The sequence below is a fragment of the Diceros bicornis genome, chromosome 13 (assembly GCF_020826845.1).
Source record: "Diceros bicornis minor isolate mBicDic1 chromosome 13, mDicBic1.mat.cur, whole genome shotgun sequence".
Classification (NCBI taxonomy): Eukaryota; Metazoa; Chordata; class Mammalia; order Perissodactyla; family Rhinocerotidae; genus Diceros; species Diceros bicornis.
In genome coordinates this window covers 40,751,551-40,823,639 of record NC_080752.1, presented here as the reverse complement: position 1 = coordinate 40,823,639, position 72,089 = coordinate 40,751,551, and the positions used below count along the sequence as shown (strand labels likewise).

The following is a 72,089-nucleotide window of genomic DNA, read 5'->3' as shown; positions in this document are numbered from 1 at the left end:
AATAGCTTTGGAGTGATAAAAGTGAAATAGCTGTCTTCTGTTATTCATAACAAGCCCATTTCAACCACACCTGAGTTTATGTCAATTAGGTGATTTTTGGAAAGCCCCTAGATAACCTAAGGATGGGAGCCAGTTGCCAGAACCAATCAAGTGATTAGAGGGTTGGAACTTTCAGTGCCACCCCTCTCCCACACTCTGGGGAGGGGAGAGGGGCTGGAGGTTGAATCAATCACCAATGGCCAATGATTCACTCAATCATGCCTATATAATGAAGCAGCCATAAACTGAGAAGGATGGGGTTCAGAGAGCTTCCGGGTTGGTGAACAAGAATATGGCCACACGCTGGCATAGAGGGGGAGGTGGTGCACCCCAAACTCCATGGGGACAGAAGCTTCTGTGGTCAAGAACCTTCTGGACCTTGCCCTATGTATCTCTTCATCTGGCTCTCCATCCGTTTCCTTTAATATCCTTTGTAATAACCTGGTAATCTAGTGAGTAAACTGTTGTCCTGAGTTCTGTGAGTGGCTCTAGCAGATCAATCGAGCCCAAGGAGGGGATCGTGGGAACCCCTGATTTATACCGGGTTGGTCAGAAGCACAGGTAACTTGGACGTTTTATTGGTGTCTGAAGAGGGGTGCGGTCTTGTGGGACTGCGCTCTTAACCTGTGGAATCTGATGCCAACTCCAGGTAGAGAGTGTCAGAATTGAGTTAAATTGTAGGACACCCAACTGGTGTCTCAGAATCGCTGGGTGTGAGAACACCCCCTCAACCCCCACACACATTTGGTGACCAGAAGTGTCAGAAGTAAAGCAGGATATTGAAAGGAGAGGAGACACAAGAGTGTTTTAGCATAAGAGTGTACAAATAGGGGCCGGCCTGGTGGCGTAGCGGTTAAGTGCGCATGCCCCGCTTCTGCGGCCCCGGGTGTGCAGGTTCGGATCCCGGGCACGAACAAACGCACCGCTTGTCAGGCCATGCTGTGGCGGCGTCCCGTATAAAGTAGATGGAAGATGGGCACAGATGTTAGCTCAGGGCCAATCTTCCTCAGGAAAAGGAGGAGGACTGGCAACAGATGTTAGCTCAGGGCTAATCTTCCTCACCAAATAAATAAATAAATAAATGAGTGTACAAATAGAACGCGAAAAGGGCACGTGCAAACTCTGATGACTATATAAAACACATGTCCGTATACTGATTAAGATTTGAAGGGAATTTGGTTAAATGTAAATAAAGTGTGATTTTTCATGTTCTTTTTCCTGTAAAGATAATGTTTATATAAAACAGTTTTATAAGTCAATGAAAATTGCTTATAAAATTACCCAACAAACCACCACTGTTTCAGATGTACCATATGGATTCTTAGGTGCTGAGAGATTTAAAAATAACAAAAAACTACTCATTCTGCATGGAAAATACTCAAATGCAACTAGTGATCCCTCCCCTTCTTGTTAGCAGAAGGTGTTGCTGTGAACCTGGGTTTTCATCTCCTGGCTGGGACTGTGCAGCCTCTCACTTCTCCCCTCAAAGACTTAATCTGCTGTTTATGGCTTTGGAGATGGTTGCTGGGGAGACGGGACAAATGTCATGTAGGATTAGAATGCAGTTTCGGGGGGAGACCAGCATAGGGAATCGTGAATCCAGACAGACTCGAGTCCACACTGATTAATCCAGAACAAAAAAAAAAGGAAGCAAACATACCGGGGCCAATGGATTTTGAAATCAATTCCTTGCCTCCTAATGAAGGAGGTGGAGGCAGCAGCAGAGGCCGAGAGACTCACAAGTTGTGGTTCTTAAGGATCATGGCACGTGGTGCGATTTTTCACATGGCTGTTCCCCAGATAAATCTGGACTGTGTGGTACCCAGGGATGAGATCCAGAGGAGGCAGTGCCCCTTCACATGAGCTGTTGTCCTGCATTCGGGTTAATTCCCATTTCACCTCTGGAAGATGGAGGGTGAGGAAGAAGAGAGTGATGGGGGCTGAGTCAGGCGTCTGTGGCCCCCTGCAAGTCACCTGGTCTCACGGGGCCTCTGTTTTCTCATCTGTAAGATGGCAGGTGGGGCTGTTTGGTCTCTTCTAGCTCCATGGTAAGTTTGATTGTCGGGACTGCCCATGTAAACAGCCAGCCCAGGTAATTACCTGGCAGCTTCCTCATTTTTGTGCTACATTTTTAGGAACCCCACCATTCAGTTTCAGTGTGTTAGCACAAATCATTTGCGGGTAGTTACAAGGGAGAAACTTCTGTTCCCAGAATGAAAATGAGAGGCTGTAAATTAAGCCCTTTGGCCATCCGCAGAAGCTGTGCTTCCACACCTTGGCAAGAAACCTGTGCTTTTATGTAGAATAGTTCTAGAAGCACTTCCTGGCAGCAGTTAGCCCATTTGCAGCTATCTCGGCTGCTGAATTCCCTCTCCCCTGGTACCTCCTGGGTCCACCCTAATGTCACCGTCACCCTTGGAAACCTGGAGCAGAGCGAGAGTAGAAAGAACACACACAGAGAAGATGCAGTTCAACGGCTATTCCATTTACTTGCTGGGTGACCTCAGGCAGGTCTCCTAACCTCTCTGGGCTTTAGTTTACTCTTCTATGATTCATTCATTCAACCAATATTTACTGAGTGCCGGCTATGTGCCAGCAGTGAACAAAAGGGACAACAATCCTTACCCTGGTGAAGCTTACATTCTTATATGGGGAAAACCAATACAAATAAGCCGATGACAGGGCATGTTGGAGTGTGGGAAGCGCTCTGGAAAATAAAAGGGGAAGAGGAATAATGAGATCTCACTACCTGCCCCAAAGAGTTGTAATGAGGGTTGAATGAGTTAATGCTCATACAATTACTTGGTCAAGCAGTCATGGGCTGTGCAAATATAAAGAGTAATTAATATACTATAAATGGACATTTTGTTAAATGAAAGCATTTACGATTCGAAAGGCCCAGAGAATGGAGAACCCAAATCTGGGCTTGAATCATGGCCTGGGGCTGGAAGGGAGCTCGAACATCCTCTAGCCCAGGGGCTCTCAGTCCTGGCTGCCCCTTAGAATCACCTGGGTGCTTTGAAAACTGCTGAGGTCAGGGTTACACTGCAGAGCCATTGAACCAGAGTCTCAGAGTGGGGCCAGACATTCATGGTTTTTTTTTACTAGCCACCCAGGTGATGCTAATGTGTGACCAGCGTTGAGAGCCTCATCTTGCCGTAGAGAGAGAGTGACTTTTGTCTTCCAGGCACAGTGTCACTGTATGTCACTCAGCCCTCATTCCCCTCGGTGCTGGGAGCCCCCACAGGGATGTTGTGGTGTCTTGGCCCCTCCTTCCACCTTCCTGTGGGCTGAGGTGTCCCTCTTATCTAAAGGCTAAAACGCTGTGTGACTTCTCAATGATGACCAGGCTTTTCACCATTCCAAATTCAACCTTTGTTGTGGGCTGAATTGTGTCCCCCTCAAATTCATATGTTGAAGTCCTAACCCCCAGTATCTCAGAATATGATTGTATTTGGAGGTAGGGCATTTCAAGGGGTAATTAGAGTAAAGTGAGGTTACATGGGTGGGCCCCTGTCCAATGATTGGTGTCCCTATAAGAAGTGGTTAGGACTCAGACACATACAGAAGAAAGACCACGTGAAGACACAGGAAGAAGATGGCCATCTACAGGCCTAGGAGGGAGGCTTTCAGAAGACACCAGTCCTGATCTTGGATTTCTAGCCTCCAGAACTTCGAGGAAATAAATTTCTGTTGTTTAAGCAACCAGTCTGTGGTACTCTGTTACGGCAGCCCTAGCAAACTAATACAACCTGGTAATTGTTCACATCGCAGGGCCTCCAGTCCCCTTTGGCACTGGAAGGAGGAAGCATCTTAATCTGATTCCCCTCGCAGCCTGTGAGCCTTATGCACCCTTCAAGTTTCAAGACTAGGCTCAGATGTCAGTTCCCAGGGTACTTTATACCCCAGATCAGACTTTCCTGACACTTCCTTATATCATAGGGAGCGCTGATGCTATTTTCCCTCTCCTAACAGATTGTGAGCTTCTCTTGTCCTAGTGATCCTTGTGTCTTCCATAGCATCAAGCACAACTCTCTAAACTTCACAGATGTCCAGGAAAGAGTCATGAATGAACAAATGAAGTCTTTGGCCATGTTTCCTTGGGTCATCAGACAGGGTGAATAATAAAAATTAAAATTATAGGTCATGTTTAGGGAAAATGTGTTACATACATGGATCATTTAATTGTCTAGACAATTCTAGGAGGTAGATACTCTTATTTATTGCATTTTACACATGAAGAAACTGAGACTTGGACAGGCCATATGTTCTTCCCGAGGTCACTCGGATAGTCTGGCCCGGGGCTTTCAGGCATATCCACCATGGGGCTAGCAGCATGGTAGGCGTTGAACCAGAAAGAGCCTGCGTAGTCTGGAGATCAAGATGGTGCTGGCTTCAGGGACGCCTGCCCTCCCTCCTCTCAATTCCACTAACACTCGTCATCTGACCATTTGTTCGCCTCTTGCCCATCCCACGTGGGCATCACTCTCTGGCCATGCTGTCCTTCCAGCCTTATCTGGACTCCTCCCTTCCCACACCCCCCACCACAGCCCCATGGGCGACTCCTGTTCCTCAAACCCACCCTGCGTTCCCCCACGTCTGGGTCAGACCGGGGCCATTCCTTCCAGAGAAGTGCACCCTGTGCTCTCCTGCCCCTCCCATCCACCAATGGCCTTCCTTCAAGATCCCACATCCTTCCATGGAGCCCCATCTAACTCCGAGTCAGTCATGTTCCCCCTCGTGGGGTGCCCTAGCACTGGCTCTGCATCTAAACCGTATCCTGTGATTCTGTCTTGTACTACAGCTGGCTGTTTTGCAGATCCATCTCTCTTGTTCAGTTGTAGGCTCTGGGAGGGCAGGGACCTGAGTTTATATTTCCCGGACCACTTAATGTTAAATAGATTTTAAAATATGTTTGATTTGCAAAATGAACTCATTTGCCTTAGAGTGCCCTCTACCTTGTATGGACTTGGCCCCCTGCCAGCTGTGGACATTGCAGAGAGAGGCAGCCAGTGGGGGATTTATACAAGAGAGGCTTGGTTGGACTATAAGACTTTGGGACCACTCCCGAGAGTTGCTGATGGCTTCTCATTTTGCCTGGAACTGCTCTGTCCGGGGATGTAAAAGCGTCACTCCAGTTAGAGGAAACTGGGCTGGGTTTTACTTCTCAGACACCCAGAGGAATTAGGTGGAAATGACCCAGTCATCCAAGGATGCTGAAGATGGTAGGATCCTGACTGCCCACAGGCGTGCTCATGGTGGGATTTTCTAGAAAGACTGGCATCCCCAGGGCTCTGCTCTGAGGATGGGCAGATTAGAGAATTGTTTGGGTTGAGCACTTTATCCTCTTTCTCCCTCTCTACAAGGTGAACTGAGTTTGTCACCATGCAGGGGAACCATGTCTGCGGCAGCCTGCGTGGTTCAAATGATAATAGTTTCTGCTTCTATGGCATTGGTACAGCTCCCCTGCTTGTTCACTCTGTTATCGTGAAAGACTGGAGATTCAGGGCTGGAGTCAAGGTTGGGCACCTCTGACACTGACCAGCTGCGCCTGCCAAGTATCTCCTGGTGTTATTTTTTCCTATAGTTACCCGGCGAGGCAGGAAGGGTCATTACCCCTGACTTACACACAAGGAAACAGCCACAAAATGACGTGCCAGGATGCCAGGAGGTGAAACCTCAAGCGCAGCAATTTAACCCAAATCCCAATTTCTTTCCAAATTTGCAACACACAGATCCTCCAGCCTGCTCCTCTTCCGCCCCTACCTGATATTCCATTAAGACACTGTCCGACTGAGTGGAAGGGAGTTGGTCGTTCTTCTAGGCAGACGTCTTCTCAGGCTTTGTCTTCTAGTCCAGCTCTTCTCACTTCACAGCTGAGAAAGGGACTTGCTTGCGGTCACCTGGGGAGCCAGGAGGAGTCAAGATCAGAACTCGGGCTTACAGCGGGCTCTTTCCTACACAGGTGTCAGGTGTAAAAACCCGTGGCCAGTGAAACCAGAGCCTTGCCAGAGAAAAATAATTTCACAAATCAGGGCAGATAATAAGTGAGTGACCGTTGAACAGGTCAGCTGCTGGGGTCCCAGGGTAGCAGCCAGCTTTGAGAAGCCGGTGGCAGTGCCCCAAATATAACATTGGTCGAACAGGAAACACAGTAAAACTTGTTTTCAGGATCATGCCCTTTGCTGTTTGTCAATGCAAAACACAGAAGAATTTATAATGGTCATGTTCAGAGGCCGTGGCACAAGATCAAAGTAATTCCAAAACCATTTAGCACACTGCCTATGGAGCCACCTTCCAACATCCCCACTTGCCATTACTTTCAGGATCAAGAACAAACTCACAGGGTCAGCTTTCAGGGCCTGCCTTAGTTTGGCTTTAGCTGATCTTTCCAGCATTATCTGCTACTATGCACCTATTTATACCCAATCCATCAACCAACTACACTTGCTCCCCAAAATGTTGAACGCTTTTCTACCTTTAGGCTTTTGTTTCCTCTGTCTAGAAAGCCATTCCCTTCCTACCCTGTTTTGTCAAAGTCCTACTTCTCCTGCGAGCCCCTGGTTCATTTTGTTCTTTTGTCTAGCTTCTTGAGTTAACGTGTTGTTTATTTAGACTTAATCCTTTCTTTTTTTTTTTTGTGAGGAAGATCAGCCCTGAGCTAAGGTCTGATGCCAATCCTCCTCTTTTTTTTCTGAGGAAGACTGGCCCTGGGCTAACATCCGTGCCCATCTTCCTCCACTTTATATGGGACGCCGCCACAGCAGGGCTCGACAAGCCGTGCCTTGGTGCACTCCCGGGATCCAAACCGGCGAACCCTGGGCCGCCACAGTGGAGTGCACACACTTAACTGCTTGCGCTGCCGGGGTGGCCCCCTTTTTGTTTTCTAATACATGTACTTAAGGCTACTGTGCATTTTCCTCTGAATACCACATTGGCCACATCCCACAGGTCTTAATAGGGAGCACTCTCACTGTTCATTTCCAAAAATGAGGTTTTCTGAAAACAGTTTTGTTTTCCTTTTTAACTAAAGAGATATTTAGAAGGGTAGTTCTGAATTCTCAAGTGGTAGATTTGGTTTTCTATCCTTTTATGGTTAATTTCCAATTTTATTATATTATGGTAGATAAATTTGGCATATGGGTGCTTGAATTGAATGTTTGTGTCCCTCCTCAAATGCATGTGTTGAAATCTAATCTCTAATGTGATAGCATTTGGTGGTGGGAGGTGATTCGGTCATGAGGGTGGAGCCCTCATGAATGGGATTAGTGCCCTTATGAAAGGGACCCTAAGAGATCCCTTCTGCCATGTGAGGATATGGTGAAAAGACAGCCATCTCTCACCACACACTGAATCAGCCAGTGCCTTGATCTTGGACTTCTCAGCCTCCAGAACTGTGAGAAATAAATTTCTGTTGTTTACAAGCCACCCAGTCTATGGTATTTTGTTATGGCAAGCCAAACAAACTAAGATGATGGGATTTCTGCTTTTTGTTATTTGTTGAAAATTTCCTTGTGGCCTAATACTTGATGATTTTTAGTGACGTTCAATATATGCCTGGAAAGAATGTGTAATACTGCTTTTTCTGGCTACAAAGTTATATATAAAGATACATACACATATATAATCTATTACGCATAGTAGATCACATAATGTGTTATGATATTAGATTATATTATTATACAATGTATATTTTATGGATGTTATATATTACATATAATATGTAATAAAGCTGTTTAATTTTTTATTTAAATTTTTACTATCTATACTTATTTTTTGTCTACCTGATCTCTTAAGATATGTATTACAATCTCTCCTTCCTGTTCATTTACCACCTCCTCTATGAATTTTCTCCAAATGCTCTAGGCAGGCTTTGTTTCAAAGCTGACTGCTGTCTCTGAGATGAGCCTATCAAAAGAAGGGTTGATGGTCCCCTAAACATGACTTTGTCCTCCTATGTCCTTTTCTTCCAAGCCCAGAGTGCCATTCTCCTGTCCTATTCATCTCACGTGCCCACCTGTTCTCAGGATCCACATCATGTCCTGCTTTCCTTCATGCATCCCCAGGCACCTCCTTGAGTTTCTATTGCTCTCCACACCTATGTTCTTGTCTATTAAATAGTAATAACACATGCCTGGCTGACCTTCTGGGTTACTGTGAAGACCAAAGGAGATCATGAATGTGAAAATGCTTCAAAAACTATAAGGTAAAAATGTCAAATTAATTACAATAACCAAATGAGTAATTAAACCCATAATGATTGGAATGCAATGTCTTATGGCCCAGTGTGGAATCTGTTGTGGGGCAGTATTGTTAGGAACCGACAACAGCGGTTGAGAGATGCCTGTAAATCGAGGAAACAGATTGCTCAGGAAACAAAGCGAAGAATGCTTTGGAGCTCTTTCTACACAATTGATCGTGGAATGGCATTTCGCTGTCAGAAACTGCTCTTAGAAGTACTCTTAGGAAGAATGTGGGTCTTCAAAGTTTCGCTCCTCTTCTGTAAATCTTGGTGGCTCTTTGTTTCGATTTCGACCAAAGATGTTATTTTCCCAATGGATATCCTTAATGCTTCTATACTGTAAGGAAATATACAGCCTTCAGGGAAAAGTCTTCTTCTTCCCAACTTAAGGGGCAGAGAGAGTCATCCTCTGCATGTAAAGAAGTTGGTCTGATTCTCTCCTCCTACTAGGTCAGCCACCAAATACTCATAATAATGTTATTACTGATTTAGAGCGTATTAGATACAGAACACTGCTAAGTGATTTACAAGTGTTATTACTAACCCTTACTGCAAAGTGTTTTCTTATTCCCATTTTACAGATGAGGAAACTGAGGCTTACAGAGGTTAGGATTAGGAGTCTTGCCCTGACTCACACAGTGGCGAGTCAGCATCTGAGTCCAGGTCTCTCTGACTCCAAAACCTGGGTCCCATGATCCCCCTGCAGAGACCCTCACCACCTGGACTCCATCAGAAGTCCCGTGCCTGGGCTCCTCGCCTCCTCCTCCTCCTTGCTGCAGGGTATCCCATCCAAATCTGTGAGATCAACGGTCCTGCAGCCCCAGCTTGCACAATCCTCCTTCACTCCCATCCTTCCTGCAAACTGTGATAACTCTCAGGGTAAAGCCCAGACTCCTTCCCCTGGGTTCTATCCTTCACAAATCTGACTTTGACCCCATATCCCCAGCCTTGTTTCCTTTATTGTGCAAAGTTGAGGTCAGGCCAATTCGGTGACTCTGCTCTTTGCTGCTCCTTTGCTTAGGTCTTCCTCTTCTCTGCAGGATCTTTCCTCTATCTCAACTTACCCTGAGGCTTACTTTTTCCTGACCGCCCAACGCACTCTTCTCTCTCATGAGGACCTTTCTTGCTGAGTTCGCATCTCAGTGATCTCTCCACCTTCAGAACTTCCATGGCATCTGTCACTTCATCCATCCATTCATCATTCATCCATCCATCCATCCTTCCATCCATCCATCCATCCATCCACTCATCCATCCATCCATCCATCCATCCATCCATCCATCCACCCATCCATCCACCCATCCACCCATCCATCCATCCATTCTTCCATTCATCATCCAGAGCTGACTGACATGAAGCACCATATAGGCACTGGGGATATAGACATAGTTCTGCCTCCAGAATTATGAGAAGGTAATTACAATCCAATTCAACAGCACTTGCAGATTTCAAGTGATGACAGTGTGCCGAACACCACGGGAATGTGGTGATGAACGAGAGAAACATCATCCCTGTCCCAATGGAGTTCACAGCCTGGTGGGGGAGGCCTTCAGTGCCATTAAATGGGAGAGGCCCTAAACCAGACTTGGTGGGGAGGATCAAGGAAGGCTTTGAGGACCAGAGAACATATCATCTAGCTCTGCCTGGATGGTTCCGGAAAGATTTCTCTGAGTATACAACATTTTAGCTGGGAACTAAAGATGAGGAGTTTGTTAGGAGAAGAGGAGTAAGGACAATCTGCCTACAGGGGAGAGGGCGTTCCACATAGAGGGGCTGTGTTTGCGACGTATGGAGTCGGGAAAAGGCTGGAAGTGTTCAGGGCCAGCTAGTTGAGTGTGGCTGGGGTGAGGTATACACGGGAGACCAGGGTGAGAGATGGAGTGAGTTCAGTTTACAAGGAGCCTCCAATAGCCTGCTAAAACACATGGACTTTATCTTGTAGGCTGGAGGGCTGGCAGAGGCCATTTGAACAAGGAAGTGATTTACCAGACTTGTCTTTAAAGACAGTGACTTTGGTGGCAGGATGGACGATGCACAGGGGTGGAGGCAGGGAGAACAGTGTGGAGACTGGACCCGGAACCCAGGTGGTGTTAGCCGGGATCAGACATGGTGCAGACGTGAGAAGATTTTGATACAGAGAGAGAAGTCATAATGACTGACTTCCACAACTCCTAGGTTGTGGGTGGGTGGTATATTAGTTTTCTAGGGCTGCTGTAACAAAATAACACCAACTGAGGGCTTCAACAACAGAAACTTATTGTCTCAGGGTTCTGGAGGCTGGAAGACCAAGATCAAAGTGTTGGCAGGGTTGGTTCCTTCTGAGGCTGTGTGAGGGAATCTGTTTCATCCTCTCTCCTAGCTCTGGTTGGTTTGCAGGCAATCTCTGGTGTTTTCGTGCCCTACAGAAGCATCACTCCAATCTCTGCCTTCAGCTCCACATGTCGTTCTCCCTATGCACGTGTGTCTGTGTCTAAATTTCTCCTTTTCATAAGGACACCAGTCACATTGGGTTAGGGCCCACCCTAATGACCTTGTCTTAACCAACTACATCTGCAATGAGCCTGTTTCTAAATAAGGTCACATTATGAGGTATTGAGAGTTAGGACTTCAATATATGAATTTGGAGGAGACACAATTCAACCCATAATTGGATAGTCATGACATTAAACAAATTGGGAATTACAAAAGGAAAAGGTTGTGGGTTGAAAAGTGATGAATTCCTTTTGGATATGCAGAACATCTACTCCACGTTTGTTACATAGCTACTGTTAACGATCCGAAAGGATCCTAGACATGAAAGATACATAATACATCAATGTGATGGCAATATCGGACAGATTCAGTCCTCCGCTCCGGCCATTTCCCTTAGGAGGGAGACTCCTCATCTCAACTGCTTTCAGGAGACCAGCGAGGGCTTTGAAGCTGCTTTCAGACAAAATAAAATAAACACAAGAACAAGGAGCCAGTGGGCAAACTCTAGCAATTAAAAAATTTTGATCAGGTTTGCTTAATGTATAACTACAATTCTGAAAATAAAACACAGTTTCTATAGAAATAGCTGTCATCTGGAAAATGATCACACTGCTTTAGAAAGTTCTTCCTAATGTATAGCGTTGGCTTTTGTTAACCTTATTCTATGGGGACTGGAAGTCACCTTTTCTGGGACACACACGTGTTAACTCATTTAGATATAAGTGTGAATTCATTTAAGTAAACGTGTACTGAGAGTGTACAATGGGCAAGCCCTGAGCCAGGCACCGTGAGAGACTCAAGATCACATGTTCTCTGCCTGCCTGCAAGGACTTGTGTCTGGAAGTAATAATTCTTTATATATGCGCAGCACTTCGCAATTTACAAAATTTCCTCACATATCTCATCTCACTTAAGTCTAACCACATCTTGAGATACAGGGCAGATGTTGCATCTCCACTTTTTTCTTTTTTTTATGAGGAAGATCAGCCCTGAGCTAACATCCATGCCAATCCTCCTCTTTTTTTTGCTGAGGAAGACCAGCCCTGGGCTAACATCTGTGCCCATCTTCCTCCACTTTATATGGGACGCCGCCACAGCATGGCTCGACAAGCCGTGCATTGGTGCGCACCCGGGATCTGAACCTGTGAACCCCGGGCCACCGCAGCGGAGCGTGCGCACCCAACAGCTATGCCACGGGGCCGGCCCCTGCATCTCCATTTCAAACATTAGGAAACTGAGAGAGGTGAGGTCACATGTTCAAGGTCATGGTGGAAGTAGTAGGTGCGATCAGGATACTATGTTTTGAAGAATATTAATATGCTTTTCTCTTTTGCAGTTCCTTACCTGACCCCTGTTCTGCCAGGTTACATGTTTTTTCTGTGTGTTTTATCATCCACTGTGATAGTTCTACTATATATTAGGATAGTTTTCCGTCTTAGACTGGTTGAATAAAACCCATGTTTTTAAAGAGCTCCCTCTAGTGAAAGTTCTTTTAGTTAGATTGCTTTGTATTTTTACATTTTTTGTTTTACGGCCAAATTATAATCAGAAAATATATAATGGCTAAATATATCGCTTTCCCTGAAGCAAGACTCAAATTGGCAAGACTATCTTTTAGCCTGTTCAGATTCCAGAAATCCTTGCATTTTGCACGTTTGCTCCAAAAAGTCAGCCAGCTAGGAGATACCAGCTGATGGAGTCAGGCTGACGCTCAAGGTCAGAAGAACAATTTGGTATCAATGATTGGAGGACATTCTTATTCAGGAAAAATGACATTTTGTATTTTGGTGCTGGTAATGGGTGACTTAGCCAGTCTTGATGGTCAGGTGGTTAAGATTCAGTGCGGCCTGGGTTCGTTTCCCAGTCAGGGAACCACACCCCACCACCTGTCTGTTGACATACTGTGGAGGCTGTGTGTTGTGATGCTGAAGGCTACGCGGCCAGTTATTTCAAATACCAGCAGGGTCACCCATGGTGGACCGGTTTCAGCAGAGCTTCTGGACTAAGACAGACTTGGAAGAAGAACCTGGTCACCCACTCTGAAAAAAATTGGCCATGAACACCCTATGAGTAGCAGCAGAGCATTGTCTGATACAGCGCCGGAAGGTGAGAGGATGGTGCAAAAAGACTGGGCAGGTTTCCGCTCTGCTGTCCACAGGGTCGCTAGGAATCAGAATTGACTCGAGGGCATTCAATGAAATGGGTAACTTAAGATAATTCTGTTTTGCTTACAGGTCAGGCTCTACTACTGGATGGCAAACCTTTAAAGATTTGTTTTTTTTGTGAAGAAGATTAGCCCTGTGGTAACATCTGTTGCCAATCCTCCTCTTTTTGCTGAGGAAGACTGGCCCTGGGCTAACATCCCTGCCCATCTTCCTCTACTTTATATGTGACGCCACCACAGCATGGCTTGACAAGCGGTGTGTCGCTGTGCGCCTGGGATCCAAACCTGCGAACCCCAGGCCCGCTGCAGCGGAGCGCACGCACTTAACCACTATGCCACCAGGCTGGCCCTAAAAATTTTTTTTCAAAGAGATTAGGATTCCAGTAATAAAGACAAAAGCACAGAAAGCTTTGGATTATAAAATAATATGTAGAGTATGATTTAATTTTTATAAAAGAAACAAGCCATATTTACACAGAGAGAAAGGATTGGAAGACTATACATTGAAATATTTTGAACAGTTATGTCTGAATAGAGGGACTACAGATAATCTTTATCTTCTTTTTGTTGATATCTATCTTTTAGAATGGACATGTAGGTAATAAGATTTTTTAAAGGTGTTAATAATAGGGGAAATGAGGGGAAGGAATGAGGGGATATGTGGAAATTTTCTGCTCATTTTTCTGTAAATCTAAAACTGCTTTTAAAAAAGTCTGTTAATTTTTAAAAAGACTATTAAGACAACTATACCAGCTTTAAAGCATAGTGCTGAATTCAATGCATTAATTTTAGTAAAGGAACCTAGAAAGGGGAAAGTAACGGTCTTAGTCCATTCGGGCTGCTTTAACAAAATACCATAGACTGGGGGGCTTATGAACAACAGACATTGATTTCTCACAGTTCTGGAGGCTGGAAGCCCAAGATTGAGGTGCCAGCATATTTGGTGTCTGGTGAGGACTAGCTTCCTGGTTCATAGAGGGCCATCTTTTCACTAAACCTCACATGGTGGAAGGGACTAGGGAGCTCTGTGGGGCTTCTTTTACAAGGGCACTAATCCTATTCATGAGGGCTCCACCCTCATGACCTAATCACTCCAAGGCCCCACCTCCTAATACCATCACGTTAGGGGTTAGGATTTCAATATATGAATTTTGGGGGACACAAACATTCAATCTATAGCACTAAGTATAGATCGTGAGAGACAATGAAGTATCTGTTTATACGTCTGGTTTCCCCCACTGGAATACATGCTCAAGGGCTGAGTCGATGCCTTTGTCATCTATTGAGAAGGTGTGTCATAGATGCTTGTTGCATAAATGAATGAATGAATGAATGAGTGTGAGCCAAGAACAGAGTAAGGCATTTACTAAAAGGAGCTCAGCCACAGGCATCCTCTCTCTCTTCTCCCTTACATTTGCTCACAAATTGTGTGACTTTTCCTGACAAATATAAGAACATGTGTTTAAAGTCATTCCAAGGATAGGAGAACAAATGGGGAAAAGATAAACAGAGAAATACGCACATATATAGTCCTTTTACAACCAAAATACAAAAATTTGCTTTTGAAGCCAGTGATATAAATCAGACTCTTGTTAAAAAATATAATTGTAAGGAAAGAATTGTCATATGTAGTACCTTCTGGCTATAAGTTAAAGTTGTGAATAAAAAGACAACCCAATTTAAAAATGGGCAAAGGAGCTTGTATTAGTTTCTTAGCGTGGCCATAACAGTCTACCACAAACTGGGTGGCTTTAAAACAACAGAAATGTATTCTTTCACAGTTCTAGAGGCTAGAAGTCTGAAATCAAGGAGTCAGCAGGGTTGGTTCCTACTGGGGGCTCTGAGGGAGACTCTGTTCCACGCTTCTCCTCTGGCAATCCTGGGCATTCCTCGGTTTATAGACACATCATTCCAGTCTCTTTCTCTGTCTTCACATGGTGTTCCTTTTGTGTGTGTCCTTACCAAATTTCCCTCTTCTTCTAAGGACACCAAATTGGTCTTCAATTCACCTGGAGTTCCTCTTTGTATGTGGTGTTTGATGGGGCAACCAATTTTTATTTACCTACATATACTAAGCCAGTTTCCCCACCACCACCTCCTAGATAGTCTAGCCTCTCTCCATTTATTTATGATGGCACTTGACTGTATTAAATTCTCATACAGACCTGGGTTGGTCTCTATTCTTTTTCTTTAGTTTGTCTGTTCCTGCACCAATCTCATTTGACTTGTAGCTTATCTTACTATTTGGTAGGGCATGTCCTCCATCTTTTTTCTTTTCTAAGGTTGTCTTGACTATTTGTTTCTTTATTCTTCCATAAGCTTTAGAATAAGTTTGAGTTTATTATTAAAAATACAACTGAAATGAATTTATAGATTAATTTGGAGAAAATTTGACATTCCAAAAATATTACCCCATTTAAGAGCGTGTACTTAGGTAATTAGCCGTGTCTTTATTCGAGTTTGCAAGTTCACACTGATATTTTGTTGCACTTATGAGTGGTATCTTATTGCTTATATTTTGATCATTGATGGTGTAAAGAAACACTACTGATTTTTCTAAGTTATTCTTGTATTTGGCAACTTCACTGAACTTTCTTATAGATTCTAATAGTTTAATCGACTTTTCTCACTCATTAAACCAAGAAGGCTCCTTCTGATGCCCCAATCTAATAATACTCTCACTTAGAGAAATAAAGGAATTTTAATTCACGAACCTACCCTTTAATCAGACCCCAAGTCAATGGGGCTGGCCCAGTGGCATAGTGGTTAAGTTTGTGTATTCCACCACAGCGGCCCGGGGATCGCAGGTTCAAATTCCAGGCACCGACCTATGCACTGCTAATCAAGCCATGCTGTGGCAGGCGTCCCACATATAGAGGAAGATGGGCACAGCTGTTAGCCCAGGGCCAATCTTCTTCAGCAAAAAGAAGACTGGCAACAGATGTTAGCTCAGGGCTAATCTTCCTCACCAAAAAAAGGAAAAAAAGAAAAAAAAACAAAAAAAATTAGACCCCAGGTCAAGTTTTTTCAATAGAATGTTTCTCTAAATGTTCTTGAGTGCAATGAAACACTTCTAGGCAAAAGGGCTTCATAGTTTATTGGATTTGATAAACACAGTATATCCTCTTGGAGACTCAGAATGCGCAAATTAGTAAGTTCCTAGAATCACTGCAATATAGGAACCGTTTCACTTTTCCAAACATTTCAGACTACAAAGTTTTCCCAAATAACAGACTTTGAGACACCCTATTTAAATACCTAATCTACAAATTCCTTATATGTCTCAGAAGACCAGGGGAAGTTTGGCAGGATTTGAGATCTTTCCTATGTGCTTAAGAATTTAAATCTTTTCTCCTTCTAGATTAGAACCATACTTTGATGTGCTCAGTGAAGGCAGAGTGAGTTACTGCTCACTCCTGTCTATTTTAAACATGTTTCTTGGTGATAATAGGACTCTGATACATACATTGTGAATTTAACTTTTAAGTCAGTCCATTTTTATGAGGTCAATTACTTAAACCTTTATTCTTGTGTTTTGTATTCTGCATGAAGAAAATTGTTTCATCTTTAGGCTATTTGCACTGGTTTTCCAACTTGCTGTTTTGGCCAAGGAATCCTTGGCTCAAGGGAAATCTTATTCTAAGACCATTGTGTACAACGAATAAAAGGAGCGGAGCAGAAGCGCCAGGCCTCACAAACCCGGAGGCTCAGCTCCACCTGGAGGCAGGCCCACAGAATAGCCTGGAAAAGTAGCTATTCCAATGGAAATGTCCCCAGTGACTCTGATTTAGTTTTATTAAAACAAGCAAACACATTAACAATTTTAAGAACCTTTGAATCTTAATACATTTTCTCCTGAAAAATTAAAGATTTCAGTTTAACAGAGTAGTGGAGTGTGGTAGAAAGGACCTGGGACAGAGGCAAGAAACTTAGATTCTAGTCCCAGGTGGGCTCCCATCCCAACGTGTGAATTTAGCGATGCCTCTTGGGCCGTTTACTTGTAAGGGTGTGAGTGGGGGTAGGGGGTGGAGGCTGGAATAGATCCCTGTGTTCTGAACTGCTCTGGTGCGCTCTCATAGGGCTTGGAGGTTGGAGGGGACTTTGGGTCCCCACTCCTCCTCTACCCCCTTCAAAAGGAGTGGCTGTTTATTTATTTATTTTTTTGTAATCAGTGTTACATAAGCTTTCATTTGAGCAAAGAGCAGAGTTCTATGGTTTAAAAATAGGTACAAAAAACATCGTTGTACTAGATAACCTCTACAGTCATTTCTGGCTTCAAAATTTTGATTTGGAGACTTTTTCTTTTTTTAACCAAGACAGAAAATAACCCTTTAGCAGGAATAAATCATTTTTAACTGAGGACCAAACCAGGGTGAAGAATGCAAACTACAGTGGTTATTTCCAGAGTCGGCAGTGGGCTACTACCTTCAACTCGGGCACAGCACAGCATTAATGTTCAACTGGAATCTGGTTAAAGGGGCAAACATACTATTTTACTTTTCTGTCTTTTTTGTTATTACCTAAATGTGATACTTACTGAAAATACCTCAAAGAACTCAATTCAATGGACTGATTAAAAAAAAAAAAACTTACTTTATTTTTATTAGCTTTAAAAACAAAACTTGTTACGATTAATCACGAAGATTCCAAAAAAATTACATTCTGCTTTTGTCACCTTGATAGGACAAGGAATGTTTAAAGGTCCTCAAAACACAGGATAGCCAAAGTTGACAGATAACAAACTACTACAAAATATGGATCGTCACTTCAAGCACACTAAAATATGGAATCCATATATGTAAATTACTCACCAGTTTCTTGAAGTACAAGGAATAGTCACTAAAGTTTATAGTACCAGAAAGATAACATGCCCCAAAATATAACACAAGATCACAAACATCTTCAGATAAAATAATAAGTTCAACTCCTGGTTCAATTAAGATAGAAATGAAACGATTGAGACACTTTTCTTAAACTTGGAGGATATGCACAACACAGTCGAGATGTAAATCCACACGCACTGGGGCCCCCGTTCGGGCAGAGAAGCAGTGGGACGAGCGTGGCACAGTAGCAGGATGAGCCACCTTCTCTCTCCTCAGTCCCCGAGTCAGGAAGACTGGGGACCAAATAGAAGACAATACAGAAAAACACATATTATCTGCATAGATGTAAATCTTCCCTTATGACAAGAACGAACATTCAGTCAAAGCGATGCAGGAGTTCCAAGGGTTTGCAGGACACGATTTGGTTTCAAAAAGAAATGCAGATGTGCAAGATAGACCACATGTCTGATTTGGTAAAAGGCCTTTAAGCTTTTGTTTAAATGGGCAGAGACACTTTGACTCCAGCCCAAAGTTCGTCTATTTTGAACACGACCATTTTTATTACAATCTTTTTGGTCAGGGAAACTAGCAGTTGTTGCAATTTTCAATGGCTTTGTTGCTTGTATATTTGGTAATAATAACTACACTCTCCACATTATTAACATCTCCCCCCGATTCATGATTAAAGAAAACAGTGGCATTCCACTGAAGATGTTCTGGCTGACCCACACTCCAAGGGGAGTTTAAAAAGCAAATGACTATTTATCAAATTGTTGGGCAAGGTTCACAAATTTATTTACCTTTCTAAAAGGTGAGCTTCTACAACATGGACTTACCTCCCCAGCTGGGAGGCAGCTATTTCCCCACATCTTTTGTTCCACTATGTTGTCACACTTATTATAAGTAATTTGTTTTCTTTCGTACAGGAAGATGTAAACGCAAATGTGCAGAAAAGGAGCACATGAGAGGGAAAAGGAAAGATGGACTGAGTTCTCCTGTACAACAGGCATGGAGTACACAACTCTGGAGAAAACGGAGATACCCTGCACACAGCGAACCTGATGCACCAAAGAATCTCGTACATCTTCCATTGCTTAATTATGTTTGAGATTTTCCCTTTTAACAATAAAGCCACAGTCTATAAAAGAGTCTATACAAAAATACGAAGCACAGGGCAGTCTTCAATCTTAAACAGAACTCCATTTTACAAGCACTCAGTGAGAGGGTCATTCCTCTGCAAATTATTTCCAAATGTATTAGATCTCATGCTGCATCATTAAAATCACAGCTCAGGATGACGGTTTATATTTTATTCTCATTACTATTAAAATCTAGGAAAGCCCATATAAAGTGTCAGTGTAATTGCTGGCTACCAAGATATCAGTATTTAAGTAGATTCCAATCCCAGTGGTACAATGGTAACAAAAACACAAAACATGGAACATCAAATTCATTCATTCAAATTACTAAAGCACTGCCTTCATCAGATAAGATTTTTCTTATTCATTGTATCCCCATCAGGGGAAAATAGTTTTTTCCCTCTTTTTTGTTTATTTTCTTATGACAGGGATTCACTGCTTCTGACTGTCTTTAAGAAGCCAATGCAAGAAAAAGTAGAAAAAGCACCAGCCTGGGAGTTGGGAATGCCAATTCTAGTCCCTGGCTGCCTTTCTGTGGCTTCGAAACAAGTCACATTGCCGAAGTTTTCTAATCTGAGTAACACAAGGATTAGACACTATATGATTTCCAAAGTCGCCTTCACCTCTGTAATTGAGATTCTGAGAAAATCTAATCTTTTCACTTCTTATCACAACATTTTTAAAAGATGAAATTAATGTGAATGGGAACCAAAAACAACTGTTTTCTAAAAGAATGAAAAGTGCTGTGCCTGACCTCTAGCTCCTGGTATCTCTGATTCAAACGTCCCATAACCCACAACGTTCTAGTTAAACCTTTATGTTGAACTTAAAGTTCCTGTTAGCTTCTACTTGGCTCTTAATTACTGATACCGATACTGATATAAAATTTTGTGTGTGTGTGTGAGGAAGATTAGCCCTGAGCCGCAAACACGTGTTGCCAGTCCTCCTCTTTTTTTGCTGAGGAAGATTGGCCCTGGGCTAACGTCCGTGCCCATCTTCCTCTACTTTATGTGGGATGCCTGCCACAGCATGGCTTGATAAGCAGTGCATAGGTCCGCGCCTGGGATCTGAACCTGTGAACCCCAGGCCACCAGAAGCGGAATGTGCGAACTTAACCACTACGCCACCGGGCCGGCCCCTAGTATATAAAATTTTGAAGAAGCAGAATGTGAAAAGACTAGTTTGCTCTCCACCTATTCTTCAGCTCTCCAAGGCAAGGGAACTGTTACCATTTCTGCCTCTTAGCACCTTAAACTAGGAGATGCTCACATTAGTACACTTTTTAAATGGATTTATTTCTGGTTTCACCAGGTGAAAGAACCTAGAACATAAAAGCCAATGCCTCATGGGGTCTGTCGACTATCCTTACTAAGTGTTATGGTTTTCTTATTTTTCACAAATGTTTTTTCCTACCACAAAGCACCATTTTCTTTCCTCTCAATTTTCTAAATAATTTGATTCCCAAGAAGAGGTTATGATTTCTAAAGAAAACCGGCTACTATACTATCAGAGTTAAATCTAAGTAATAACATAATTCCAAAGAAGAAAAAATATAAACTTATTAAAACAAATTAAAAAAAAAAAAAGATACAAAACACTCATCTCTTGCAAGATGGTTACATGAACTGGATATAAAATAGCCAAAAAGGACAGATCATAATACCTGTTGAGATCCTGGTTGACTTCACAATATTAAAAAGTTAATAGGCATTTAGTAGTTTTTCTTTTAGAGTTCACCTTATGGAAATATTATACTAGAAAGAATGAAAATAGTAATGCTCTCCATTCAGAAAAGTTATATATACATACACACATATATATACGTGTGTGTATGTATATATATGTATATAATTTAATATATATATTTAATGTTGGTTTAAATTTTTCTTCAATGTATTCAATACTCTCAAAAAAAAGAACAGAGAAAAAGAAAAATTTGGGTAATTTGTATTGCTTGACTTTAAAAAAAGTTTTATGTTAGGGATAGAATATTCTTTAATTGGAATGCAGAAAATGAAAGCTAAGCCAAATAATAAAACATCATGGATTTTGATCACTTAGAAGATTATAGTGAATAAATATTACCTAAAAGGAAATTCAAAAATTCCCACTGTTGAAAATGCATACATTTCCTGACTTACAGGGTCCATTCTGCAATGATAAGTTAGTGCAACCAGGTAAGATTAAAAACTGGCAAAATGTGAATTTAGAACCGCAAAGTAAATTTACTAAGTGGCTGTCAGTTAAATGCCAAATGATGATCTGAATTCAATAAATTGCTTATGGAATCACAAATTTCAACTGAATTTACATTGAGGCTTAGCAGTGGTAGATATATACAAATAGAAGAATTTATCACCTCAGAGTATTTGAGGGCAAGGAGAATATAGAAAACTTTTCTTTTGCAATATAGTTTAAGTCCTCAGAAATAAATTCTACCATAATAAGAACATCTAAACCACAATAACATGTTACCAAAAATGTACAGGTATCATGGCCTGAATTTCTGCATTTTTCTTTCTTTGTAGTGGCAGCCACATTGGTTTATTAGTCCAAACTCATGTGCAACCCCTTCACGTATGTACCAGGGGGCCCCAGACATCTGCCAGACAAAGGAAACAGCAGAGGGAGTAGAGAATCAGCAGAGCCACCTGACCAAGAGCGATGTATTCGCAGCTACGAGATTCTTCCATAAAAAGGACTTCAAAGTCTGAATAGACCATAAAGAGTTAGAAAGATGCTTGCTTCTACTTTAGGAGGTTCAAATATATGCTCTGAAACATAAGTGAGAAACAATTCTGTTTTAAGGAAAAATGCCAATTGTAAGGCAGGGTAAAAAAATTTCACCAAAAAGCAAGTCTTGACTAACTAAATGATCTCACCCATCTTTCCCTACTTCATAGAAATAGAGTATGTGTGACTTTTCTTTCAAAGCAAGCTGAAAAATGTTTAAATGGACAATTTTAAAATGGTCTTCAGAGAGGCCGGCCCCGTGGCTTAGTGGTTAAGCGTGCGTGCTCCGCTGCTGGCAGCCCGGGTTTGGATCCGGGCGTGCACCGACACACCGCTTCTCTGGCCATGCTGAGGCGGCGTCCCACATGCAGCAGCTGGAGGGATGTGCAACTGTGACATACGGCTATCTACTGGGGCTTTGGGGAAAAAAAAAAAGGGGGAGGATTGGCAATAGATGTTGGCTCGGAGCCGGTCTTCCTCAGCAAGAAGAGGAGGATTAGCATGGATGTTAGCTCAGGGCTGATCTTCCTCACCAAAAAAAAAAAAAAAAAAAAAAAATTCTTAAAATGGTCTTCAGAAAACCTTATCATTACCTTTCCTAATTCAAAGTCTCTAAATGACACACACAGTTATGTATAGTGTAGAAAACTCAACTGGTGGCCGAAGACAGTTTGGTATGCTCTAGGCTAGAACATGGTCACAAATGGCAGATTGCTGTAGCCACCTGAGGTCATGATCAGTCAAGCTTACTGGTGACATGTCCTGCTTCCAAGGTAGCAGTTCCTTCTCTGGGAGGGACAATGGTCTGCATCACTTTCCTCCAATTTCCGAGTAAGAGTAACAGGGAAGAGAACGACATGCACATAGATTTGTGCCACCTGATCCTGATAGTCGAAGTGAATTTGGCATTTCTTCCCCAAGGCTAAAGAAAAAAATACTTGAGAAAAATGATTTTCTATGAATTATTCTATATTTCGGATTTCTTTCCGTGCAAAAAATTTCATGTATACTGGAGAACAATCAACCTTTGATCAAGAGATTAGTTAGAAGCTATTACACCAGTACAAAAATACCCACACTAAATTATTAAAACTGTAAGACTATTTTTAAATTCATAAAAATGGTACTGCACTCGGTGACTACAGTTTTAGTTTTTGGGGCCCCCATGCTAGACGGAATCAGGGAAATTAACATTGCTGGAGGGAGCCATTTTCCTAATTTGCTACCGTTTAAAAATGGTCAGGAGTTGCCACATCTTGGGGGATAACGCTTTAATTTAAAGTGCTGTTTAGAATCTCAGTTAAAATTCTGAACAGGTAAGATCAGCTGCTACTCTATGCAACCCTGTCCACAGCTCAGGCTTGGTGAAAACACACTGCCCCTTCATCACTCCTGGCCTCACCTACACTCTTAGCAGCGACGCATCAGCAGCAGGGGCACGGTCTCCGCCGCTGAAGCCCACGAGGCAGGCAGCTGCCTGCGCCACAACCACAGGCCTCACAGCGCGCAGTCGAAGGTCTGGGGCTCGCTCAGTGCTGTGGTCGGAGGGTCGGGGCGCCGTGTCTGGGTAATTTTCTGTTTGGGGTTTTTCGTTTCTTCTTCCTCTTCAGTCTCACTTTCACAGACATGAACCACCACGCTTGGTGTCGACTCGGTTCCTGCATGAAGTTCATATTTCTCTCCTGCGGACGGAAACAGCAAAAAAGAGAGTTTTGTCTCTTGAAACTTCTTGTTCTGCTCCTATTTTAATCGCTGATTATTGGTTTTTAAGCCTTTAAATCCTATGTTGGAGTACTTAACCTTGTTTTGGCACCAGAGCTTTGATACTTGAAGGTTCTTATAAAGTTTTACCATTTCAAGAAATTAGCTGCTCTGGAGTCCTGAGGTCTTGGGAGTTAAGATGTAAATGCTAATTTCTGTTCTGTGAACAATAGAAGTGAACCTGTTTAACTTCAGAACGGTTTCAGTTTTCCCTGGAGAGACACTTGTAACGCTCCAGGCAGCACTGGCAATCACTTTATTATAGGACCCCAGACATCCATGACACAGCTCTGATGTCTAATAACACCACCAAGCCACTCCCCTCAAAACACCTCTTGTATCCCCTACAAGACACATAACATCATCTTAGGGGGACAACTAGTCTGAACCAGCAATGGCCCTGATTTCTTACATTATTTTAAAGGGATGACAGAGTTAGAGAAATTAAAGAGAAAGAAAAGAAATGAAAAATAAATACGCGAGAAGAATTTGGAAGGGATGATACGGTATCACCACTAATTCTTTGAAATACTATTCAATGTAGAGGTTGTCGGTCTGTTACCTCAAACGGGTCGGGGAGAAGGCAACTAATATTCACTAATCACCTGTTATGGACCAGGAGAACTTGTAGTAGTAAAAACTGTAGTTACATCTATTGAGTATTACGTACATAACATTTAACCCTTATAACCACAATGAAAGGTAGCTATTATGATCCTCATTTTATAAATGAGAAAACAGAGGCTCAGAAAATTGAAGCTAAGTAACTTGCTCAAGATCACAAAGTTAGCAAATGCTAGAATTTGAACCCGGGTTTGTGTGACGCTATCCTTCACTCTGCTCACATTGCCACTAGTTGGCTAGAACACAAATCACTGAATATGGTCTTTAATATAAGTTTCTTGTGGAAACAATAGGAAAGACAGAAAAGTTTGTTACCTGGTCCCAACTTGGAAACAGCACAGAGTAAATCGTAATTTATAACAGGCATCGCATCCTCGCCTTGCTTCCACCCCACAGGAGGGGAGGCTGGAGGGGAGATGAGGAACTGCTTGGCCGGCTGGGGTGGTAGTAAATACGACTTGTCCCGTGTTTCACTGGACATCTGTACCTGCAGGGAAGGAGGGACTCAAAGTTTGTGACTGGCCTATTTTTTCATTTTCATCTTTACTTTAACTGTTACATCTCTTTGGAGAAAATTAAAAATTTCTCTTTAATAGTCTCCATCTCCCAGTGCCTGGGTCTGGGTCTTTCTGGTTCACCACTGAACACTCAGTGCACAGCAAAGAGCCCACATGAATTCGGTGCTCAATAAATATTAGTTGAATAAAAGAATAAATCGATGAACAGATGAACAATGAACGGTAAGAAGCACTACATTCCAGTTTTAGAAAAGATCAGGTTATATCATCTCCAACTCAATCAACTCCACCAAGAAATATCCAGACATGTCTTATTTAGGTTTTCATTTGGAATGTGAGACAACAAACCTTTTTTTTTTTTTAATTTGAAAGCTAAGACCAAGAAGAAAAACTTTGCTGAAAATAAAACAGTGAGATCTAAGGCCTTTATTTCACCAATTCTTCCAAGAAGAAATCGGCTTCTCAGAGAGTCACACCAATGTAGGAGCAGAACAGTAAGTACAGCCTCTTCTTGGTAACCCACGGGACCCTCTGCAGTGTCAGAGTTGGAGACAGCCTTTCTGACAGTGCTGTGCCACCTCCCCGGTCATCCCGTAGGCCGAAATGAAATCAGAAATGATTTCAGAGCCTATTTTCTCACTTCTCCCAAGGATGTTACACCACCAGTGCCACTCCAGATGCACAGGAGGAAAGCTAATTCACTGATCTTAAGGTGGTTAGGGCTTAATCCTCACGGAATCCCAGCTGAGGAAAGCTGCCAGAAAAATGAAGTCCTTTAACTATTAGTCTAAGCAAGATAAAGTTAGGAGGGTAAATCTGCTTAAGAAATAAATAAATTTATATATCTGTCAAATAAAGAAAAAATAGTTTTACATTACTTGCTGATTGGGATTGTTCATTTCAAAGGCCTCTGACATAATAACGTAGGAAATGGAGACGTGGTGATATTTTTGGACAGGGAAGAACAGGTTTAGAGAGCAGCGTCCTCTGCCCCAGAAGTACCTGTGCGAAATACAGCTTCAGCTTCCTGCCGTTGAAGCCCGTCTCGTGGAGCTCTATGCGAGCCCTCGCCGCTGCCTCAGGTCTGCTGAAGTTTATTCTGACTCTTCTAAAGCTTTTAAACAGCTGGAACGTGACTTGGTCATCATAGGCGGTGAAAAGCGCTTCAAATCTCTCCTATACATCGAGGAGCAGCAGGGCAGAGAAAAGGGGGGGAAAAAAAAGCAAGAAAAACCTTTAACAAAAGGAAATTTAAATAATTAAACGTCATGATTTAAAAGTAATCATTACTTAATCATTACGTAATCAAATGTAATCATTACGTAAATCATTAAAAGTAATGGGATAGAACTCATGATTCACCTTTTTTCCCAAAAAAGCATACTTTTCTTGCTGGTCTGCAAGATCATGTTATCCTCTTATTCATATGCTAAATCTTGCAATTTGCACTTATTTAAAAAGTAATTAACTTTTAAATACTGCATAAATTCAAATTATAAAATAAATGTAAATTATTATAAAATAAATGTAAAGTATACAAAATGATACAAACATGCCCAATTATAGAGCAAGAACATTTCTACTGTTCTGAAGTCCCCAGTCTGCCAGAGTTGTTTTCTCCCCATTCAATTCCTTTTCTCCTTCAAAGGAACCATTTCTGGAATTTTGTACTTATCATTCTCTTGCTTTTCTTTATAGTTTTACTACATTTATTTGTATCCCTTAAGATTTAATCATGTTGTATGTATTCTTCTATAACTTGCTTTTTTTCCTTACATTTTGTTCCTAAGATTCTTCCTTGTTGCTATGTGTCACTGCAAGCCATCCCTTTTCATTGCTATATAGTACTCGACTGTAGAGTCACAGTGGGATTTCTCTAATGCTGTTGGCATTTGGACAGCCTCCAGTTTTTTGCTACTACAGTGCTTTGAACCTTCTTTGTACCCATATGCGTAAGTTTCTCTGGTGTACACAATACAAGCAGAATTGCTGGGCCTAAGAGTTGGTACATGTTTAGTAGATAAGCCAGATAGTTTTCCAAAGCGTTTGCACCAATTTACTCTCCAAGAGTGGATATGTGTTCTGGTTGCTTCATATCTTGGCCAATGCTTAATATAGACTTTTATTTTTTTTAATTTTATTTATTTACTTTCCCCCAATGCCCCAGGAGATAGTTGTATGTCATAGCTGCACATCCTTCTAGTTGCTGTATGTGGGACGCGGCCTCAGCATGGCTGGAGAAGCGGTGCATCGGTGCGCGCCCGGGATCCGAACCCGGGCTGCCAGCAGCGGAGCGCGCGCACTCAACCACTAAGCCACAGGGCCGGCCCATTGATATAGACTTTTAAATTTTTATCAGTGTGAGATAAGGAATATGAAATGGGCTCTGATTTTGGCTATATCCACATTTCTCTGAATAACCGTGAGGTTGAGCCTCTTTTCACATTTATTGGCCATTTGGGGTTCCTCCTAATGTGATATGCCTGTTCATATCTTTTGTTCATTCTTCTATTGGGTTATGTTTATTTTATTGAGTCATGGGAGTCCTATAGAGATACTAATTCTTTGTCAATTATATGTGCCATAAATATTTTTTCCCAGTTCTTCTCTCTGTGGTGGTTTTGGGTTTTTTGTTTTTTTTTTTTTGAGAAACGTAAGTTTAAAATTTTAACATTACTAAATCTATCAATTTTTTCCTTCTGTGTTGTGTCTTAGGAAATCCTTCCACACTGAGATCATAACAATGTTCTCCTAGTTTGCCTTCTCAAAGTTTCACGGTTCATGTTTAAGTCTTTACTCAACATAAAACATATGTTTATGCATGAGGTGCTCCCCCCGCCCAGTAATCACTATCTCACTATCTTTTTTCTATCAATTCAGATTAGATTGTATTTTCTAGAATTTTATATAAATGTACTTTTTTCTGGCTTCCTTCACAGAACATAATTATTTTGAGATTCATCCACGTTATTGTGTTCTCTTTTTTGATCCTTTTTATTGTCAAGTAGAATTCCACTGTATGGATGTTTATCCATTTACCTGCTGACGGACAGCTGGGTTCTTTCTAGTTTTGAACTATTACAAATAAAGCTGCTATGAACATTCATGTACAGGTTTTGTGTAGATATACGACCTTATTTCTTTTGGGTAAATACCTAAGAGGGGAATGCTGAATCGTATGATAAGTTTATGATCAACTTTTCAGAAACTACTAAACTGTTTTCTAAAATGGTTGTACCATTTTACATTTCCACCAACAGTGTATGAGAGTTCCAGCTGCTCCACATTCTCACCAACGCTTGGTATGGCCAGTCTTTTTAATTTTAGCCATTCTACTCGGTGTGCAGTATTATCTCACTGTAGTTTTAACTCACATTTCCCTAATAACGACTGATATTGAGCATCTTTTCTTAGGCTTATATGCCACCTCTATAACTTCTTGGGTGAAGCGTCTCTTCAAATCACATCCTATTTTTTTTTTTCTTTGCAGGGAAAAATTCACCCTGAGCTAACATCTGTTGCCAATCTTCCTCTTTTTTTTTTCTTCTCCCCAAAGCCCCAGTGCATGGTTGTATATCCTAGTTGTAAGTCCTTCCAGTTCCTCTATGTGAGCCGCCACAGCATGGCAACTGACAGATGGGTGGTGTGGTTCCACAACTGGGAAATGAACCCAGGCTGCCAAGGCAGAGAGCATGGAACTTTAACCACTAGACCATCAGGGCTGGCTCATTCTACTTTTAACCTGGGCTGTCTTATTAAGTTGTAAGAGTTCTTTTATGTATTCTAGATAAAAGCCTTTTGTCGAATGTATGTTTTGCAAATATTGCCTCTCACTTCCCTTTTTCATTTTGAAACAATGTCTTTGAAAAGCAAAAAGTTTTTTATTTTGAAGTCCAATTTGTTGACTTTTAAAAAATACTTTGTGCTTTCTGGGTCATATTTAAGAATCTCTGCTATACTCATGGTCACTAATATTTTCTCCTGTTTTCTTCTAGAACTCACAGCTTAGTTCTTACATGTAGGTCTATGATCCACTTCAAGTTAATTTTTGTATATGGCGTGAGACAAAGGTCGAAGTTCATTTTCTTCCCATATGGCTATCTCTTTGTTCCAGCACCAATTGTTGAAATGATTATCCTCTCCCCTGAGCACTGAAAACTGAAAACTGTAATACAGGGCCACCCTGTGGCTTAGTGGTTAAGTTTGGCATGTTCTGCTTTGGTGGCCCAGGTTTGGTTCCAGGGCTCAGACCTACACCACTCGTCAGTGGGCATGCTGTGGCCATGACCCACATACAAAAAAATAGAGGAAGACTGGCACAGATGTTAGCTCTGGGCGAATATTCCCCAGCAAAAAACAGTAAAACAAAAAAACTGTAATATATAGTTGAGAGAAATTAAAGACCCATTAACTGGACAGAGATTCCCCCTTTCTCCTCTGGGAATCACTCTGTGACATTATTGGCTCCCTCTATGTATGTTTATTCCCTGTCTCATTAATTTCTGCTCTTACCTTTATTCTTTTCCTTGAGTTTGTTCTTTTTGTATCTCCTTAAGATGGATGTTTAGTCTATTAATCTTTCAGCTTTTCTTCTTTTTAATGTAAGCATTTAAAGACTACATTATTTCTAATATTTCTAAGTATTATTTTAGCTGTCCCTCACAAGTTTTGATATACATTATTTTCATTATCATTTGATTCTAAATACTTTGTAATTTCCATTATGATTCCTCCCTTGTCTCATGAATTGTTTTTTTTTGGAGGAAGATCAGCCCTGAGCTAACATCCATGCCAATCCTCCTCTTTTTGCTGAGGAAGACTGGCCCTCAGCTAACATCCATGCCAATCTTCCTCCACTTGATGTGGGATGCCACCACAGCATGGCTTGCCAAGCAGTGCGTCGGTGCGCGCCTGGGATCTGAACCGGCGAACCTCAGGCTGCCGCAGCGGAGCACGCGCACTTAACCGCTTGTGCCAACGGGCCGGCCCCTGTATGTTATCTTTTTAATGTCTAATTAATTTTCACTATGATCAGAGGAGGTTATCCACAGTGATACCAATCCTTAGACATTTTTGAGGCTTGCTTTTGGTTCAATATGTCATCAATCTTCTATGGGTACTTGAAAAGAATGTGTTTCTGCAGCTATTAGGTACAGTGTTGTAAATATGTCCAGTACATCAAGCTTATGTTCTTTGGAAGTTCTATATACTGATTTGGGGGGTGGGGGAGTTTTATTTGAACTATGATATACCAAGAGAGGTCTGTTAAAATCTCCCACTATTAGATGGCTTATTTTTCCTTGTAACTTTGTAATCTGTTCATTTTTCCTTCATATACTTTAAGGTTATGTTATGTTATTGTGTGCATACAAGTTTAGAATTGTCTTCTCTTCCTGAACTGAACCTTTAATCATTAGGTTGTGGCTCTCTTTATCTTTATCTCTCTAGCAATGGCTTTTGCCTTAAAGTCCATTTTGTCTGATATTTATACAGCTGGTGTAGCTTTCTTTTGGTTATATGCTGCATGGAATTCAATTTCCATCCTTTACTTCTATCCTTTATGTATCCTATGTCTGAGATATATCTCATAAAAAGAATGTGTGTTAACATCCAGTTTAACAATCATTGACTTTTAATTGGAGGAATTCGTGCATTGTTGTGATTACTGATATTTTTGGATATCTACCTCTTATTTTCTATATTTGTCTCAGATTTTCTATGTTCACTTCTCTTTTTTTTGCCTTCTTGTCAATGGATTGTTTTCTCTTTATTTCCCTCTCGGAATGAAATTTCTATGAAAGATGCTAATGTACATTTAGCACCTTCTTTAAAGGTGCGTAATATCCTACAGCCATGGTTCCTCTTTTACAAAGGCAAAACAATAAAATCTTTTTCTCAAGGTTCATTTGGGAGTATGTAATTCCATAAAAATAGTACTTTTTGGTAAAAAGTAAAATATATGCCCTAAGTATTTTGAGATGGAATAGAACAGGAAAGAGAGAGAGCAATATTTGAGTCATTCTATGAGGCTAAGAAAAAAGTAGTTCTCTTCCCATTTGTTAGTGAATTGGGATAATGAAAAACTTAACTTCAATTACAAGAATAGCAACATTAAATTTTCTTTACCAGTCACTTTTACGCAATAGTTGAATAAATGAAATGTAACAAAACATACCTAAGAAAATTCTCAAAACCCTTAGAAGTACTCCTTAGGCTTGCCAATGGCAACACAATAAAAGGAACCTGTAAATTAGCTTTGTTTTTGGACTATGTGAAGATCTTTCAATTACCTGTTGATGGTGAAGTGAAAATCATATACTCCTTCATTTATTAACTTCTGTTAATTTGAACATTTACCTACCACTTGGCAATATTTCTCCAATTTGATAAAACATAAAATGATTTGTGCACAAATATTTATTCTTCTAATATTCAAATATCCCTCATTATTTAGGAAACGTCATTTATCCTAAAAATTATATTATTTTTGTTCATCATTTTTAAAAAATACATTAAGCAACCAACTGCATGCCAGACCTTGTGCTAAGTGCCAGATTTCCAATGGACTACAAAGGGAGGTGAACTTGAAGATTAATCCCATTCTTATTTACGACAGTATTTCTACATACTAAAGTAACATGGACAAATAAAATATTACAGATATAGTGAGGATTTCAAAAGAGCACACCAGTTCTTAAAAAGAAATACGAACATTTAAATATATTAAACACTAATAATTATTAATACTTCTAGGCACATTTCAGTTTCCTCAGCATTCATTTCAAAGATGGCTGGCTTTATCACTTTTAAATAAAATTGAAGTTGAGATTTTGTGAAATCACATTCTATTTAATTCTTGGCAGATGCTTACTTTAAACATGTTTTGAATACTAAGTAAATATTAAAATTCCCACACAAGATAGTTAAGAAATATCAACACTGAACACAATGGAAATGGAAACTAGGGAAGCACTAATTAAGCACGATTTATGAAATATCAGTATTTTGGAATTCTGTATATTAAACAATTTTCCTTGCCCAGGGTAAAAGGGCCATGTATTCATTCCTAATACCCCACAGTGATGACTTTTCATAGTAACAACGCAAACTATCTTGCAAACTAAACAGCTACTGGCTAATCACATTCTTTTTCCCTTCAAAACAATTTTTTTCTCATTCCAGGAATACATTTTAACTGAATGTAACCTGCAGATGATAGCAATGGGTTATACGGGTCTGTCTCTTCTCAATTCCTAATACCTGTGAACTGCTTAAGAACTATACAAAAATGAAGCCATCCAAGATTTTACTAGTACGCTTTTTCTAAGTTTTGTTAGTTCTTGCTCTCTCTTTCACACCACTTGCCCCTTGACATAGTATAAATATGATTTATTAAATGTGTGACTTCTAGTGTGAGGTGCTGTAGAAAACAGGAAAAATGAATGTGGAGGCAAAACTATCGCTGTTTCCTATCTGAGGACAAAGGTGGGAACCCTTAGCTGGTAGCTCTGCCCTTCCAGGAACCCACAGACGTCAACAGGCAGGCAGATTCCTGAGGCTCTGTCCCTGACAGCCTGGCTTATAGCACGAAAGGGATTTAGAAGACTGCAGACAGGAGGCAGGGCCATAATCTATGACACAGACTGAATGACTTGTGACAAATATTGGGGACGTGCAGCAGTTCTCAGTGCACTCAGAAGCCAAATTATTATTTTTCTCCTTAAAATTGTTTCAGAAATAATTCACTTTTATACATTTCTGAATTCTCTGATGATAGAAAATTAACATCATCCTGTTAAAGGGTGACGGTTGCACATTTACTTCTGATAAGAGAGGGGCATCTCATCAAATCAAAATCATCACTGACCACTCTCCTCCTTCAGTGGTCACTCAGTATTCCCCTCTGGCAGTACAACATCTACGGGAATAACACAAATAATTTAGCCTCAAAACCAATCCCTGAGGCTTTTCCTGCTATGTAAGTTTTCCATAAAATACAGACCAGAAGCTGCCTTCATATGCTGAAATCACCTGTGCAATAAGTCAGCAGTAAAAATGATTACTAACACCTGCACCTAAAATATGTTAGGACAATATGTAACCAACAACTTTCTTGGGAATTCAAGAAGAGTACTTTGTAGCTGGGCAATAGGCATACGAAAATCACACGAGGAGAGTGGAAAAGGTCTTATAGGAAAGGTGTCAAGGAGTCACAGGTGAGGGTGGCAGCTAAGTGCATATTTCTTGACCTTTCTGGAACCACCACTGCTCTGCTCTGTCCCCCATCCCAAAGCAGAGAAGGTGAGGTTTATCACTTTCACTGAGGAACAAACTATGAAAACGATTTTGTCTTGACCTTGTGCTAAAAAACCCCGAGGCATCCACCACTTCTGCACATTAGGGAGGAAGAGGAACAATTTCACTGTTGAGAAGAAGCAATGCTTCAACCCATTCAGCAGTGAAATTATCTCTGGTGTCCTAAGGCAAGAGATTTTTCACGTTCTATGTCTTCCTGTAAATCTGAAACAGAAAACTCCATCTCTCCACCGTCCAGAGGCTGCAGGTTGACCAATATCAGAGGCAAGGCCTCCATTTCTGCCTGGGGATAGGCAAACGCCTCTGGTTCTCCTCAATGTCACTGCTAACCAACAGAGGGAAGGACTTGACTGAGCAGAAGAAAGCACCCATACAGCTGGGCACGGCAAATTAAAAACCTTTACTTCGACAATCTGAGCACTTGTAAAAGTTCTGGGACCTAAGTTCAGAAGTAATAGAGGGGAGCAGAACACATGAAAAATTTAAAGCCTTCTATAACCTAGGTCTACAGCATTTACGTTGCCTTCAATACCTTTCAAGATCGGAAGAAGCATGAAACTGAATTAAAATTCAAGAAAATATGGAACATTATCTATTCAATACTGATTTTTGTTTTAATGGTTAATATGTTTATAAACACAGACTCTGCCTTAGTGGAATATAAAGTCTTAAAGGACTATGATTTTTTTTCCCCAAATCTATAATATCCCCTATACTATGTACAAGAAAAGTAGTCGAACCAATGACAGGTCATTTTTGATGGTAAACTACGGATTGGTATTAGGGCGGGAATGGAAATATACTTGATTGGAGTGTTGATTACATGGGTAGATACTGTCAAAACTCACCAAATCGCACACTTAAGATCTGTACATTTCACTATAGGTGAGTATTACTAAATTAAAGACAAAAAGTATCAGAAAACAAGAGAAGAGATGAGATGAGGTGGCTACAGCAGCCAGTTGCAAAGACAGAGGTGGCACCTGGACCCACCATCACTGAGCGTAGCCTGTGTGGGGCAGAGCCCTGCACGTGTCAGCCACGGACCCGGCTGGGAGCACAGGGAGGCTGGCTTTGGTCAGCTACTGTCTTCCATCTTCAATTAGGACAAGACTTCCTTAGTAGTAATTCTGGTTATAAAGTCTCCCTTTTACCGTGGTTAAGTTGGAAAAGATCTATGATTGTGCTTGTACAGAAGATGGGTGCACAATGCAGACGTCATTTTCGAGGAGTTTGGTGGCCAACTGCTAGCCTCAAAACACCTAAAAAACAGCCTGCCACTTAGGAGGGGAATGAGATACACAACCATGGCTACCAATTACAGCACTAATAGTTATGCTAACCAGGCAGCAGTCAGGGTCTCTACCGGAAGAGTCTGTACACACACACATACACGTACACAAACATGCACATACACACTCACACTCAATTTTCAAGATACAAAGTTATTGCCCTCAATCAATGATACTTAAACCCCGTAGCCCATCAATAAACAAAAGCACTTTTTATTTGGCTTTTCTGGGGAATATCTATTGGAGAGGCACGACCTTCAAAACCTTAACTGTGAGAACTTCTAATGAGATCCCAGATCTTGACAGTCCTCTGGCAGCAGCAATGGCTTCTGTCTTTTTTCCTTTTTAGCCTAAAGGTTGTTGGGGTGTTTACTGAAAAGAAAAGTGCAGAAAAGGAGCAGATTACAAGGCCCCGTGGAGGAAAGAGAAGATGGAACAAAACTGGGGAGAGAGCAGACAAATGGTGAAAAGCAGAGAATTCTGTCTCCCACTCAACAAGTCCTCTGGCTGCCCCGCTGAGCTATTTTGTGGTTGACGGGCACCTTGAAGAGGCAGTCAGATTTAAGGTGGGCAGTTATAGATAACTGAAAGATAATCCAAAGACTCAAGATGGCCCACGAAACACTTCATGTTTGCAAATGCACCCAGGCACTTGGGCTCAAACATACGGTTTTGATCTAAGACATCAGAGGTGAGAAAGACCACAAAAGTGAGTTCTTCGCCTGAAAACCATGTGAATTTCCCCCAGAAACAAGGGAAACAGTTTCAGTCGCCCAGACTGCTATTCCAAGTACTCAGGCTTCGGCTGTCAAGGTCAGTATCATATATCCATGCCAGCTGCAGGAGGAAATCCATGACTCCGCTCTCCAGGATGTCCACTGGAATCTTCACTTCCCTCTTCTTGTTCTTGTGCATGAAGTAGGAAAGTCCAGGTTCAGCTTGAACTTCACGTCCAGCCTCGGGCTTCTTTCAGAGTCAGGAGAACGGCGTGTGTCAGCCTGCAGATCCTCCGACAGCCCAGTCAGAGACAATGTTGTCATTATAGTGGGTTCTTTCCACAGACTTCAGTGACTGAAAGCTGGCTTTGATGAACAAGTACCAAACCCACCTCCACATCTGAGAGGGGGACATGAGTGGATACTATCCATTCCTGAGGACCAGAAGCTCTCTGCTCACTGGTCCTTTAGCATGGATAAAATATTACTTTCTGCATCCAGTAACAGAGACTGCTCACTTCTTCAAACATAAGACCACAGAAGGAAGACTTGAGGAGGAATCCACAACCTGGACAGATAACTTCAGGAAGGTCTTACGGTTTTTACCAGCCATTTGTCTTCTCAAGTAACAAAACTCTGGAGCCAGACTGTCTGGTTTGACTCCTGGCTCTATTATATAGCCATGTGACCTTGGGCAAGTTACTTACTTTTGCTGTCCCTACAGTTTCCTCACCTGGTAAATGAGGATAACAAAAATACCCACTTCACTGGGTTATTGTTGAGATAGAGTGAATACTTAAAGCTCTTAGAACAACGTATAGGGAGTACTATTACCAATACTAACAGAAATAGGGTTGGGGCTGGCCCGATGGCACCGTGGTTAAGTTTGCATGCTCTACTTCGGTTGCCCGGAGTTCATGGGTTCAGATCCTGGGCACGGACCTGCACATAGCTCATCAAACCATGCTGTGGCAGTGTCCCATATACAAAAAAATAGAGCAAGATGGCACAGATGTTAGCTCAGGGACAATCTTCCTCAAGCAAAAAGAGGAAGATTGGCAACAGAAGTCAGCTCAGGGCCATTCTTCCTCACCAAAAAGAAAAAAAAAACAGGGTAGTGCTTTTGCAATAGTCCACTTGCTATTCTGTGGTTACAAAAAATAGTTGCTCTTCTGCATGATGTGGATTCCCCAGGAAGGAGGCGAATGCACAGAGATGACACAATATGAACTAGATAGCAGGTGCTACGGCAGTTGCCAATGGAAAATTAGAATCTGCCCTTCCTAATAGCCTTTTAGTAATTTATATGCATCTCACTGTGGGAGCAGTCTCCTAGGAGACATGTCCTCCCGGGAGACTCGGGCGCAGTGGGCAATACAGTGCGCCACTGATTAATGAAATTAGTGTCCATCCTCCCAGGATTCTTCAGAACTCGACCTACGATCCCCGACCCTTCGAAGCAGAGAACACTGCTTCTCTGTTATGACACTGAGGACTCTGTGCTACTCTGCTATGAACCTGGGACTTGAATTGAGGGAGAGGATAGCAGGGATTTTTCTTTATTGTAGCCACAGTTAAATTCTACATGTTGAAAAAAATACATTGTTTTCACTTCAGTGGCTTTTAATGTTGATCTTAATTTTATCTTTTTGTTTTGTTTTCTAGTTCTTAAAATAAACTGTTGGTGATGGCCTTGAAAATGCCTTACTGTGCATGTATTCCTGGTGCCAAGAAGCACAGGAGAATGAAAAGCCACTTAGCACAAATAGAAACGGCTGATATGAAGTTACCACAGTATATCAGGAAAATGTGGAGCAGCAAGACACGCTTCTTCTTCATTTGCGCATCGTCGGTTATGCACAAAGATCAAAAAATGTTCCCTTCTCGGGCTTGCCCATGTGCTTAGTGACTGACAGGAGCTTGGAGATCTATTCCATTTCTCTGGTCTCCATCTAGACCTGTGTGTGTGTTGTTAAATGCCGTCTCACTGTTCATCTACACTCACTCATCCAGTAAGGCCAGGTACTATCTCAGGTGCAGAGGCTACAACTAAGGAACAAATGTTGACTGTGTGATTTATTCCAGGGCAGAAGTCTGCCTTCTTTCTAGTGGTGTTTTCTCCATGAACATTAGAGGATGAAGGTGATTTTTAAAGTTAGAGACCCATATTTCCAAAGATATATAAATTTAAAGAATGTCAGAAACAACTCTGGGAAGGAATTTAAGTGTATTATTTGTTCTTTTAAAAAGAATAAGGCATCCTTCTCCTTCCTGAACATTCAGTCAAGACACCTTTAGGTGAGGCCAAGTAAGGTAGGTGTGTGCCTGCTGATGGAGAGCAGGGAGCTGTAGTGGCCCGGAGCAGGGTGCTGGAGTCCAAGTGGGGTAAAGAAGGGGGTCACCTGGGAGGGAGGCCTGGCACAGGGTGCTGGAGCCCGACAGGGATGAGGACAGCGTGCCCACGGAGGGGCAGCTCAACACAGGGTGCTGAAGCTCAGGGGGGTGGGGAGGGTGTCCATGCGGGAAGACTGCCCAGAGCAGGGCAGGAGGGAGGGTGTCCCACAAAGGCGAGGGCTGATGGGGTGAGGAGGTGAGGAGGGGGATCTGTGCAGGGAGGCAATCCAGTGAGGGGCACTGGAGCCAAGTGGGGTAAGGATGTGTCTGTGTAGGAGGGCAGCCCAGCACAGGATACCGGATCCCAAGCTAGGTAAGGATGGCACCCACGGGAATATGAGGACCCAGGCGGGGTGAAGAGGACTTTTGTGGGGTGGGTCCAGGTGCAGGGTGGGACCCAGCATGGGGTGTTGGAGCACAGGTGGGTAAGGAGGGTGTCCCCGTGGGAAAGGCGGGGGTGGAGAGGGAGTGACTGAATACGTAAATATAAGATAATGGAAGCTAGTTTTCTCTCAGTCAGAGAAAAGAGTTACAAATCTGGAAAGAGAGAGAACTAGAAATAATTCTTTAGTGCTGGACTGGAGTTGGAAGCATAAGTGTAAACACATGTATGTGTGCAAACATATGTATATATCTATATATCTCCTAGTTCTGTCCGCTGAGAGGCCTAGGCACTGTGACACTCCAACAGCAGTGAGCACAGACAGCTAACTCCCATATCTCAGTTTCTAAATACTGCTCTCCATGGAAAAGAATCAGGGCTCCCTGGAGAAATGGCTGATTCCAGGGCTGGGGCAGAGAAAATACAAGATAATTCTGGAATATTGTGTGCTAGAAAGTAAAAAGATACTCAAAGAATGATGGGCACATGTCAAAAAGACCCAGAAGCCATCTTGAAGAGGCAACCACTTGCCAAACCTGGGACAAATTTGAGCATCGAAATAATGATCGTAACAGACTATAACCAATGAAAAAAATAAGAAACCATGAATCTTACTGATATGAATAAAAAAATATGTTAAAAATTTGAGGGGGAAACAGGATATTTACAGTTTCAAAGCACCCTCCACAAAATACTTATTAATTACAAGGAGAAGAACCTGACAGTGGAGAAACCTGGCAGACACCACCTTAATCAAGGACTCCAAGTGAATTTCTCTGTAATGGGACAAATCGAAATCGCACTACCTGACAGGAGGCAGTGAGAAGAGAACGGCGTCACTTCTGTGATGTTCCCGTCGAAGATGCACAACCTAAGTCTCACCCCAAGGAAAATCCGACAAACCCAAACAGAGAGACACCCAACAAGGTAACCGGCCTGGAATCGTCAAGAGTGAACATCAGGAAAGGTAAGGGAAGACTAGGACTCTTCAGACTGAGAGAGACTAAAGCCACCTGACACTAAATGCAATACGTGATAAGGGATTTTTTGCTATAAAGGACATTACAGTAGTCCCCCTCATTCGCGGGGGATACGTTCCAAGGCCCCCAGGACGCCTGAAACCGCGGATGGAACTGAACCCTATGGATGTTTTTTCCTACATATACATATTTGAGGAGCGACAGCAAAACTAGCATGAATTTCTTTTTCCTTCTCCACAATTTCATGGACAGAAGATGTGTTCTTACCACAGATCTTAGCAACTTCAGCTTATGATTTTTTTTTCTTAAGTTGAGAACTTTTACCTTTTTACTTAAAGGAAGCACTTCACGGCTTCTCTTTGGGATATCCGAATGGCCAGCATCACTACTCTTGCACTTTGGGGCCATTACTAAGTAAAATAAGGGTTACTTGAACACAAGCACTGCAATACTGTGACGGTTGATCTGATAACAGAGACAGTGACTAAGAGACTAACGGGCAGGAGTGTAGACAGCGTGGATACGCTGGACAAAGGGATGAGTCATGTCTTGGGCAGGACAGAGCAACATTTCATCACGCTACTCAGAACAGTGCACAATTTACAACTTACGAATTGTTTATTTCCAGAATTTTCCATTTAATATTTTTGGGCTGTGGTTGACTGCGGGTAACTGAGACCACAGAAAGCAAAACCGCGGATGAGGGGAGACTACAATATTGGGACAACTGGCAAATCTCGAATGGGGTCTGAGGATTAGAAGGGTGTAATGTATCAATGTTATTTTCTTCAATTTTGTTTTTTCTCCTAGAAGAAGGCCCTTATTTGTAGGAAATACATATTGAAGTATTGGGGGTGATGCCCATCATTGTTGGTGGCTTACTCTTAAAATGGTTCAGGAAAAAAGAGTTCTTTGTGTTCTCGAATCAGTAAAAATATTTTGATATGCACTCCCAATATATTTTATTTATCTACATATTTATTTATATACACACACATATATACAAACACACATAGACATACTACATTATGAACATGTTCTGCTGTCCTAATATAATATGACCTATAAAACTTACAAAAATAGAAATGTAAATCAGATTAGAAAATAAAAGACATAGAAATGACATGGTCATTGAAATTAGTTTATGAGGGTTCAACATAGATGCCGAGGAGTATTAGTACCCTGACCCTGCAGACGATCTTCCCAGTCTTTTATTCAGCACATATTTAATGAACAGCAAGGTTCAAAGCTGGGCTCTGTGCCAGGCAGTGTGAGACGAAGCACATGCCCATTCCAAGCTCACCCGCTCCTGAATTACTTCATCCCCACCCATGGGAGCACCCAGCTTTGGACAGATTAGGAACAGACACGCGTGGGTGATCTAGCTACTTCTCAGAAATTAAGAGCCTTGAATCCTACTTTGATTTGGGAGTGGCAGATCTTTTCCAATTGAAACTGAGATTATTGGGGGAAAAAAGCTTTGATGCAGGATAAGTGCTATTATGTGCTTTGACAAAGATAAGAAATTATGAGCCACTTTGACTAGATGCACACATTAGGGAAAAAGTTATTTAAATTATTTTAGGATAAATTTCAATTAAATTATAGGAAGTCGAGGATTATTAAATATTATTCTCGTTCTTTCTAAGTATTCAGGTCTCACCTCAAATGCCACAACTTCAGACAGGCCTTCCCTGAGCACGCTAGTTAAGAACTGCCATCCCTCGGGGCCGGCTCCTTGGCATAGCAGTTAAGTTCGGATCCCGGGCGCGCACCGACGCACCACCTGTCAGGCCATGCTGTGGTGGCGTCCCATATAAAGTGGAGGAAGATGGGCACGGATGTTAGCCCAGGGCCAGTCTTCCTCAGCAAAAAGAGGAGGATTGTCAACAGATGTTAGCTCAGGGCTGATCTTCCTCACACACACACACAAAAAAAAGAATTGCCATCCCTCAAGTCACTCCCTATCCCTCTACTATTTTCTTCATAGAATTTGCTGTTATCTGAACTTCTTATACATTTATTTGCACTGTCTTTCTCTCTCTGTGTTCCATGAGGGCTGGCGCTTCATCTTATTCACTACCGTCTCGCTAGAACTTGAAACTGTGGCTGGCACAATGCTCAATAAATACTTAGTGAATACACGAATCAAAATGGAATGTGGAATCTATAAACCAATGATCCCTAAGAACATGACTGCCAACCTTATTATTCAGTGATATCTTAATATTGCTGATAACTAGAATACCTAACTACCTAACTAAATGATCGAAAATCCTTTTTAACTCTTGTGTTTGAGACAAAGTATTCACAATGGAAGCTACAATATAACTGAAGGTAAATGAAGATTGTTTTTTCATTTCAGTATCTTGTAAGATATCTGAAAATCCCTAAATGTTATCTATACTGTGGTGTGGTCTGAGGACGCAGAGCTACTAGTCCCTGAACTTTGATACCAGTCCACAACAAGGTTCAGTACAGAAATGGGGAGAAAGTGTCTGGAAACGTTTTAGCAAGTTACATTGTGACAACCCTATTGCATTTTACAAAAGCCATCAGTCTATGATAGTTTGGAGGAAAATCCTGGTCCTCCGCTAGGCAGTAAGTTTGAGAAGCGTTCATCTACAGTTTATCCAAAAATGCATTAAAAAGTAATACAAATGTTAATGTTCACCAGACTGGCAAAAATTTTAAATTCTGAAAATATAAAGTATTTACGGTGCTATGGAGCAATGGGAACTCTTACACATGGCTGACAGGAATGCAAACAGGTGCAGTAACTTAGAGACTATTTGACAGTTATCTGCCAAGATCGAAGAAGTGCAACCTTACAAGCCAGCAACATCATTCCTGGTTACGTACCCTGGGAAACCCACCCAGCACAACATACACAAGACACATACAGAACATTCACAGCATCACTGTCGCAACAGCAATGTATCAAAAATAACCTAAAAGTCTTACATAAGAACAGGTAAATAAATTATGATGTATGTGTAAAAAAGAATACTACACAGCAAGTGAAACTGAATACACATTTCAACATGGATTAGTCTTACAGATACAATGTTATGCAAAAAAAAAAGAACTTATACAATTATGCCATTTATATAAAATTTAAAATAATGTAAAATACTATGTATTTCATTAGTTTTACAGTTTGCAGCGTATAGATCCTACACCTATTTTGTTAGATTTATACTCAAGTATTTCATGTTTTTTGGTGCTAGTATACAGACATACATTGACTTTGTATATTAACCCTGTATCCTGTAACCTTCCTAAACTCACTTATTAGTTCTAATAGCTTTTATGTAGATTCCTTCCTAAATAGACAATCATGTCACCTGCAAATAGAGAAAATTTTTAAAAATACCATATATACATACACACAGCATTAGGTTGAACCAGAAGAAATGCTGATATTTGACCATTTTGACCTACAAATACATTAATTTCATACGGTTCAACCTAATGAAAAGTTAAAATTGCATGGGAAATGATAAGCACTGAGTTCGGGATAATGGTTATCTCTCGGAGGAGACATAGGGGGTTCAATCGTATCAGTAAAATTTTGTTTGCTAAATTGGGTCGACACATGAGTGTTCTTTATATCAGTCTTTATCCTTTCTGCATAACCTAAAAGTTCCTTGTGTTTTTTTGAGAGCCTGGGATAGTGCCCTCACACAAGAAGTTATTCACCTGTGTCTCCCTGAGCTCCCTGGGAAAGCAGAGGCCAAGGCAAGGGCACACACACGGGGAACTTGTTTGGGAAGTGACCCCACGGGACAAGAGTGGGAACAGTGAAACAGAGAAGGAGGGAAAGCCAGTCCTCCTTCCTTCCAGGTTGTGTCATCACGCTGGTCACCTCTGTGGGCAACTGGGGCTTGGTCGTGCTAGAAGCCCTCTGAGGAGCCAGTGAGCATCTGCCTCAGGATTGTGGGCTTCAGCATCAGAAGACAGGGACTTATTCTCTGGCTTTGGTGCCCCACTGGTCAAGGGTTGCCCTATGCAATGTTAACTCCCCCACACTTCCACATCTGCACCTGCATCAATATGGCCGAGCAACTTCGCATAGGACCCAGAGAAATGCTGGGACAAAACGTGAAATATCCACGGTGCAGCGGGGGCCAGCTGCTGTGAGGTTAGACCTACACCCAGCCGGGTGCTCCAGCAACCGCTAGAGGGAAAAGGTGGGCCAGGAGGATGGAAAGTGAGGCAAAAGAGGTGTCCAATACATACATACATATTATACACACACGTGTATGTAATGTGTGTATACATATACACATGTGTATATAAACATATATTACAAAGAATGCTAAACCCAAGAAAAATGAGTTCTTTTTTTGCAATTTTTTGTTGTAGCAAAATATACAACACATAAAATTTACCATTTTAATCATTTTTAAGTGTATAATTCAGTGGCATTAAGTATATTCACACTGCTGTGCATCACCACTATCCATCTCCAGAATTTTTTCATCATCCCAAATTAAAACTCTGTACCCATTAAACTATAACTCTCATTCCCCCCCCCACAGCCCTGGCAACCACGACTCTACTTTCTGTCTCTGTGAATCTGACTCCTCTGGGTGTCTCATATAAGTAGAGTCAGACAATATTTGTCCTCTTGTGTCCGGCTTATTACACTTAGCATAATGTCATCAAGGTTCATCCATGTCGAAGCATGTGTCAGAACCTCCTTCCTTTTTAAGGCTGAATAACATTCCATTGTATGTTTATACCACATTTTGTTTATTCATTTATCCATCAATGGACACTTGGGTTGTTTCCACTTTTTGGCTATTGTGAATAATGCTGCTATGAACATTGGTGTACAAATATCTGTTCAGGTCCCTGCTTTCAACTCTTTTGTGTATATACTCAGAAGCAGAATTGCTTGATTACATGGTAATTCTATGCATAATTTTTTGAGGAACTGCCATACTGTTTTCCACAGCAGCTGCACCATTTTACATTCCCACCAGCAGTGCACAAGGGTTCCAATTTCTCCACATCCTTGTCAACACTTGTTTTCTGTTTTTATAATAGCCATCCTAATGGGTGTGAAGTGGTATCTCATGGTGATTTTGATTTGTATTTCCCTAATTATTAGTGATGTTGAACATGTTTTCATGTGCTTATTGGCCATTTATATATCTTCTTTGGAAAAATGTCTATTCAAGTCCTTTGCTCATCTTTTAGCTGGGTTGTTTTTATTGCTGTTGAGTTTTAGGAGTTTTTTTTTTTTTTCTTTCCCCAAAGCCCCAGTAGACAGTTGTATGTCATAGCTGCACATCCTTCTAGTTGCTGTATGTGGGACGCAGCCTCAGCATGGCCGGAGAAGCGGTGCGTTGGTGCGCGCCCGGGATCCGAACCCGGGCCACCAGTAGCGGAGCGCGCGCACTTAACCGCTAAGCCATGGGGCCGGCCCCTTTAGGAGTTATTTATATATTCTGTATATTAATCCCTTATCAGATATATGATTTGAAAACATTTTCTCCCATTCTGTAGGTTGCCTTTTCACTCTGTGGATAGTGTCCTGTGATGTACACATTTTTAATTGTCATGAAGTCCAATTTATCTATTTTTTTTCTATTGTTGCCTGTGTTTTTGGTGTCACATCCAAGAAATTATTGCCATATCCAATGTCAAGAAATTTTTCCCTGTTTTCTTCTAACTGTTTTATAGTTTTAGCTCTTACATTTAGGCCTTTGATCCATTTTGAAATAATTTCTGGATATGGTATAAGGTAAGGGTCTAACTTCATTCTTTTGCATGTGGATATCCAGTTTTTTCAGCACCATTTGTTGACAAGACTATACTTTCCCCATTGAATGGTCTTGGCACCTTTGTTGAAAATCATTTGACCATATATGCCAGGGTTCATTTTTGGGCTTCTGTTCTATTCCTTTGGTCAATATATCTGTCTTTATGCCAGTACCACATTGGGAGGTTGTTTTTTACTGAGATATAATCGACATATAAGTACCACACTGTTTTGATCACTGTAGCTTTGCATTAAGTTTTGAAATCAGGAAGTGTGAGTTCTCCAACTTTTGTCTTTTTCAAAATTGTTTTGGCTAGTTGGGGTCCCTTGAGATTCCATATGAACCCTAGGATGAGTTATTTCTATTTCTGCAAGACATGTCATTGGGATTTTGATAGGGATTGCACTGAATCCGTATGTCATTTTCTGCAATATTGACATCTTAACAATATTAAGTCTTCCAGCCCATGAAAGACTTTCCATTTATTTGTGTCTTCTTTAATTTCTTTCATCAATGTTTTGTAGTTTTCAGTGTAGAAGTGAAAAATGGTTCTCAAGCAAGCTCTACTACTCTGTTAGTCTGAGTGTACTGTATGAAATAGAGACTTGACTAGGATTTCTTCTAGCTCTAAATATCTATGATTCTCCAGTATTTAATGTAGCCTTGAAGTTAACTAAATTTTACTCATTCTTGGCCAGAATGGCACTATAGATCAATTAAACAAATATTTACCGAAAACTTCTTATGTTCCAGGCACTGTTAAAAACACAGTTCACTATAACAGAAACCTTCTTCCTTCGAATCCCCTTTTTCAATTCCCAAATTTACAACAAATCACTTTCCTCAAAGGATTTTACTTCTTCTGGATTGAAGGTTTTGTCAGAACACCCAACAGTTGATTTAGTCTGAAAACTAGAGAATCAGCTCATTCAGTTAACTTCCAAATATCATTTGCTTCTCTTAAATAATATTTTCTATTCTTTAAATGGAGGGCGTAGAACCAAATCCTTGACGGAAAGATTTATATCGTGTGTACGATTACACAGACCACAAAAGATACACTGGGCCAGTGTATCTGAAATTATTTTCAGATTAAATCTTCTATGCAGTACTTCGTCTCACTCAGCTCATAAGTCTGTTTGTTCATCACAGCACTGCATCACTAATCGTCAACAACCATCTTACAGAATCCAGTCATTCAACAAACATTTAACAGGTGTTACCTTGTAACTCCATTAGATGCTAAGTGTCACTGATCCAAAAGCAGGACCAAGAGAGCAAGGAGAGATGTCTCAATACACCCCAACCACCATCATTAGAAAAACAACTCAAATCAAATGCCGTACGGCGGGCGGGTCAGGAGAAACAGTTTTTTTTGTGTGTGTGAGGAAGGATTGGCCCTGAGCTAACATCTGCCAATCCTCCTCTTTTTTGCCGAGGAAGACTGGCCCTGGGCTAACATCCGTGCCCATCTTCCTCCACTTTATATGGGACTCCGCCACAGCATGGTCCGACAAGCGGTGTGTTGGTGCGCGCCCGGGATCCGAACCAGCGAACCCCAGGCCACTGCAGCAGAGCACGCGCACCCAACCGCTTGCGCCACCGGGGCGGCCCCAGGAGAAACAGTTTTACATACAAACGGCAGTGCGTTGTGAAGGGACTCTAATCCAAAAGCCGTAGGCTTTTCTTTATAAAGTCAGTCCTATCTAGAACATTCCCTTGCATTAACATTTACCGAGTCCCCTCAGACACACAGACCTGAAGCAGAAAGAAGACAACAGTCCTAATTCTACAATATAAAAACCTAAATTGTATTTTGAAAATCTCTCACGTTCAAATTAGAAACCTGCTTAATTTTTCCCTATTTTAAGAAAGGGAAAACTGGGGTTAAAAACAACAAAGTAAATAAAATCACACTGGGACACATCCAAATCTATTATAGAAAAATCAGGTCCTAAGCCTGCAGCGCTCCTCATGGAGCTTTGATTAGCTGAGCATGTGCAGAAAACTCACAGCCACGCTGCTGCAGAAACAGAAACGAAGACACAAGCCTTTTCCTCAGTTTATTATACTCTTTACCCCTCCCCCCACCTCACACATACTATTATCCAGAAACACTGATGAAAATGTAGAGGCAAAATCTAGCAATCTAAAATAAAGATCCAGGGCCGGCCCCGTGGCTTAGCGGTTAAGTGCTCGTGCTCTGCTGCTGGCGGCCCAGGTTCGGATCCCGGGCACGCACCGATGCACCGCTTCTCCCGCCATGCTGAGGCCGCATCCCACATACAGCAACTAGAAGGATGTGCAGCTATGACATACAACTATCTACTGGGGCTTTGGGGGAAAAATAAATAAATAAAATTAAAAAAATAATAAAAAATAAAAAAAATAAAAAAATAAAATAAAGATCCAGCTTTACAGGAAAACGGTGCCTGCGTTATTCAGTCTACTATTCAGAAGAGGGTAAATGCTCGTTCTAACAATTACAAAGTCATAAAGACAAAAACCTTCTCAAGTCAGGAAAAGAAAACGAAAATTCTTTTGAAAATAAAACATTTAATTGCAATTAGGATTATTCTGCCTATAATCCATTAGAAACGGTTTTTGTTTTGCTTTGTTTTTTGCACATATGTGGATGGCCTGTATAAACAGGTTATTCCAGAAGAAATTAAAGCAAAATAAGACACTGATAGTGAGAAGAAAAATGTAAAGGAAACATTTGATTCTCCCCATATTTTATATCCAATTGATGATCCACATACAATTTTATCACATAAACATTTTATATTTTACAGTTGCAGATACTACCACTAAGGCTTTTACATAAAATTTACCGCAACTAAGAATTGTCTATAACGTGAAGTCCACTGAACTGCTACTAGAATTTCTGCTGATATGATTTCCAATATAAATTTAGGTTAGATATAACCTCAAATGGTTTTTAAAATGAAAACCAACAAGAATTCACTGCTTCGGCAAGTTAAAAAAGTTCCTAGGCTACAGTTAAAAAAGAAAAAGTTGGAACAGATAAGATGTGAGGCTTCTTGAAGAATTCTTATGAATATAATTTTAAGATAAACTTGTAATACATGTAGTTTCTCACAATAAGAAATAAACAACAAAGTTACTGTAATTATTTATTATATGAAAATGTAGAGGCCTTAAAACGTCTGAGAAAATTAGGAAGGATGATGTCAAAATTTCTACATTATGACTGAATTTGGGAAAGAAAATAGCATTTGTAAAGGAAAACAAACCCGAAAGATACAAAATTGACGCTGTCATCTCTCTCCCTGCTCCACTTCCAGGTCTTCAGCATCTCCATGCAGGTTTACTGCAAGAGCACCCCAAGGAACAGGCTCTCCGCTTCTGCCTCTCCTTCCACCTCTCTGCCCTTCACCTGTTGTCAGTAGATCACACTAACACGGAATTCCGACTGTCACTCCCTTGTGCAGAAGACCACCACAGAAGGGCGAGCTCCAGAGCTCGCAGGATGCCCCACATTCACCTTCCCCGCCCGATTTCTCTCAACTAGGGCTGCGTTTCACCTATGTACCAGCCACAGAGAACTGCCTGCTACTTCCTGAAGTGGTCCACACTCTCCCAATTCAGCTCTTCTGCTCATTCAGTTCCCTGTGGCTGGAAATCCCGTTCCCTTCCCTGCTGAACTCGTACCCAACTCCACAGCTCTTCTCCAACGCCATCTCCCCATAAGCTCTTTCATTCCAGCCGGCTGTGACCCTCTCTCCTCTGACACCTCAATGTGTCTCTAAAGGGACTAGTATTCCATCTTACATCAAATTACTTATTGTCTCCACTGCAGGACTGTAAACTGTCTGAGGCAGAAGCTGCCTAATTCCTGCTCTGTCCCCTGAAGCAACTGGCAGGGTGCCGTACACAGTGGAGGTGCTCAAGTATGTAGTGAGCCAAGCTACATAAAGTTCTGCTCCAACAGAGCCACTGGAAGGAAAATACTCTGAGTGCATAGAAAGAAAATTAAAGGGCTGGTGACAGTATTTTGAGAAAAAGTCTCAGAACATGCAAAATTTATACCAATGGCAGAAATATTTTACTTTTTTAGGACTTAGTCTCACAGGGTTTTGTGAGGTTATGATGGAAAAAAAAAATATGCACACAAAACCTCCTTTTTTCCAGGTAAATAATAAATGAACTCAAGGAAAGTAACCTTTAAAAAATAAACTCAATCATTTTTCCCCAGTCAAGTTGTAGAAAGTAATACAAGAAATATTAATAATTCTGTTACAATGAAGTCATAAATAGCCCTAATTATATAATTAACCCCGGAAAAAGGCTTACAATAATTCTTTCTTTTGTGAATTTACCCAAGTAACAGGAAGCCAGGCTAAATACCACTAGTTTTTCTTTAAGAACAGGCTCTAAAAATGAATGAACAAATAAATGAACAGACTTAATAAGACTTGGTTCAGAGTTCACTAAAAACCAGTGCGTCTCAAAATATTTGTGGGAAAGGACCGGTTTTTAAATATTTCCTATCTCTTGCAGACTGATACCCTTATAAACTATAACACAAATGCAGCAGCAATGTCTAAAGGTTGATGTGCACTTTCTGTACTTGTCACGGACCAGTAACAAACTTTGCAAACAGGCAGCCATCTGCTCTGTTTCCTCAAATCCACATACGTTCAACACACCACCAAAGGTACGGAAAGGCAGGATATACGCCTACCTTCTGCTCTTGCACCTCAAACACCGCTTCATGGACGCTGCAAGCAAAAAGTGAGGTAGGCAGGTCGCTTAAATCCATTATCTCTTCCAAATCATCTTCATTTTCACCAAAAACCATCTCTTCTTCCTCCTCTTGGTCACTGCTACAGAGATCGGACTGGCTGTCATTCCAAGATTTCATAGTGTCCCTCAGCATTTTCGCCTAAAAGCAGGTCTTTTCCGTTTTTAAAGTTCTAAGATGTCTACCAGGCATCTACTGTTCAAAAAAGAAAACAACAGAGATAAGACTCTGAAGGCCAAATCATGTTCCAATCAATTCTCGAGACAGCAATTCATCAAAGGAAGCAATTTTATTCAAGAAAGATAAATCAGCATCTAAATCAACTCATTACAGTTCTCATATATGAGTTCTATATATACTAATTTGATTTGCTTAGCATATTTTACGTAATATATTTCACAGGCAATGATGTGTTACAAAAAAAAGGCAAAAAGTTTTCTAGTAAAATTAGGGGGGAGAAAAAGGATAATACAAAATGAGATACCATCAACATGTACATGAGTCTACAAGCAGTAGGAAGGAAAATGTGAACCACAACTGCCTTCACATATTTGTTTTGGGTTTTAGGTCTACAACACTGAAACTGAAGAGCAGAATAAAACCCACACTGATTCACTCACCATCTGCACCCTGAAATATGCTCCATGAGGAGCTGACGCTACCTTTCTTAGCCAATTTGTTCTTTTGGAATATTCTCGCAAAGAATTAGATTACACAGAACCAAGAATTCTCTACAAAGCCGGTCTTTGTTAATATTGGAAATATTTACAGTAGGCAAAATTTGACATAAGACAATCAAAAAGATGTCCTTTTTCCGAACTTTTAAAAATCAATCATTTTAACTCCAGTGCACGGAGTTGAAAGTGTTCCTCTGTTAAATAAAGGACCAGAGGCTGTCTTATGTGGACAGTTTACGTGCATGTCTGTCTCTTCCGATGAACTGCACCCTCCGCCCACCAAGCATCGTGCCTTGAACATGACACATTTCAAGATGCTGAAACGGAGTTTAAGAATACCCATTATGCACAGAAAACTTAAATGATTGTGATTATTACTACTTCAATATTACCTAATTTGTGATTTTCCCTTTTATTTCAAGGAACACAAGGTTGCAAATATCTTGCTTATATAGTGTATCTTGCAGAATGTTAATTATAAGACAAAAATAGTAGGATTTTCTCATTATTTTACTGTATCAATCAGGAAAGACTAATTCTAAAAAGTAAAATCTTTACTCATTTTAATAAATATTTTCTTGCATGCCTATTGCATGCCAGGTATTGAGGGATATTAGATGACTAAGACATGGTTCCTATCCTTAAGGAGCTCCCACCAAAGCAAGAATTTCCTCTCCTCAACAACACTAACCACGCCAAGAGGATCTCGTTCCATTAACTGGCTCCTATACTTTCAATTTCTCCCTCTCCACCTGTTTGTTTTCCGCAGTAAACATACCTATTCAAGATTCCCCGCCCTAATCGTGGGGGAAAAAAAAAATCTCCCGTTTGGATTCTACCCTCCCCTCAACCTTCCTCTCTCTGTCTCTCCTTACCTTTCCTACCAGCTTCCCCGAAAGAGTGATCTGTATTTGCTGTGCTCACTTCCTCAACTCCAGTCACTCCTGAATTCAGGGACGCTGGACTCCTCCTTTTGGCTGAAACTGCCCTCACCGTGAACAGCAACAGCTTCCTCCTGCTCGGAACCTAACTGCAGGGCTCCGCCTCTGCCTGCAGCACCAGACCCCGCTGCCCACCCGCTGCCTCTCGGCCCTCCCTGCCGTCTGGGTCTCCTTCCTCATCAGCTGTCTTTGTCACTGGCTCTTTTCTCCACTCACGCTTTACATCTTCATCTCTGAGGTTTCATCTCCACCCTCTTCCTCATCTTACTCTTCCTGAGTGGTTTTATCCACGCCCAAGCATTTAACTGCTCAACCACCGGTGCTTCTCAAATTTGTCTCCTGCTTCCCTGTGGTTCACACACAACGTGTGTGGGTCAATACTGCGTCTTGTTTCACACAATGATTCTTAAACTGGGAAGAATGTCACCAAATCTGAGGGGGAAGCAAGAGCAGAATCCTAGACAATGGAGGGGATGGGTAGTTTGGAAAAAGTACATGACCCCAAGAGATTCTGATCTGCCCCTAGGTCTGTCATGCCTTCGCACACTGAAAATCACTCATCTTTCTGATTTCTATATCCAGACTCAACCTCTCTCCTGAGCTCTAGACTTGTATTTTTAGCTTTCTACTGAATATATCTATCTGGGTAGCCCATAGGTACTACGATTTATACTTATTCCTTTACTTAGATTATTGTGCTAGAAATCTCCAACCTGGAAGGGGGCTTGGTGGGGGGAAAATGGTATCTCACTGTGGCTTTCATTGTAATCTTTCCTTCAAGACTAAGTTATCAGGTAGAGTTCGTAGCTCTCCCAGCACTCTGTTCATTTCTCTGTTATATACTTATGATTATTTGTTTATAAAGCACTCCTCGATACCAGACAGTGAGTGCCTTTGAATCCCTAGACCCTTGCAGTTTCTAGCTCAGAGTATACGCTTAATAAGGATTGCTGAATGAAGGCAGATAGCACTGTGTTTACCCCACTGAGACAGGGCAGCACAGACAAAGGAAAATTTAATTCTGCATGAGATTAGAGACAGCTTCCCAAAGGAGGTTACAGTGAGACTTAAAGGATGAACAGAATTTCAGCAGGAAAAGAATGGGGTACATTCCACGCAGAGCCAACAGTTCATGGACAAAGGCGGAAAGAACAAACATCAGCATGCACAGGCCGTGTGGCCTGGTGTGGCCGGAGTGCGTGAGACAAAGTTAGGAAGGCAGGGATGGGCCAGGCTGCCTTGAGAGTAGCGTTAGAGTTCTGACATAAAACCAGCCAATAGCAGCACGCCATTGAGGGTTTTTAGGCAGGGAAATGATATAACCAACCCAACTTAACTTTGAGTATCACCAAAAGTGTATTTTCTTTATATCTCTTAGAGGCACTACTGTTTTTAATCTCCCCCACCCCCAACCCATTAAAAAGAGGTGAAGAAAATATCATACCTGGTTTTTTATTTATTTATTTGTTATTTTATTTTTTGTGAGGAAGATCGGCCCTGAGCTAACATCTGCCCATCCTTCTCTTTTTGCTGAGGAAGATTGGCCCTGGGCTAACATCTGTGCCCATCTTCCTCTACTTTACATGGGACGCTGCCACAGCATGGCTTGACAAGCGGTGCGTCAGTGTGCGCCCGGGATCCGAACCTGTGAACCCCACGACCGCGAAGCGGAGCGCGCACACTTAACCGCTGCGCCACCAGGCCGGCCCCCATGCCTGGTTTTTTAGAGGTGGGAGAGTTGGGGAGCTCTGAATGGCTAGATTTTGAAATTTGAGAAAGTCAAGCTATTTTGGATAAGATTTTTTTGTTTGTTTCAAGTTCCTTCCTCCAACTCCTAAAAAGAAAAAAAAAAAATCAGAGCACAGGAAACGATCCTTCACCTGACTAAAATTCTTAGAATGTTACACCTTCATTTCCTGTTTTCTACCTTCATTTTGGGGTCACTTTTTCTTTTGATATAATTTCAGACAGATGCTAATTAGTTTTTGGGTGGTGAACATGATGTAGTCCACACAGAAATTGAAATATAATGATGTACACCTGAAATTTATATAATGTTATAAATCAATGTTACTTCAATTAAAAAAAAAGAAATTTCAAACAGAAAAGTTGTAAGAATAGTACAAGGAATCCCTGTATACTCTTTACCTGGTTACCAACTACTTACATTTTTGCCCATTTTTAAAATCATCCTCTTTCCCTATTTTTATACATACACTTTTTAGAACAAGTTAAGTGAACCACTGAGAGCAAGTTGAGTGTACCCCCTTTACTCCCAAATACTTCAGTGTGTAAGAACAAGATCATTTTCTTACATAACCCACAGTACAATGATCAAAACCAGGAAATTTAACGTTGATGTAATACTATTGTCTAAATCAGAGTCTATATCCAAATTTTGTCAGTTATCCTAATAATGTCCTTTACAGTAATTTTCTCTTCAATTTTTTTAGATTATTGTTAAATTATTTGCCTTTTGTCCCAAGATATTTCAATATTTAGAGTATTGCTACATTTTCTTCACTTATACATTACTGTATATTTGATACACTTCAAAAGGATGGATTGATGAAATACCAGAGTAACTGCAAACAAGTTTGAACAGTCTTTAAGGATATCCCAGGAAGATTTAGGCTCCATAATTAGACTGTTCTAGATTTAAACTCTAGCTCCCCCAGTCCTCTATGTTAGGTAAATTACTTTGCCTGTCTTTCTGTTTTCTCAACTATAAAATGGGAATAACAATAATCCTTACCCAATAAGGATGCTGGAAGGATTAAACTTGAGAATACATGTTAAGTGCTCAGAATAATGCTTTGCATATAGTTAGTGCTCAATAATTATTTTTACAGAGGCACAATCTATGTTAATGCATTATTAGGTTGAAAGGACCCCAATATCAGACCCATCGGTGGAATTGATATTAAAACAATAAAATGAGAAAAATATATATCCAAATGATCTAATTCCAAGCAACAAAAAGGCTACAGAAATAAAACCAACACTTTGTATCATTTCAAGAAAACTGTTCAGTATCAGATGTATCAATAAAACGAGCAACCACCGGTAGTAGTAATATGGCTGCAGTATAAAAACATTTAAAGATTTAAAAACAGAGAGCTAGCTGAAGAAAGGCCTTTTTTATGGGCCTCACGGAATTGTATGTTGTAATGCACTGCACACAGTATCAGAGACATTACCATTCAGTTGATGGTTCTCTTGCTAAAGGCGATTTTTGTGGATAAAGCTTACATCTACACTGTCAACCATTTCATAATTTTCTGACATCATAAATACAATTAAATTTGAATAGAGAGATCCCATCAAAGTCGGCCAGTGGAAATGACAATCCTAGCACATCTGTAAGAAAATCATCTTATAAGGTAACTCAGCCGGTACTTAAAAAGTAACTCGGTTTTATTAAGGCAAAGAAAAAAATTAGAAAAGTACACTGTTTCTATGCTATTATTACTGGAACTGTTGCTAACTTTGCCCCACTCCAGCTATCACAAGACTAAGCTGTCCCTCAATTTACTAACCCAGGGAGTATACTGGAGCCATATTACTACTGCCGGTGGTTGCTCGTTTTATTGATACATCTGATACTGAACAGTTTTCTTTTTTTTTTTAAACCTATTTTATTTATTTATTTATTTTTTGTGAGGAAGATCAGCCCTGGGCTAACATCTGCCAATCCTCCTCTTTTTGCTGAGGAAGACTGGCCCTGGGCTAACATCCATGCCCATCTTCCTCCACTTTATATGGGACGCTGCGACAGCATGGCTTGGCAAGCAGTGCGTTGGTGCGCGCCCAGGATCCGAACCTGCGAACCCCAGGCTGCCGCAGCAGAGCGCACGCACTTAACCGCTTGCGCCACCGGGTGGGTCCCTGAACAGTTTTCTTGAAATGATACAAAGTGTTGGTTTTATTTCTGTAGCCTTTTTGTTGTTTGGAATTAGATCATTTGGATATATGTTTTTCTCATTTTCTGTTGAAGCCGTTCCAAAAGGACAGAACCAATATCCTCCAGCTTCTGTAAGTGAAGGTTTGGGCTAATCAGGATTTAGCATCATCTCCGGCACAAATGTAGCTGTGGCTGGCTTCTGGCAAATTGTTTCTTCATGGAAACATCAAATGAGTGGAAAACTCCAAGTAGCACGACCATCTGCTCTCCTACAAGCCTCGTGACAAAAGTAATCCATCAAGGATGTCAAGCACATGGATTTGATTTTGCATTTTAAGTTCTGATCAGAAAAAGGCAAATTCTACCTCCTCCAGGATTTTTAAAAAAATAATTTTTCAAAATAATGTGCTTTTCAACTTGGTGAACATTTGAAAAACTTTAGCTAGATGCACTTTATTATTTTTTGATGTGTTTAAAATGCTACTGAGCAATACTGGAAGAAAACAAGTACCCCATTTCCAACTTGACAAGTGCCCTGCTGAATCGCCTTGGAAAAGTCACGTGGCTTTTTGTTTTATGTTTGTTCTCATACAGAAGGAAAATACTCACAGATGCTGTTGAACTACTAAATTCCTTTTAAAACTTCTACATTACAAACTGAGACCAAATTTCTCAAAAAAAAAAAAAAACCCTCAGGATTGTCAATGACTATCATACAAGACTCTATCTTCAAGACTCTATCTTTTACTCCCTCGTCATTCACCACTTAGGGGTAGAATTTTACTACTTTTTAGTCTGTAGTGGAAAACAAAATTGGTGCATTTACAAAATTTTAAATGTAAAGTAAAACGGGTGAGAAGTAGATTTTAGTATTTTGTATATTTCAACGACCTATGCCTTCTTTTCACAGATAATCTAGACTTGGTCCTGTTATAATTACCGAGGTTCCGTGCTTCACCAGGAATAGTGGTATTTGTAAGCATTAAGAGAGAACAGAAAAAAACCACAAAAATCAACTGTCAGAACATATGAAAATAACAGATTTTAAAGACTAACTGAAGTAGAGATATAAAAGATTGATGCTATTTGTTTTGCTGTATACAAATCATTTTCCCTCACTATAACCTCTACATTCTAAAAGTGGAGATCCACTGTCTGACCTCCACCTTCTCTGTTTTTTTTGGGGGGGGGGTCTAAATAACAAATGGCATTGAACTTGAGCACTTCCATTATTTCACAGGCTTCTGCCTAATGGAGTTCCAAATCACACTATTTTTCATGATGTTTTGCTTAAGTCTTTCAACCAACACATCCTCTAGCACCATACAAAATTTGTTCTTATTTGTTAACCCTTAACATCCACACGCTTATTAAAAGCTTTATAAATGTTACAATTCCACAGTGGGAAAAAGCTTATTTTCCCTAAAAACATTGAAATCTCTTCCCCAAGCTAAGAAAGAAAAGGTTTGCCAATGCAGTAAAATGGAAAGCTGATGGCATGGCTAAAGAAGGGGCTCTTAGTTTTCAGGCCTTTCACTGTCTTCCCACATCAAAAGTCCATTTCTCGAATACCAATATAAAATCCCCAACAAAAGGAACGAATTTGCGTGATGCACAAACATCTATATCCTGAGTCTCAATATTGTGTTTTTACAATTTAATATATTGAACCACAGCTAATGAAACAGTCTTAAATTATTTTAAATCCTATGTAATCACAGCTACAAATAAGTCAGTCGTCTTTCTCACCAAATAGTACATCAGAGACTTCTATGAAATGCAGAGTTCAACGAAAAGTTCAAATAAATGTGGTGTGACAGGTAATTTTCAATAAGAGGGAGCAAATAATCCTAGTGTGCATCTGAAACACGGATCTCAAGTGCTCCCTGCACTAGACTCCTAATCCCTGAAGGAGATGATCAGATTTTGCACAGAAGCTGGAACAAAGCAACCTGAAAACAGATCACTACTGGTCTACCAGGCAGCAGATGGAAACAGATAGACAAGTTTCTAGAAGTTAGCGAATAAGTAAAGCGATGGTTACCCGGGCATCGGGGGTCGGGGAGAAGAGGGGGTCTTCCAACTTCTGGCCGGCCCCGTTTCACCGACTGCACCTTTCCTGCCTTCAGGAGCAGGTTGGGCCTGTCAGCTTTTCAGCAAGTCGAACAGTTGTGGGAAGAAAATTGCTGGTGGAGAGGGGAGAACAATCGTCTTGGTCTTGTTTTCCAAGACATCAGCCCAGAGCTGCCAGAGAAGACGCAGGGCGGAGAGGGGCTGGACGCTGGAGGCCAGGACGCCGCAGCATCTCTAGGGTCTCGGGCACAGGAGCGCCCACTCCTCCTGGGCATCTGCAGACCGTTTCTTTTCCTTCTTTTTTTTTTTTAACTTTCCGCACCCCGCGCCCCCCACCCTCCCCGGTGCTGGCTGCAAACCTGGCTCGGGGAAGCCGGGCGCCGGCCCCACCCTGCGAAGGGAGACTCACCTGCGCGCTCGGCCGCTGCAGGCAGGCAGGCGGGGGGCGGCCAGGCGGGCCGGCGGGCTTCGCGGGAGCCGGGCGGCGCGACGAGCCAGGCCCGGGGAGACGCGGCGGGCGGCGGGCGGCGGGCGGCGGCCGGGGCAGAGACCGTGCGGCGGGCGCCCGCAGTCTCGCCGCCACGCCCTCGACGCCGGGGGAGCGGCGTCAGGACCCAGCCCCTCTGCCGGCGTCGCGCGCGCGCGCCCGGGCCCGCGCGTCCCCGCCCCTCCCCTTCCCCCCTCCCCCCTCCCCTTCCCTCCTCCCCCCTCCCCTTCCCCCCTCCCCCGGCGGAGCGCGCGGCGCAGGCGCCCCAGGTCGGCGGCAGGAAGCGGCCCCGCCCCTCGCGCGCGGCCGTGGGGGCGGGGCGGGGGTGGGGTCTGGCCGCGCGCGCGCGCGCGCGCACTGGGCCCGCACCCCTGGGTTTGCTGGTTTCCCGCTCGTGGGGGGCGGGGGCTTTAGGTCCCCCCGACGACGGGGCCTTTGGTGACCTTCCACCGTGACCAGAAAATAGTTTATCTCCTTTTCCTGCTAAGCCCATTGTGTCGGTCACAAGAACAGTTGCGGGCATGTTATGAACATTTCCTGGGGTCGGTTGCTGTGTACACTGCGCCGCGTGCTCTGCGAGATTTACCTCGTTTGACCTCACAGTGGCCGGCGAACCGGATAGCATTGTCCTCCTTTTATGGACGACGAGGGCTTCCACGTGCTTAATGGCCAAGGAGAGGCAGCCAGTCGGCAGCTGAGCTATAGGTGGCAGCGGGGGTGCGCCTGCTCATCCTGGGCTGTTAGCACAGTGGATGCTGTCTCCTTCTCCCCCTCCTCCTCCTCCTCTTCCCCTTCCCTCCTCCTCCCCTCCTCTTCACCTTCTGTACAATAATGTTTACATTTTTAGTGCTTTATTTTCCGTTTACAAAACACTTCTCATGCACAGTCTTGTTTCATTCTCTTAGAAGCCCCGGGAGACAGTGGGGCGTAATTATGCTTATTTTACAAATGGAGGAAGGGCCTGAGCTGTTCCACGAGTTGTCCAAAGTTACAGTGGTAGGACTGGGGCTTTTTTGGTCAGATATTGTTATTTATTTTATTTTATTATTATTATTTTGCACGGCATCTGAGCTAAGCCTGAAAGGGAGACTGGGTCTCTTCCCTTTGCTCACGGAGAGGGAAGCAGGTACAGAGCAGGAGAGGAATTTGTCTTCAGAGTGTGCAGTTAGAAGAAAATCAGCTTTGATCACCCACACGTGGTCCCCTGAGGCAAAGGGAAGCGAATTGAGGGTCAAAATCAAGGAAGCAGTGTTGTCTGGCACTCAGCACCTGGGTCACGGGCGGGAAGAGGGATTCAAGTGTGTGGAAGACACACATCTCTGTTAGATTTACACTAAGGAAACAGGGTTGGATGCTGGTCCCCATCACTCTTTAGCAACTGACCCGGCACCATCACAGAGATGTGTCCAGTGGATCACCCCCCTTGCTTCCTGCTCTTTGCTTCTGTTCTTTCTGCTGCTTCCAACCCTGCTGGCCCTGCTCCCTGCCTTGACCTGACCACGTTCTTCCCTTTCGTTCATTTAACAAATATTTGTGGAGAGCCACTTCTTTCATCAAGGTCACGCAGGAACAGCAGTAAGTTTCTTCTCTAAATTCGTCTAACACAGCAACTTGGGCAAAAAAAAAATTGAGTTTTTAGGTCAAATGAGTTTGGAAACTGCTGCATCCTTTACCCCTGATTGAAAAGATCCACAGTCCACATTGACACAGAAATGGCTCTAAGAGGTCCTAGAGTAAAAAGATTGGGTTAGCCTCGTTTAACACAGAGTTTCTCTGAGGTATTAGGCCCTGTGCTAGGCACTGGCTTGCAAGGGTAAAGCCCACACAAATCTACCCCATCAGGAGCTCACAGACAGGGGAGACAGATAACCAATTATTTGTGATACAGTTGTATACATGCACTAATAGAAGCATTTGCAAAATGCTGACAGAGCAGAGGAAAAAGTGAGCAATTCTACCTGGAAAACTGAGGGAAGGATTCACAGTTAAGAGGTTATTTGAGTAGGAGTTTTCTAGGTAGAGAATATGGAAAGGGCGTTCTATAATAATAGCGACATATTTAGAGACATATATGTATACTTTTGTGTTGGTCTTTGGGGTAAGTATTAAATATTATTAGAGTCTTTTTTTTTTTTTGCATGAGATACATCAAACTGGGTTAAGCAACAAGTGGAATTCATTGATTTATGTAACAGAAAAGTCATGGGCTTCAGGCATGGCTGGATCCAGGGGCTTAAAACTATGACATCAGGGTTTAGTCTTTGTTCTCCATTTCCTGACTCTGTTTTCCTTTGTGTTGACTCTTCACTCTCAGGCCCCCTTTCCCCAAGAGATGGCAGAATGGCTGTGTACAGCTTCAAATCACATCCTTGCTGACAGTCTCTTTTCCTTGATGCTGTCGACAAAAGTCCTGGAACTGCATCTTGTTGTCCTGACTTGGGTTACTTGTGCATCACTAAACCACTCTCTTGAGAAGGGGCGTGGAATATTCCGACAGCTCAGGCCTGGGTCGTGTGTACACCTCTGGAGCTGAGCTGAGGTCAGCAGCTCTAAAATCTCATGAGCTGAGGATTGGGGAGAGGTGGCTTCCCATGCGAGGTGTTTTCTGTGGATCCCTTCAGATCTGTTCTCCACCCTTTTCCTTCTCAATTCGTGCCTCAGGAGGCCAACCCGCATGAACTGCTTCAATGGGTCCCTTATCCTCTGGCTTACAGTTGAATTTGTCCAATAGAAGACATCAGAAGAAGATCAGAGAGTTGGAGGAGGATGAAGTAAGGGTATTATCCCACAGACTCACTCCCTTCTAGGTCACTGCGAGTTGGCTACTGTCAAGTGACCCTCTTCATATAAGTCTCTCTTCTAGTTGTGTTAAAGTCGCCCATCTCTTGGCCTAGAGGTGGTAATGGCTCCTTTACCCTCCCTCCTTCTTGTTTTCCTCAACCCTGCCCACACATTTGTCAATCACCTTTATCAAACTCGCCTCAGATTAGCCTTTTGCTGGAACCCTGATGGTTACATTCACCAGGGGCAATTCAAGTTTCTCTTACCAAAAGAAAGGGAAATGATCAAGAGCAGGCAACAGCAATAAGAGAACGATACCACTCTGGAGCTATTGCAATAATGCAGACCGGAGATGATGGTGGCTGGGACAAGGTCATAGGGGAGGAAGTCGTGAAAAATGGTATGATCCTGGCTCTATTTTAAAGGCAAAGTTAAAATTTACTGATGAATTGTATGTAAGTTATGAACATTAGAGAGGAGTTGAGGAAGGAAGCAGTTGGAAGAGAGATCTGGAGCCTAGGAGTGAGCTCAGACCAGGCACAGTGATTTGGGAGGCAGGCGTGCTGGGTAATTGAAGTCGTAGGCTCAGAGATGACCCCAGGAGAGCCTGTGGAATAGAACACAAAAAGGGCAGAGGGCAGAATCCAGAACAACGTCAATCTTTACACGGCGGAAAGAGGAAGGGTGGCCATCTCGTCTTCATCAACTAGGTTGTGAGCAACTGGAGAACAAGGATGGGATCTTCCTCATCTTTCCTCTTTACCGTCGTGTCCAGCAAGGTGCTGGGCACACAGTGTGTAAGAAATGCTTGTTATGAGTGAACTTGACACAGTTTCACGCTTCTAACCCTCCCTGCCTCTCTTCATCATCATTGTGAGGTTTCAGTTACAGGCAGAGAGGAAAAGAGAGAGAAATTGATCCCTTGTGGCTCAGTCCATTGAAAGCTGTGCCAAGGTTGATAAGCATTTTTCTGTCCCGGAAAACTCAGTAGAACCTGTCAGACGATGCTACAGATCCTGAGGAGCTCATCTCTTGCCTTTCAGGAGAATTTGTAGGCAGGTGATTTCATTTCAGATTTTGTTATTCTTGTTTGAGTAGATTTAAAAGTCAGTGCTTTAAAAAGTCCTTATTAGGTTTGTGCTATGGAAGTAATAGCAGTGGTAAAAGATCTCTTTCTCACAGTCATGTGTTGCTGATGGTAAAAAGGATACAATCATATTTGGAAATTGTTTACCAGTTTATCAAGCTAAATGTACACCTTCCCAGTGACCCAGAAATTCCACTCCTGGATATATACTCAAGAGAAATGTAAGCAAATGTCCACACACACACAGACACACACACACACGGCTTGTAGAAGAATGCTCTTAACATGTTTATTCATAATATCCCCAAACTGGAAATATTCCAAATGTTCATCAAAAGAAGAATGGTTAAACAAACTATGGTATGAATGGATAGTCAAACAAAGGAATACTACACAGTCGTGAAAAAGAATGAACTACTGATACAAATAACAACATAAATAATTCTCAAAACAAATTGTTGAGCAAAAGAAGTCAGACACCAAAGAGTTGTAAATGTCTGACTCCATTTATATGAAGTTCAAGAAAGGGCAAAACTAATCTATGGTGATGGGCATCCGAATAGTGGCTGCTTCTGATGGGTGGGGTTGACTGGAAAAGGGCACAGGGCACACTCAGGGGTTACGGAAATGTTCTTTCCATGTTATACATCTGACACATATTTATTGGATGTTTACTGTTTGCCAGGCGCTGTTCTAGGCACTGAGAATATGGCAGTGAACAAAACAGACCAAGTCTCTGCTTTTATACAGACCTACCTCTTTTCATTGGCTGCATAGCGTCAGTGCATTTTAAATAGAAAATGAGTGGCTTTTCTTTAAACATAGCCAATGACAAGTCTGAGGAACTTTCTTCTCTCTCATTTTTTAATTGCTGGTGGGAAGGCAGCAAAATATAATGGAAAGAGCATGGACTTTAGGGGGTCAGCTCCATCATTAACTGGTTGTGTGATCATCCAGCAAGTTCTTTAAACCCACTGGACCTTACTTTTCTCATCTGTTAAATGGCATTGATGATACCTGTTTTGTGGGGTTGTTTTATAAAGTGCCAGAGACACATTACAGATGCTCAGTAAACATTAGTTGGTTTATAATCAGTTTATGAGTAAATTTTATTCAAGGCAGCAATGTGCTGCCTCCTTTGCAGCTATGTACAACTTAATTTTTCCCAGTGAGATATGAGCAAAAGGAAGCTTACTTAGCTTGGAGAGGTACCCTTTGCCCTTCTACTGTTCATCTTTCTTGTAGCCTGCAATGCGAATATGATGGCTGGAGCTCCAGCAGCCATTTTGGACCAGGAGGTAACCTTAAAGATGGAAGCCATGTGCTGGGATGGTGAATCAAAAAGATGAGGAGCCTGGATCCCTTGTGACACTGGAGCTTCCATACCAGCTCAGCATCTTGCTCTCCATTTAAAATGCAGGGGTGCAGCTGGACCGCCCCACAATCTTTGATTTGAACCCTGCCATGAGATTAAATTGGCTTCACTCTATTGTGTTTGCCATGCTGGTTCTTGCTGGGCAGACAGAAACAGAAGCATCTTATAAAGTTTAAGAATTGCACAGGGGCCCTCCACTGGTCCTGGCTGGGGCCAGAGGGAGAGGCTGGGGTCGGCCCATCAGGCTGCGCAGCATGGAGGGAGTTTCCATTGCAGGACACACTCTGGGGGCAGTTGTTTCCCTCTGGGGCTCCACTACTGTTGCTGGTGCTTTGGGTGGAGGGAAAGGCCCCAGGGCCACACTGAGGGGTTGGGCTGGGGGTGGCGGTCTTTGACTCCAGGCTGGGTAAGGGACTGGCAGGCTCTTTGGCCTTCAGCCCTGACTCCTGGTTCTCCTCAGGACGCTGATTTTCTGCCTTGCAGAGCCAGGTGGGAAAAACAGGTTCGCTGCAACTGCATCTTACTGCGAGTGCACAGACCTTCAGCTGCACCTTGCAGGTTGGGAAAAAACTGCAGCTGTTGGGGTCAATGGAAGGGATGGGCCCTACGTGCCGGTGTGGCCCTCCACCTCGGGTTCCTTGGAGCTCAGGATCAGGTACATGGCCACCACGTTGTCATACCTCCTTCTTCCTAAGGAATCCTGGCCCTTGTCCCACTCAAAGACCATGTTCATCCTTACCTTCCTCACCCTGGGGCCCCTGTTGCCACAGGGCAGCTCCCTGTAAGGCCTGAGTTTCTCCTGGCCCATATTCACCCACTGGTCCTCCATGATATCTTTTCAAGTTCCTCTCTTGCTGGGGTTGAGGGTCATCAGTTTTTTCAAGAGTTCTCTGCATTCAAATGATAAGAGCATAGGCAGCGGGTGTCGCCTGCTTAGTACCCGCCGCTGCACTGCAGGGAAGTCCTTTCCCGAGAACGGCAGTGACCCCTGACCATGACATAAAGAATGACACCCAGGCTCCAAACATCTACCGGGGGCCATTGGAGTCTTGGCCCTGGAGGATTTCTGGGGCGATATTACAGGGGCTACCAGAGTACATACTCAGCTTATGGCCGATGAACTGACTGCTGAGGCCAAAGTCTGTGAGTTTTACACTCAGCTCAGCATCCAAATGCAGGTTCTCCAGGCTCAGGTCTCTGTGGACGATGCCTCTCTGGTGGCAGAGGTGGACAGCAGAAACGAGCTGCCGGAATTTGCCTTGGGCCTCTTCCTCTGTCATGGGGCTGTGGTATACTAAGTAATCGAACATGTCTCCTGTGCTAATGTGCTCCATGACAAGGAATAGTTTCCTCGGTGTCAATCACCTCAAATAACTTTACGATATTCAGGTGATTCAAGGGCTTTGGGCTGTGGACTTCATGGAAAAGATCCTTCATTCTGGAGAAGCTCTGTCGATTCTTCTGAATGACTTTAACAGCCACCTCTGTCCCAGCTGGGATGTGCCGGGCTAACTTCACCTGGGAGAAGATACCCTCACCAGTAGTCTTGAGGAGCTCATAATTGTTAATATGGGTCTTCTGGTTAGCAGAGGTGGCTGCAAGGCCCAGAAGCATGGTGACCTGTTAACTACACTAACTGACAATACTAACTATGCTAACAAACAAAACTCTAGTATGCTAACTAATACTAATGATACTAACAATGCCACCTATGCTTACTAACTATGCTAATAAATAATACTAACTATACTAAATATGCTAACTATACTAACTATACCAACAATGCTAACTATACTAACAATAAATTAAAAATAAATAAAATAAATTTATTTTAAATTAATAAATAAAATAAAATAAAAAATTTAAAGAAAATGACAAAAACAACAAAAAACAATGAAAAAAGAAAAAAATGAGAAAAGAACAAAGAAAAATTGAAAAAGAAAAAATAAAAAAGTGAGAAAAATAAAAGAAGAAAAATGAGGAAAAGAGAGAAAGAATTAAAAAAATGAGAAAGGAGACCAAAGAAAAATAAAAAAGAAAATAATAAAGAAAATGAGAAAAAGAATAAAAAAAAAGAAAGAAAATGAGAAAAGAACAAAGAAAAATTGAGAAAAAGAAACACTGAGAAAAATAAAAGAAGAAAAATGAGAAAAAGACAAAAAGAATAAAATAAATGGGAAAAAACAAAGAAAAATAAAAAAGAAACTAGAAATGAAAAAAGATAAAAACAGTAGATAAAAAATAAAATGAGGAGAAAACAAGGTAGCTGTGGTCCCCATCCTATAGGTCACCAAAAATTAGCTTCCTAGGCTATAAGTACCAAAACCCTAGGCCTGCCCTGAGACTTATGTAGGTATTTGTAATTCCATCATAGTGGCTCCTTTTGAGGTCAGAGCAAGAAATGGACCAGTCATGGCTGGGGATAAACCACAGTAGTTTTCTCACTTTTTGGTCTCAAGACCCCTTTACTCTTAAAAAAAAAGGACCCCAAAGAGCTTTTTGTTTATGTGGGATATTAGAGAGTGATATTTACTTAATTAGTAATTAAAACCTGTAGGATGCTTCAGTGGCCTTTTCACTTCTAATTTAAAAATCTGTAATAATTTTTAGCTTTTAAAGACCTCATAATGTCTACACTTACAATATTCAATTCCTTTTCCTTAAACTCTGATTAGTGTTAAAATGATCCTACAACTTAACTGATATTATAACACTATAGGAAAACATTCTGTTGCGTAAGACGCAAGAAGGGACATTATTAGCATTTATAAAGCTGAGAGGAAGAGAGCTTTCATCATATTTTCCCCAGTAAGACCATGACAGATTTCTCTATCAGAAACCTTGGAGGCCAGATGGCACGGGTTGATGTATTCAAAGTGCTGAAGGGAAAAAGAATCCAACCAAGAATCCTACATCTGGCAAAACTGTCCTTCAAAAATGAGGGAGAAATTAAGACATTCCCATATAAACCAAAGCTGAGAGAGTTCTTTACACTAGACCTGCCCTCCATTTCAGTCCTTCAGGTTGAAACGAAAGGACACTGGACAGTGACTCAATGCCTTAGGGAGAAATACAGATCTCTGGTCAAAGTATGTGGACGATTATAAAAGCTAGTACTATTGTAACTCTGGTTTGTAGCTCTACTTTTTGTTTTCTGAGACTGAAGTATTAAAAAGCTGAAGTATAGGGCCGGCCCGGTGGCTTAGCGGTTAAGTGCGCACGCTCCGCTGCTGGTGGCCTGGGGTTCGGATCCTGGGCGCGCACCGACGCACCGCTTCTCCGGCCATGCTGAGGCCGCGTCCCACATACAGCAACTAGAAGGATGTGCAGCTATGACATACAACTATCTACTGGGGCTTTGGGGGGAAAATAAATAAATAAATAAATAAAATCTTAAAAAAAAACAAAACTGAAGTATTAAATAAACTGAAGTATTAAAAAACCTAATTATTAGTATATGTTTTTGGACACACAGTGCCTAAAGATGTAATTTTGTGACATTAATAACTGAAATGCGGTGGAGTCAGAGCTGTACAGGAGCTGAGTCTCTGTATGTTACTGATGCTAAGCTGGTATAAATTGACATTAGAGTGTTACAACTTTAGGATGTTAAGTTTCATCCCGTGGTAACCACAAAGAAAAAAGCTATGGAATATACACAAAAGAAAATGAGAAGGTAATTAAAATGTTTCACTACCAAAAATCAACTTAATGTAAAAGAAGACAGTCATGCAGAAATGACAAAAAAGCTATAAGGCATATAGAAAACAAACAGCACAATGACAGAGGTAATTCCCTTGTTATCAGTAATTACTTTAAATGTAAATGCATTAAACTTTCCAATCAGAAGACAGATTGGCAGAATGGATAGAAAAAAATTATCCAAATGTTTTCTGTCTACAAGAAACTCACTTTAGATCCAACGACACAAAAAAGTTGAACATGAAAGAGTGGAAAAAGATAGTCCACACAAATAGTAACCAAAAGAGAGCTGGGGTTCCTATACTAATATGAGACAAAATAGACTTTAAATCAAAAAAGTTTACAAGAGACAAAGAAGGACATTATATGTTAATAAGAGGTTCAATACAGCAAGAATATATAACAGTAATAAACATTTACACACTTAATGACAGACCATCAAAATATATGAAGCAAAAATTGACAGACTGAAGGGAGAAATAGATCATTCTACATAATAGTTGGAGCCTTCAATACCCCATTCTCAATAATGGATACAACAACTAGGCAGAATATAAATGAGGAAACAGAGGACTTGAACAACACAATAAAGCAACTAGATCTAACAGACATGCACTTGACACCGCCCAACAACAGAATACACATTCTTCTCAAGTGGACATGGGGCATTCTACAGGATAGACCATATCTTAGGCCACAATTTAAGTCTCAAGAGATTTTACAGGATAGATTTCATACAAAGTATCTTTTCCAACCACAGTGGGATGAAGTTAGAGAGCAGTAATAGAAGGAAAAGTGGAAAATTCACAAATTTGTGGAAATCAGACAATATGCTTTTAAAATGCCAATGTGTCAAAGAAGAAGTCACAAGGGAAATTAGAAAATACTTTAGAGATAAAGGAAAGTTAAACACAACATATCAAAACTTATGGGAAACAACAAAGCAGTGCTGAAGTGGAAATTTATAGCTATAAACACTTTTAAAAAACATTTAAAACACATTAAAAAACAACAAAGATCTCAAACCAACAACCTAAATTTATGCAACTTAAGCAATGAGAAAAAGAAGAACAAACTAAACCCAAAGCTAGCAGAAAGAGAGAAATAATAAAGATCAGAGCAGAGACAAATGACCCAGAGAACAGAAAAACAACACAGAAAATCGAAAAAACCAAAAGTAGGTTCTTTGAAAAGATTAACAAAATTGACAAACCGTTAGCTAGATTGACCAAGAAAAAAAGAGAAGATTCAAATTATTAAAATCAGAAATGAAAGTGGGGACATTACTACTGACTCTACAGAAATAAAAAGAATTATTAGAGAGTACTATGAACAATTGTACTCTAAAAAATTGGATAACCTAGATGAAATGGACAAATTTCTAGAAATACAAATCCTACCAAGACTAAATCACAGAGAAACAGAAAACCTGAATAGGCTCATAACTAGTAAGGAGATTGAATCAGTAATCAAAAACCTCTTGACAAAAAAAGCTCTGGACCTGATGGCTTCACTGGTGAATTCTACCAAACATCTAAAGAAGAACTAACATCAATTCTTCTCAAACTCTTCCAAAGAATTCTGGAAAAAGAACACTTCTTAACTCATTCTATGGGGCTGGCATTGCCTTGATATCCCCCGAATATCTCTGGCCCATATTCTAGACAGTCACCAGAGGATTTTTCTAAAATATCCAGCCAGATGGGTTCTTTGCCCAGTGACTTGAATCTGGATCCTATAAGATATTTCTACTTTCTGTGTGAAGAGAGGGCAAGCAGTGCCTCCAGAATCAGGCTGAACACATATGGACCCCATCCAGGAGCCTCAGTCCACAATGGATGTCCACAGCAGAAGGGAGAATTAGTGAACTGAAAGACCATCCTGAGGAAGTTGCTCAGCATGTAGCACAGAGAGCCGAGAGATGGAAATGCAAAAGACAAGCTCTGAAACACCAGAAGGCCCATGAAACTTGAATCAGAATCCCAGGGGAGAGAAGGGAGGATGGAAGAGAGCAAAATGGAATATTGCCCAAGCTGGGGCTAGCACTTCCTTCTCGAGCAAACACGGGCTTGACTCCAACCGTCCCTTAGGATTCCAATGAGGTGAGTCTCCAGAGACTATGGTGGAGAGAAGACAAAGGAAAGAAGGAAGGGGATATTAATTGAATGCTACTGCCAGTCACATACTGTCTCATCTACAGCCTCATTTAATAGGTCCATTGGCTGTGAGCCTGAGATCTTTGCTCCCATTTCGTTGTGCGGCAGACATTCACCATATCTCACAGGTCTTCACGCCCTTAGTGGTTAGCTTGAAAACATACATGCAGTAGGTGCTCAATAAAGACTGTTGATTGAGTGTGAAATGTGAGGCTTGGAGAGTTGGGTGTCTGGTCTGTGGTGACACAGAGGGTAAGACGAGGAGAAAGGATTTGAATTCAGAATTGTCTGACCCCAGTGCCTCTACTTCCCATTCCATGGTGCTAAGAAAGTTTGCTCATCTCCCCCGGCCATCTGCTCAGCCCTTAGAACTAGAATATCAGTTCCATGGGGGCAGTCTGTTTGCTGACATATCCCCAGCTCCTATTACCGCATCTGGTTCTGATATATAGTAAGTGCTCAATAAATGTGGAAGAGAGAAGGGGGAGGGGGAAACAGATCTGCTTCTGACTGTGAGAGAGATCACCTCATGAGAGAGCATGAGAAGGGAAGAGGGCTGAAGATAGAAGCCTGCCTGATCTCTCTCTCTCCCTCTCTCCCTCTCTCTCTCTCTCTCTCTCTCTGGCTCATTAATGTGCATCTGGGTGTACTAAATATTTAAATTCACGATCTGCCACATACTTGAGATCTCCTATGGGATTTGCCTCACAGATGATACCTTTCTCTGAAGAGCCTTAAATTAACCTGCCTCCCTGGTAACACTCTCATTTGTCTCCCACTCCTGGAAAATCAGTCATTCCCCCACAAGAGAGTTGCACCATGATCCAAACACTCCTTGGAGGCTGAAGCTTCTTACCAGCACCACATTCAACATTGGCTGGGAGATGAGTGATGTCGATTTGTGATATTTTTAATTTTCTCCTCAGAAAAATTAGGCTTGGCCTGTACAGATCATTTGAAAACAAAAGAGTAAATAGGAAAATTGAAATCACTTATAACCTCATGGTCTAGAGATAGTTACTATTCAATATTTTGATATATTTCCTTCCAATCTTTTTGTAAGATTAGGCATATCATTGGAATCATTCACTTTGGATCTCCCATTTATTTTGCTTAACATTATATTGCAAGCATTTCCCTGTGTTTTAAAATACTATTTTAAGGGCTGGCCCTGTGGCTTAGCGGTTAAGTGCGCACGCTCCGCTGCTGGCGGCCTGGGTTCGGATCCCTGGCACGCACCGATGCACCGCTTCTCCGGCCATGCTGAGGCTGCGTCCCACATACAGCAACTAGAAGGATGTACAGCTATGACATACAACTATCTACTGGGGCTTTGGGGGAAAAAATAAATAAAATTATAAAAAAATACTATTTTAAAATATGATTTTTAATGGCTACATAATATTGCATTGTGTGTATTCCATTATTTATCTAATCATTCCTTGTTGGAATAAGATCTCTTTAGAATTTTCTCTTATATAATTTACTATATGATGAATACCTTTATATATAAAGATATTGTTGCATTTATGGTTATTTCCTTAGCATAGATTTCCAGAAGAGGTTACCAGGCAAAGAGGAATGAACATTTTAAAAATTCATTGGAAACTGACAAAATGCATTTCAGAAAGGGTGTGCGAACCATACCCTCCCACATCCTCAGTGTATGTCTTACCATATCATCAGTAATATTGGGTATTGTATTTAATTTTAAAAGCCTTTCCTGTTTGATAGGCAAAAACAACCCCATGGCATCTTGATTACTGGAGAAGATGAACAATTTTTCATGTGTACTTCATTTGAGAACTGCCCAAATTCTTTCTCCATTCTTCTATTGAGCTATGAACATTGTAGGTTTGGTTGTAGGAATACCTTATACATTGTAGACGGTAACCCCATGATTATTATATTTGTTGAAATTTTTTCATTTTGTGATTTCTTTTTTGAATTTTTTCTTTTTTTTGATATACAGACATTTAAAAAATTTGTATATAAATGTACTAATAATTTACTTTGTGAATTTTTCACTTGCTTTTCCCCCTTGCTGACATCTAATTAATAGTGACCTTCATTTTTTTTGATGATTTCTATTTTTTACATTTACCACTTTAGATCAATTGAAATTTATTTTAGTATAAAAATATGAGGTAGGAATCTAACTTAAATTCTTTTTCCAATGATTCTAACATCTAACATTCTAACAAGAATCCGTTTAACCCACTGCTTTGTACATATACAATTTAGTATACATAGAAACACAGTACATATATATTTCTAGGTTTTTCTTCTGTTTCATTGATCTAGCTATTAATAGAAACTGTTTTAATAATTTAGTTTTATTATCTGGAAGGGAACATCAGGGTGCATGTATTTCCAAATATTTTTCAGAAAATGTTTACCAATTTATACTGCCTCCTTCCCACCTCCCCTTTCCCACAACTCTCAAACTTCAGCAGCGTGTGAGAGCGCCCTCCTCAGGGCTGCATGCATTTTCCTTAAAAGTCTTCAGAACACTGCAGGCTCACATCCTCGTGGTGCTACTGACTAGTTGTTTAACCCTGAGCGAATCTCACAAACTTGAAGCCTGGTTCCTTTTCAACTTAATGGAAATATCGGTGGTACCTCCCTCATAAGATGGTTTTGAGGCTCAAATGAATTATTTTTGAAAGCTCCTGGAAAACTATAAAATCTTAATAAAAATGTGGACAATTAATACCTATTACATTTTTATAAAGAGAAATATGTCTTTACAAAACCCATTCCTGCATAATTTTGAGGAGTGGGTACGGAAGTAACGTCTTTCGGTGCGTTCTGGAGCCTGGATGCTGCATAAGATTTCGTTTTGCTGTGTTGCTCTAAGTTACAAAGAATCAGTTCCATTCTGGACTGCAGACTCCGAGGCTGCAGAGTGCACTGCGGATGGGTTTAAGGGCAGCTGTGCCACTCCACTCTGGAAGGAGCTGCTCTTTAAGGAGCTGCAGTCCTTGAATTTGTTAGGAGGAGATATTATTTCCTGATTAATTTGAGCTGCAGATGGGTTGAGAATAATAAGAGGTAGATGACCATAATCAGGAAGTGGATGGGGCACAGCGAGCAGAGGAGAAAATGGAACATTAAAAACCGGCAGCTGCATGAATAGCCCAGGGATTCAAATTATTTTGATTTTTCTTTACCATCAATCAGGGTTTGATCAGGAGACAGAAATCACACCAGTGATTTGAACAGAAAGAATTTGATATAAAGAACCATCACCTAGATATAAAGTTATTAACTAGTAACTGAACAGGTTGAAAAGAACTCCAAGGGATCACGGGGGTAGCAACTACAGGAGGCAGCTTCCATTCCTAGGACAAAAGGAATCAAGGGAAGAGGTCGTAATTATTAAAACTTAGAAGATAAGAGGATATTCAGCAATAAAAAGGAATGAAGTACTGATACATGCTACAACTGGATGAGCTGTGAAAATATTATGCTAAATGAAAGAAGCCAGCACACAAGTCCACATATTGTATGATTCCATTCACGTGAAAGTCCAGAATAGGGAAATTTGTAGAGACAGAGAGTAGATTAGTGGTTGCCAGCGGCTGGGAGGGTGGGGATAGGGGGACAGGGAGGTGATAGCTAAAGGGTATGGGGTTTCTTTTTTTTTTCAAATTGTGGCAAAATATACGTAACATAAAAGTTACCATTTTAGCCATTTTTAAGTGTACAATTTAGTGGCGTTAGGTACATTTGCACTGATGTGCAACCATCACCATCATCCATCTCC

The 72,089-nt window shown here is 41.5% G+C and overlaps 1 protein-coding gene across 2 annotated transcripts; it reads right to left on the bottom strand.

Moving 5' to 3' along the window:
* Positions 1-17,487: 17,487 nt before the first annotated feature.
* Positions 17,488-57,265, bottom strand: RCAN3 (RCAN family member 3). 2 transcript variants are annotated; one of them, XM_058553240.1, is made up of 5 exons: positions 57,142-57,265; positions 49,078-49,332; positions 25,518-25,691; positions 24,313-24,484; positions 17,488-23,294 (listed from the first exon to the last, which is right to left on the bottom strand). In XM_058553240.1, the coding sequence occupies exons 2-5, from the start codon at positions 49,270-49,272 to the stop codon at positions 23,110-23,112; spliced, it is 726 nt and encodes a 241-aa protein (XP_058409223.1). In that variant the 5' UTR covers positions 49,273-49,332; positions 57,142-57,265; the 3' UTR covers positions 17,488-23,109. The 2 variants fall into 2 exon arrangements, with proteins under 2 accessions (XP_058409223.1, XP_058409224.1); XM_058553241.1 differs by having other exon boundaries at positions 49,078-49,329.
* Positions 57,266-72,089: the final 14,824 nt, after the last annotated feature.

Excerpts from the sequence above, each read along its gene's own strand:
- RCAN3 (XM_058553240.1), bottom strand. The coding sequence starts at position 49,272 with ATGCTGAGGGACACTATGAAATCTTGGAATGACAGCCAGTCCGATCTC. Across the intron at positions 25,692-49,077 it reads TTGAGGTGCAAGAGCAGAAG|GAGAGATTTGAAGCGCTTTT; the intron begins GTAGGCGTATAT and ends CTCGATGTATAG. Across the intron at positions 24,485-25,517 it reads TGAAGCTGTATTTCGCACAG|GTACAGATGTCCAGTGAAAC; the intron begins GTACTTCTGGGG and ends CCTTCCCTGCAG.